Source organism: Bubalus kerabau, chromosome 5 (genome assembly GCF_029407905.1).
Source record: "Bubalus kerabau isolate K-KA32 ecotype Philippines breed swamp buffalo chromosome 5, PCC_UOA_SB_1v2, whole genome shotgun sequence".
Taxonomy (NCBI): Eukaryota; Metazoa; Chordata; class Mammalia; order Artiodactyla; family Bovidae; genus Bubalus; species Bubalus kerabau.
Genome location: NC_073628.1, coordinates 57724287 through 57796375, shown reverse-complemented (window position 1 = coordinate 57796375; position 72089 = coordinate 57724287). Strand labels below are relative to the sequence as shown.

General features: G+C 43.0%; 1 protein-coding gene across 2 annotated transcripts; it reads right to left on the bottom strand.

The window, feature by feature from the left end:
* Nucleotides 1–18166: 18166 nt before the first annotated feature.
* On the bottom strand, nucleotides 18167–44921 carry RHEX (regulator of hemoglobinization and erythroid cell expansion). Of its 2 annotated transcripts, none has more exons than XM_055583545.1 (7): nucleotides 44826–44921; nucleotides 42390–42480; nucleotides 23250–23443; nucleotides 22928–23028; nucleotides 21474–21617; nucleotides 20146–20210; nucleotides 18167–19683 (listed from the first exon to the last, which is right to left on the bottom strand). In XM_055583545.1, the coding sequence occupies exons 3-7, from the start codon at nucleotides 23258–23260 to the stop codon at nucleotides 19483–19485; spliced, it is 522 nt and encodes a 173-aa protein (XP_055439520.1). In that variant the 5' UTR covers nucleotides 23261–23443; nucleotides 42390–42480; nucleotides 44826–44921; the 3' UTR covers nucleotides 18167–19482. The 2 variants fall into 2 exon arrangements, with proteins under 2 accessions (XP_055439520.1, XP_055439521.1); XM_055583546.1 differs by having other exon boundaries at nucleotides 23320–23443.
* Nucleotides 44922–72089: the final 27168 nt, after the last annotated feature.

Below are 72089 nucleotides of genomic sequence, written 5' to 3'. Positions count from 1 at the left end.
CCCTTTTTTCTAAAGTGAGGTCAGAAACCATCTCTCTCTAGTTACTTTTTCTGATTAGGTCCACCTGATCTTGACATTCTTGCTGCTGCTGCTAAGTCGCTTCAGTTGTGTCCGAGTCTGTGCGACCCCATAGACAGCAGCCCACCAGGCTCCCCCGTCCCTGGGATTCTCCAGGCAAGAACACTGGAGTGGGTTGCCATTTCCTTCTCCAAGGCATGAAAGTGAAAAGTGAAAGTGAAGTCACTCAGTCGTGTCCGACTCTTGGCGACCCCATGGAAATTCTCCTTTCTCATGTGTTGTTGTATACATGTTCTTGCTGTCTCCACATGGAGGTCACGCACCACCTAACCGCACCTAGATGCGAAAGCCTTATTTTTACGTATGGTCCCCGCCTGCAGGGCCCCCTCCGGGAGAAAGCAGAAGGCGGGCACCTGTCCCTGGAGAAAGCAGAAGGCGGGCACCTGTCCCTGGAGAAAGCGGAAGGCGGGCACCTGTCCCGGGAGAAAGCGGAAGGCGGGCACCTGTCCCTGGAGAAAGCGGAAGGCGGGCACCTGTCCCTGGAGAAAGCGGAAGGCGGGCACCTGTCCCGGGAGAAAGCGGAAGGCGGGCACCTGTCCCTGGAGAAAGCGGAAGGCGGGCACCTGTCCCTGGAGAAAGCGGAAGGCGGGCACCTGTCCCGGGAGAAAGCGGAAGGTGGGCACCTGTCCCTGGAGAAAGCGGAAGGCGGGCACCTGTCCCTGGAGAAAGCGGAAGGCGGGCACCTGTCCCTGCCGCCACAGCAGTCGTCTCTCCGGGTGTGGAAAGTGTTCGCAGTATCTCTGCCCAGTCTCTCTTGGGTGTGCTAGAACCTATCTGAATCTCTCGAGCGTATCTTGAATTTTCTTTTTTCCATTTTAAAAGAGATCAATAAGAAGTAGAATTTTGCTTCTGGATGCAAAGATAGTGTCACTGTTGTTGGCTTTGGCGGTGTTTACTCTTCATTCTGTTTCTCTAATCAGTAGAAACTCTTTCTCCCCATTTAGAAAAGCTCAAACAAAATTGACAGACCTTTGGCCAGAGTTGTCAAGAAAAAAAGAGAGAAGGGCCAAATAAATAAAATCAGAGGTGAAAAAGAAGTTCTAAGCAACACCACAGAAATCTAAACAATCATAAGAGATTACTGTGAACTATACTATATGTTGATAAAATGGGCAACCTAGAAGAAATGCACAAATTCTAGAAATGTGCAATCTCCTGTGATTGAATCAGGAAAAACTAGAAACTATGATCAAACCAATTACCAATAATGAAATTGAATCAGTAATTTTAAAAACTTCCAACAAACAAAAGTCCAAGACCAGACAGCTTCACAGGTGAGTTTTTCCAAACATTTAAAGAAAAGTTAATGTTTATCCTTCTAAAATTATTTGCAAAGAAAGTAATGCCTCCAAACTCATTCTACAAGGCCAGCCTCACTCTGGTACCAAAACCAGAAAAAGATATCACAAAAAAAGAAATTACAGGCAAATATCACTGATGAACATAGATTAAAAAAATCCTCCATAAAATACTAGCGAAACATCTAACAATACATTCAAAGGATCATATAGCATGATCAAGTGAAATTTATTTCAGAGTTGCAAGGATTTTTCAATATCCAAAAATCAATCAATGTGATACACCACATTAATGAATTGAAGACTAAAAATCATGGGATCACCTCAATAGATGTAGAAAAGGCTTTTGAGAAAATTCAGTATACCTTTATAATAAAAACTTTCAACAAAGTGAATATAGAAGAAACATATTTCAACATAATAAAGATCATATATGACAAGCCCATAGCTAACATCATACGCAGTGGTGAAGAGCTAAAAGCATCTAAGAAAGTTCTACGATTTAAAAAAAAAAGACAAGGTTGATCACTCACCACTTTCAACCAACATTGTATTGCAAGTCCTAGCCATAGCAATTAGACAAGAAAAAGAAATGAGGAATCCAAATTAAAAAGGAATAAGTAAAATTGTCACTGTTTACAGATGACATAATACTATACACAGAAAATCTTAAAAATTCCCCCAATAAACTACAAGAGCTCATCAATGAATTTAGTAAAGTTGAAGGATGCAAAATTAGTATGCAGAAATTTGTTGCATTTCTATACAATAACAACAATCAGAAAGTAAAATTAAGAAAATTATGCCATTTACAGTTGTATCAAAAATAATAAAATATTTAGAAATAAACATAACTAAGAAAGTAAAAAGCTGTAATTGGAAAGCTGTAAGACACTAAGGAAAGAAATTGAAGATGACACAAACAGAAAAGTATGCTGTGCTCATTGATTAAACGAAATAATCTTGTTAAAATGACAATACAACCTACATACTCAATACCATCTCTATCAAAATATAAATGGCATTTTTCACAGAACTATAACAAATAATTCTAAAATTTCTGGAAACACAAAAGACCCCAAATAGCCAAAACAATCTTGAGAAAGAAGAAGAAAGCTGGACGTATCACCATCTCTGGTTTCAAACTATAATCCAAACCTACAGCTATCAAAACAGTGTGGTACTGGCACAAAAACAGACACGTAGATCAATGAAACAGAACAGAGAACCGGAAATGAATCCGCACTTATGTGGGCAATTAACCTACAACAAAGAAGGCAAAAATATAAAAGCGGGGAAGGACAGTCTCTCCAATAAATAGTGTTGGGAAAATTGGACAGCTACATGCACAAGAATCAAACTGGATGGCTTTCTCACACTATGCACAAAAGTAAATTCAAAGTGGATTAAAGACTTAAATGCAGAACCTGAAACCATAAAACTTTTAGGAAAAAACAGGCAGTACACACTATGGCATTGGTCTTAGTAACAGTGTTTTTTAAACACATCACTTCAAGCAAGGGAAACAAAAGCAAAAATAAACATATGAGACTACATACAACTAAAAGACTTTGTACCATAAAGGAAACTATTAACGAATAGTTTGAATTAACGAATAGAATGAAAAGACAATCTACTGAAAAGGAGAAGTTATTTTCAAATGATATATCCAGTAAGAGGTTTATACCCAAAACATACAAAGAACCCATACAACTCAACAAAAAATGATTGAAAATGGCAGAGGATATGAATAGACATTCTTCTAAAAGAGACATGCCAAAACATGAGCATATGAAAACATGCTCTACATCACTAATCTTCAAGGGAAATACAGATCAAAACCACAATGAGATGTCAACTTACATCTGTCAGAATGGTTGTTATCAAAAAGACAACAAATCCGTGTTGAGGAGCCCACGCATGTGCACTGTTGGTGGGAATATAAACTGGGACAGCTGCTATAGAAAACAGCACAGAGATTCCTCAAAAAATAAAAAGTAGAGATAACATGTGATCCAGCAATTCTACTCTTTAGTATTTATCCAAGAAAATGAAAACACTGAGAAAGATATATATACCCCTATGTTCATGGCAGCATTATTTGCAGTAGCCAAGATGTGGAAGAACATGAAAGCCCATCAGTAGATGAACAGATAAACAAGATATAAATATATATACGTGTGTGTGTGTGTGCTGTGTGTGTGAATATATATTCAGCCATAACAAGAATGAAATTTCGCCATTTGCAACAATACGAATGGACCTAGAAGGTATTAGGTTAAGTGAAATAAGTCAGACAAATACTGTATGATTTCACTTATACGTAGAATATAAAAAAACAAATGAACAAAAATAACAAAACATAAACAGAGTAATGGATACAGAGTACAAACATATGGTAGCCAGAGGGGGAAAGGTGAGGGGAGGGAGAAATACATGAGGAAGATTAAGAGGTACAGACTTCCTGTTGAAAAATAAATGAGTTGCAGATATGAAATACACAGTGTGGGGGATATGGTCAGTAATTATATAATATCCTTGTATGGTGACAGAGGGCGACTAGACTTATTGTGGTGATCATTTTGAAAGAATAGAAATATACCATTTCTCAAGGTGGCAGAGGAGTAAGGCTTGGAGATCACCTTCCCCCCTAGAAATACATCCAATTTATGTCTGCATGCATGGCCCAACTAAGCCCAGGTACCACAACTACTGAGCCAGCACTTCCACCAGCCACGACTACTGAGCCCACGTGTTGCAACTACTGAAGCCATGAGCCCATGCTCTGCAACAAGAGAAGCCAGCACAAAGAGAAGCTGCATACTACATGAAGAGTAGCCCCCTCTTGCCACAGCTAGAGAAAGCCCATGCACAGCAATGAAGACCCAGTGCAATAGATAAATTTATCTATTTATAAACAGATAAATCTTAAAAAAAAAAATACACCTGCATGTGGAACAACTTCCACAGAACACCTACTGAATGCTGGCAGAAGACTTCAGATTTCCAAGAAAGGCAAGCTAATCTCCATACAACCAGATTGGGAGAAAGAAGGAAAGAAAAAGAAAATAGAGAGACAAGGGAATCGGGATGGGACCTGTGCCTCTGGGAGGAAGCTATGAAGGAGGGAAAGTTTTCACACGCTCAGAAACCCCCTCACTAGTGGGGATGGGGGAAGCTTCAGAACCTCAGAAGAGAGCATGGCAGCAGGTGTACAGAGGGCAAAGTGGAGAGAATTTTGCATAGAGATCAGTGCCTACAGCATCCCCGCCCCCAGCCTGAGATGCTTGTCTACGTGCCCGCTGAGACGGGTGGGGGCTGGATGCTGAGACTCGGGTTCAGAGGCCAGACCCCAGGGAGAGGACTGCTCTGACGACAGTCTGAGGGCACAAATACAACACAGCTGCAGGAGTCCAGGGGAAAGCCTGGACTTGCCAGAGAGACGAGAGCACATTAGCGTGGGGTACACAAGCAGAAGGACAGGCCGGTCAGGGACGCTGTAATTCCGTGCACTCACAGAAGCTCCAGAGGAGGGGTGAGCTGCAGCTCTGACCCAGGAGGTGGACATGACAGCTGCCCCACTTCCACTAGGCTGAGAGTGGGCACAAGCCACTGTCCACTCCTTCCCGGGAGCCTGTGCCATCTGGCATCACCGAGGGATCTGTGCCCTGGGGTTGATTCCCCTGGAGAGTGCAGGCCCTGCCCCAGGCTGTAGCACCTTCTCCGCGGCCTCTTCCGATGAAGGCATTCCCTGCACATCCCCAACGTGTCTGCTGCGTATGTCCCTCTCCCCAGCCTGAGTGGGCAAGTGAGCCCTAACCAGCTGCCACCTTCCCCTCTCTTGTCTGGGTGGAAAACCAGATGCTGGAGGGCAGCATGCAAACAGAGGTGGGCCAGAACCAAAGCTGAGCACCAGCTGTGTGACCAAAGGAAAAGAATGCAGGAGCAGTGAGTGGAATCTCCACAACTGGTATGGGAAGCCCTGCATCCGGAATATCTGAATAAATAATGCATTCCCACATTTGAGGCTGTGGGTATTGGGGACAATTGGAGTAAGGCCAGACCAGAATCTGAACTGGCCCCCACAAGTGCCCACTGCACATTCAGAGAACTTTCTAAGGAGTAGAAGCGCAGTAGTTGTAGGTCTATTACTACTCTTTCTTTTTTGTTTTGTTCTATCGTTGTTCTTTTTTATTAGTCATTTAATTTTTATTTATTTTTATGCTTTTATTTTTAAGTATATTTATTTTATTTTTTTCCAATTTCCACAGTATGTTTTCATTATATTGCTTTTCCCCCTTGGTTTTGATCTTCTTTTTAACTATATTTTACCTTGATCTATCTTTACTTCTTTGATGTTTTGTATTTTTTTCCTTCTGTCTTCATCTTGCTTTGGTTTTTACTTTTTTTCTTTTGATTGTATGGATGTGGTTGTTTTATGTTTTCTTTGCTTTTATTTTAGTTTGTTTTCTGCATTTGATTTAATCTTGCTTTTGTGTTTTTGCTAGTTTAGTTTTTACTGTTGGTTTTCATTTATTGGTTTGATCACTTTCTTCTTTTTGTTTCTTCTCTTTCTCCTTTTTTTTTTTCCCCTCTTCTTTTCTTTTAGTTAGTGTGAGTGTGTGAATTTCTTTTTGTGTTTTTTTCTGTTTATCTTGTTTTATTTTGTCCCTTAATTGGGGACATAACTTTCTGCTTTTTCAAGCTGATTAATTTTCTGTAATGATGCTCTTCTTGCTTCTTCTGTCTGCCTTCAGATGGAGGAGGCTAATAAACTTGTGTAAGCTTGATGGGAGGGACTGGTGGTGGGAAAAACTGGGTCTTGCTCTGGTACATAAGGCCTTACTCAGTAAATCTTTAATCCAATTATCTGCTGATGTGTGGAGTTGACTTGGTGTTTTGTCTGTCTTTTCTTTGTTTGATTGATTCTTTCATCTTTTTCTTTCTCTTATGTCTGTGCAGCTTGTGGAGTCTTGGTGCTCCAGCCAGGGGTTGGGCCTGAACCTCCAAGATAGGTGATCCGAGCTCCGGATGTTGAACACCAAAGAACTCCTGACCCGATTGAATATTAGGCAGTGAGGATTCTCGTAAAGGCCTCCATTTCAACATTAGGTCCTGGATCAACCCAACGGCAGACAGGCTGCCTAAAGCCATAATAAGCTCACAAATACCCTAAAACACACCACTGGGCATGGCAATGCCCACCAGAGGAACAAGATCCAGCTCCACCCACCAGGACACAGGCTCCAGTCCCCTCACCAGGAAATCTTCACAAAGCACTAGTCCAACACCATCCACTGGGAACAGACTCTACAAGTAAGAGGACCTATGACCCTGCAGCCTGCAAAAAGGAGATCCCAAACACAGCCAGTTAAACAAAATGAGGAGACATGCAGCAGATGAAAGCAGCAAAGTGAAAACAGACAGGAACAATAAATGAAGAGGAATCGGTACTCTACCTAAAAAGGAATTCAGAGCAATGGTAGTAAAGATGATCCAAAATTTCAGAAATTGAATGGAAGCACAAATAAGCAGAATGGAGGCACAGACTGAGAAGATACAAGAAATGTTTAACAAGGACCTAGAAGAAATAAAGAACAGTCAGTGATGAGCAACACAATAACTGAGGAAAAAAAATACACGAGAGAACCAATAGCAGAATAACTGAGGCCGAAGAACAGATAAATGAACTGCAAGATAGAAAAGTGGAAATAACTGAAACAGAGTAGAGTAAAGAAAAAAGAATAAAAAGAAATGAGGATAGTAACAGAGAGTGCTGGGAAAACATTAGGCAGACCAACATGTGCATTATAATGGTCCCAGAAGAAGAGAAAAAGAAAGGGTATGAGAAAATATTTGAGGAGGTTATAGTTGAAAACTTTCCTAACATGGGAAAGGAAATTGCCAACCAAATCCAGGAAGCTCAGGGAGTCCCATACAGGATAAACTCGAAGAGAAACATGCCAAGACACATATTAATGAAATTAACAAAAATTAAACACAAAGAAAAAATATTAAAAGCAGAAAGGGAAAAGCAACAGATATCATGCAATGGCATCCCCATAAGGTTAACAGGTGGTCTTTCAGCAGAAACTCTGCAGGCCTGAAGGGAATGGCAAGATTTACTTAAAATGAAAGAAGGGAAAGAACCCACAACCAAGATTACTCTACCCAGCAAGAAGTTCATTCAGATTCACAGAAATAAAAGCTTTACAGGTAAGCAAAAGTTAAGAGAATTCAGTACCACCAAACCAGCTTCACAAAAAATGCTGAAGGAACTTCTTCAGATAGGAAATACACGATGAAGAAAGGCCTACAAAAACAAACTCAAAATAATAAAGTAAATGGCAATAGGATCAGACATATCAATAATTACCTTAAATATAAATGGATTAACTGCTCAAACCAAAAGACACAGACTGGCTAAATGAATACAAAAACAAGACCCATATATATGCTGTCTACAAGAGACCCACTTCAGATCTAGGGACACATACAGACCAGAAAGTGAGGGGCTAGAAAAAAATACTCCATGCAAATGGAAATAAAAATAAATCTGAAGAAGCAATACTTATATCAGATAAAATAAACTTTAAAATAAAGACTGTTACAAGAGACAAGGAAAGACAATACATAATGATCAAGGGATCAATCCAAGAAGAACGTATAATAATTATAAATATATATGCACCCAACATAGGAGCACCTCAATATATAAGGCAATGCTACTGCTGCTAAGTCTCTTCAGTCGTGTCCGACTCTGTGCGACCCCATAGATGGCAGCCCACTAGGCTCCCCCATCTCTGGGATTCTCCAGGCAAGAACACTGGAGTGGGTTGCCATTTCCTTCTCCAATGCATGAAAGTGAAAAGTGAAAGTGGAGTTGCTCAGTTGTGTCTGACTCTTCACGACCCCATGGACTGCAGCCTACCAGGCTCCTCCGTCCATGGGATTTTCCAGGCAAGAGTACTGGAGTGGGGTGCCATTGCCTTCTCATAAGGCAATGCTAACAGCTATAAAAGGGGAAATTGACAGTAACACAATAATAGTGGGGGGCTTTAACATCCACTTTATTTTGCCCATCTTTGCATGAAATGTTCCCTTGGTATCTCTAATATTCCTGAAGAGACCTCTAGTCTTTCCCATTCTGTTGTTTTCCTCTATTTCTTTGCATTGATCGCTGACAAAGACTTTCTTATCTCTTCTTGCTATTCTTTGGAACTCTGCATTCAGATGCTTATATCTTTCCTTTGCTCCTTTGCTTTTCACTTCTCTTCTTTTCACAGCTATTTGTAAGGCCTCCCCAGACAGCCATTTTGCTTTTTTGCATTTCTTTTCCATGGGGATGGTCTCGATCCCTGTCTCCTGTACAATGTCACGAACCTCATTCCATAGTTCATCAGGCACTCTATCTATCAGATCTAGGCCCTTAAATCTATTTCTCACTTCCACTGTATAATCATAAGGGATTTGATTTAGGTCATACCTGAATGGTCTAATGGTTTTCCCTACTTTCTTCAATCTCAGTCTGAATTTGGTAATAAGGAGTTCATGATCTAAGCCACAGTCAGCTCCTGATCTTGTTTTTGTTGACGGTATAGAGCTTCTCCATCTTTGGCTGCAGAGAATATAAGCAATCTGATTTCGGTGTTGATCATCTGGTGATGTCCATGTGTAGAGTCTTCTCTTGTGTTGTTGGAAGAGGGTGTTTGCTATGACCAGTGCATTTTCTTGGCAAAACTCTATTAGTCTTTACCCTGCTTCATTCCATATTCCAAGGCCAAATTTGCCTGTTACTCCAGGTGTTTTCATGCAAAGATGGGCACAATAAAGGATAGAAATGGTATGGACCTAACAGAAGCAGAAGATATTTAGAAGAGGTGGGAAGAATACACAGAAGAACTATACAAAAAAGATCTTCACAACCCAGATAATCATGATGGTGTGATCACTGACCTAGAGCCAGACATCCTGGAATGTGAAGTCAAGTGGGCCTTGGAAAGCATCACTATGAACAAAGCTAGTGGAGGTGATGGAATTCCAGTTGAGCTATTTCAAATCCTGAAAGATGATGCTGTGAAAGTGCTGCATTCAATATGCCAGCAAATTTGGAAAACTCAGCAGTGGCCACAGGACTGGAAAAGGTCAGTTTGCATTCCAATCCCAAAGAAAGGCAATGCCAAAAAATGCTCAAACTACCGCACAATTGCACTCATCTCACACGCTAATAAAGTAATGCTCAAAATTCTCCAAGCCAGGCTTCAGCAATATGTGAACCGTGAACTTCCTGATGTTCAAGCTGGTTTTAGAAAAGGCAAAGGAACCAGAGACCAAATTGCCAACATCCGCTGGATCATGGAAAAAGCAAGAGAGTTCCAGAAAAACATCTATTTCTGCCTTATGGACTATGCCAAAGCCTTTGACTGTGTGGATCACAATAAGCTGTGGAAAATTCTGAAAGAGATGGGAATACCAGACCACCTGATCTGCCTCTTCAGAAATTTGTATGCAGGTGAAGAAGCAACAGTTAGAACTTGACATGGAACAACAGACTGGCTCCAAATAGGAAAAGGAGTACGTCAAGGCTGTATATTGCCACCCTGCTTATTTAAGTTATATGCAGAGTACATCATGAGAATCGCTGGGCTGGAAGAAACACAAGCGGGAATCAAGATTGCTGGGAGAAATATCAATAACCTCAGATATGCAGATGACACCACCCTTATGGCAGAAAGTGAAGAGGAACTAAAAAGCCTCTTGATGAAAGTGAAAGTGGAGAGTGAAAAAGTTGGCTTAAAGCTCAACATTCAGAAAACGAAGATCATGACATCTGGTCCCATCACTTCATGGGAAATGGATGGGAAAACAGTGGAAACAGTATCAGACTTTATTTTTTTGGGCCCCAAAATCACTGCAGATGGTGACTGCAGCCATGAAATTAAAAGACGCTTAGTCCTTGGAAGGAAAGTTATGACCAACTTAGATAGCATGTTGAAATGCAGAGACATTACTTTGCCAACAAAGGTCCATCTAGTCAAGGCTATGGTTTTTCCTGTGGTCATGTATGGATGTGAGAGTTGGACTGTGAAGAAGACTGAGCACCAAAGAATTGATGCTTTTGAACTGTGGTGTTGGAGAAGACTCTTGAGAGTCCCTTGGACTGCAAGGAGATCCAACCAGTCCATTCTGAAGGAGATCAGCCCTGGGATATTTTTGGAAGGAATGATGCTGAAGCTGAAACTCCAGTACTTTGGCCACCTCATGTGAAGAGTTGACTCATTGGAAAAGACTCTGATGCTGGGAGGAGTTGGGCGCAGGAGGAGAAGGGGACGACAGAGGATGAGATGGCTGGATGGCATCACTGACTTGATGGACATGAGTCTGGGTGAACTCTGGGTGTTGATGATGGACAGGGAGGCCTGGCGTGCTGCGATTCATGGGGTTGCAAAGAGTCGGACACTACTGAGCGACTGAACTGAACTGAACTTAACATCCCACTCACACCGACAGTTCATCCAGACAGAAAATAAGAAAACACAAACCTTAAATACATTAGTTCCCTAATTGATATCTATAGGACATTCCATACAAATGCAGCAGAGTACACTTTTTTCTCAAGTACACATAGAATGCTCTCCAGGATAGATCCTAACTTGGGTCACAAATCAAGCCTTGGTAAATTGAAAAAAAAGAAAATTAAAATTATATCAAGCAGTTTTTTTCTGACTAGAATATTTTGAGATTAGATATTAATTACAGGAAAAAAATGTAAAAAAAGACAAATACATGGAGGTTAAACAATATGCTCCCAAATAACCAAGAGGTCACTGAGGAAGTCAAAGAGGAAATTTAAAAAATACCTAGAAACAAATGACAATGAAAACATGACAACCCAAAAGCTCTGGGGACCCTAAAAGCAGGGCTGAGAAAGGATTTTATAGCAGTACAAGCCAATGTCAAGAAATGAGAAAAACATCAAATAAACAGCCTAAACTTACATCTAGAGCAACTAGAAAATAGACCAACAACAAATAAATCCAAAAGTTAGTAGAAGGAAAGAAATTATAAAGATCAGAGCAGAAACTAAATGAAAAGGAAATGAAGAAAGCAAAAAGACCAGTAAAACTACAAGCTGTTTCTTTGAAAAGATATATATAATTTACAAATCCTTGGCCAGACTCATCAGTAAAAAAGGGAGAATACTCAAATCAGTAAAATTAGAAATGAGAAAGAAGTTGCAACAGATAATGCAGAAATATGAAGGGTCATAAGAGACTACCATGAGCAACTGTATGCCAATAAAATGGACAACCCAGAAGAAATGGACAAATTCTTAGAGAAGTACCATCTTCCAAGACTGAATCATGAAGAATTAGAAAATAAGAACAGACCAATCACAAGAACTGAAATTGAAACTATGATGTAAAATCTTCCAACAAACAAGAATCCAGTGCCAGATGGCTTCACTGGTGAATTCTATCAAACATTTAGAGAAGAGTTAACACCTATCCTGCTCAAACTCTTTCAAAGAAATTGCAGAGGAAGAAATGCTCCCAAATTTATTCTATGAGACCACCATCACCCTGATACTCAAACTAGACAAAGATATTACAAGAAAATAAAATTGTAGGCCAAATCACTAATGGACTTGACTCAAAAATCCTCAACAAAATTCTAGCAAAGAGAATTCAACAACACATTAAAAATATCATACACTATGATTTAGTAGGGTTTATCCCAGGGATTCATAGATTTTTCAATATAAGCAAATCAATAAATTTGATACACCATATTAACAAATTGAAAGAAAAAAACATATGATAATCTCAATATATGCAGAGAAAGCATCCAACAAAATCCAACACCCGTCTATGATAAAAACTCTCCAGAAAATGGGCAGAGAAGAAATTTCAGTTCAGTTCAGTTCAATCGCTCAGTTGTGTACAACTCTTTGCGACCCCATGAACTGAAGCACGCCAGGCCTACCTGTCCATCACCAACACCCGGAGTTCACTCAGACTCACATCCATCGAGTCAGTGATACCATCCAACCATCTCATCCTCTGTTGTCCCCTTCTCCTCCCACCTCCAATCCCTCCCAGCATCAGAGTCTTTTCCAATGAGTCAACTCTTCGCATTAGGTGGCCAAAGTACTGGAGTTTCAGCAGCATTCCTTCCAAAGAAATCCCAGGGCTGATCTCCTTCAGGATGGACTGGCTGGATCTCCTTGCAGTCCAAGGGACTCTCAAGAGTCTTCTCCAACACCACAGTTCTAAAGCATCAATTCTTTGGTGCTCAGCTTTCTTTATAGTCCATCTCTCACATCCATACATGACCACAGGAAAAACCATAGCCTTGACTAGACGGACCTTTGTTGACAAAGTAATGTCTCTGCTTTTCAATATGCTATCTAGGTTGGTCCCTCAACATAATAAAGACAATATATGACAAACTCAAAGCATACATTATTCTCAATGGTGAAAAACTGAAAACATTTTCCCTAAGATCAGGAACAAGACAGGGGTGCCCATTCCCACAACTATTATGATATAGTTTTGGAAGTCAGAGAAGAAAAAGAAATAAAAGGAATCCAGATTAGAAAAGAAAATGTAAAACTCTTACTGTATGCAAAAAAAACATGATACTATGCATAAAATCCTTAAGATGCCACCAGAAAATTACTAGCCCTAATGGGTGAATTTAGTGAAGTCGCAGGACACAAAATTAATACACAGAAATCACTTATATTCCTATACACTAACAATGAAAGATCAAAAGAGAAATTAAGGAAACAATCACATTCACCATTGCAAAAAAAGAGAAAAAAATTACCTAGGAAGAAACCTGCCTAAAAAGACAAAAGACCTGTGTACAGAACACTGAGACACTGACCAAAGAAATCAAAGATGACACAAACAGATGGAGAGATACACCCTGTTCTTGGGTTGGAAGAATCAATAATGTGAAAAAGACTATACTACCAAAGCAATCTACAGATTCAATGCAACCCTTATCAAATTACCAAAGGCATTTTCACAGAACCAGAAAAAAAATTCTACAATTTGTATGGAAAACAAAAGACTAGCCAAAGTAATCTTGAGATAGAAAAATGGAGCTGGAGGAATTAACCTTCCTGACTTTGGACGAAACTGGAAAGCTATAGTCATCAAGACAGTATGGTACTGGCACAAAAACAGAAATATAGATCAATGGAACAATATAGAAAGCCTGGAGACAAATCCATGCACCAATGGGCATCTTATCTTTTGACAAAGGAATCAAAAATATACGATGGAGAAAAAACAGCCTCTTCCCAATAAGTGGTGCTGGGAAAACTGGACAACTGCATGCAAAAGAATGAATTTAGAATAATTCCCTACACCATTCACAAAAATAAACTCAAAATGGATTAAAGACTTAAATGTAAGGCCAGAAACTATACAACTCTTAAAGGAAAACATAGGCAGAACACTCAACATAAATTGTAGCAGATCCTCTTTGACCCACCTGCTATAGTAATGGAAATAGAAACAAAAAATAAATCAATGGGACCTAGTTAAACTTAAAAGCTTTGCATAGCAAAGGAAACTATAAACAAGATGACAGACAACTCTGAAATTGGGAGAAAATAATTGCAAATGAAACAACTGGCAAAGCATTAATCTCCAAAATATTTAACCAGTTTATGTAGCTCAGTATCAGAAAAACAAACAACCCCTCAAAAAATGAGCAGAAGACCTAAACAGATTATTTCTTCAAGGAAGACACACAGATGGCCAATAAACACATGAAAAGGTGCTCAATATCACTCATTGTAAGAGAAATGCAAATCAAAACTACAGTGCGGTATCTTCTCATACTGGTCAGAATGGCTATCATCAAAAAATCTACAAACAGTAAATGCTGGAGAGGACGTGGAGAAAAGTGAACCCTCTTGCACTGTTGGCGGGAATGTAGACTGATACAGACACTATGGAGAACAGTATGGAGATTCTTTAAAATACTAGGAATAAAACCACCATATGAAGCATAATTCAGAAGACACATATACCCCAATGTTCATTGCAGCACTATTTACAAGAGCAAGAACATGGAAGCAACCTAGATATCCAACAACAGATGAATGGATGAAGCTGTGGTACGTACACACAATGGGATATTGCTAGGACATAGAAAAGAGCAAATGTGAATCAACTGAACTGAGGTAGATGAACCTAGAGCCTATTATACAGAGTGAAGTAAGTCAGAAAGAGAAAGACAAATATTGTATATTAACGCATATATACAGAATCTAGAAAAATGATACTGATGAACCTATTTGCAGGGCAGGAATAGAGACACAGACATAGAGAATGGACTCATAGACACAGCAGGGAAAGGAGAGGGTGGGATGAATTGAGAAAGTAGCATGGATATATATACACTACCATGTGTGAAACAGAGAGCTAGTGGGAAGCTGTTATATAAAACAGGGTTACCAGCCTGGTGCTCTGTGATGACTTAGAGAGGTGGATGGTATGGGTAGGAGAGAGGCTGAAGAGGGAGGGGATAGATATAGATATAGATATAGATATATAGCTATGACTATATATCTATATATATAGATAGTATATATATATATATATGAGTGCTCTCAATATAGATATATAGTCATAGCTATATATCTATATCTATATCTATAGCTATGACTATATATCTATATTGAGAGCACTCATATATACCAGCAAATTTGGAAAACTCAGCAGCGGCCACAGGACTGGAAAAAGTCAGCTTTCATTCCAATCACAAAGAAAGGCAATGCCAAAGAATGGTCAAACTACCACACAATTGCACTCATCTCACACACTAGTAAAGTAATGCTTAACATTCTCCAAGCCAGGCTTCAACAATACACAAATGGTGAAATTTCAGATGTTCAAGCTGGATTTAGAAAAGCCAGAGGAACCAGAGATCAAATTGCCAACATCCACTGGATCACTGAAAAAGCAAGAGAGTTCCAGAAAAACATCTACTTCTGCTTTATTGACTACACCAAAGCCTTTGACTGTGTGGATCACAACAAACTGTGGAAAATTCTTCAAGAGATGGAAATACCAGATGACCTGACCTGCCTCCTGAGAAATCTGTATGCAGGTCAAGAAGCAACAGTTACAACTGGACATGGAACAATGGACTAGTTCCAAATCAGGAAAGGATTACATCAAGGCTGTATATTGTCACCCTGCTTATTTAACTTATATGCAGAATCAGTCAGTCAGTCAGTCAGTCAGTTCAGTCGCTCAGTCGTGTCCGACTCTTTGTGACCCCATGAATCGCAGCACGCCAGGCCTCCCTGTCCCTCACCAACTCCCAGAGTTCACTCAGACTCACGTCCATCAAGTCAGTGATGCCATCCAGCCATCTCATCCTGTCATCCCCTTTTCCTCCTGTCCCCAATCCCTCCCAGCATCAGAGTCTTTTTCCAATGAGTCAACTCTTCGCATCAGGTGGCCAAAGTACTGGAGTTTCAGCTTTAGCATCATTCCTTCCAAAGAAATCCCAGGGCTGATCTCCTTCAGAATGGACTGGTTGGATCTCCTTGCAGTCCAAGGGACTCTCAAGCGTCTTCTCCAACACCACAGTTCAAAAGCATCAATGAATAGATCATATGAAATGCTGCCCTGGAAGAAGCACAAGCTGGAATCAAGATTGCTGGGAGAAATATCAATAACCTCAGATATATAGATGACACCACCCTTATGGCAGAAAGTGAAGAAGAACTAAAAAGCCTCTTGATGAAAATAAAAGAGGAGAGTGAAAAGGCTGGCTTAGAACTCAACATTCAGAAAGCTAAATCATGGCATCCGGTCCCATCACTTCATGGCAAATAGATGGGGAAACAATGGAAACAGTGACAGACTTTATTTTCTTGGCTCCAAAATCACTGCAGATGGTGATTGCAGCCATGAAATTAAAAAATGCTTGCTCCTGGGGAGAAAAGCTATGACCAAACTAGACAGCATATTAAAAAGCAGAGACATTACTTTGCCAGCAAAGGTCTGTCTAGTCAAGGCTATGGTTTTTCCAGTGGTCATGTATGGATGTGAGAGTTGGACTATAAAGAAAGTTGAGCTCCGAAAAATTGATGCTTTTGAATTGTGGTGTTGGAAAAGACTCTTGAGAGTCCCTTGGACAGCAAGAAGATCCGACCAGTCCATCCTAAAGGAAATCATTCTTGAATATTCATTGGAAGGACTGATGCTGAAGCTGAAACTCCAATACTTTGGCCACCTGATGTGAAGAACTGATTCATTGGAAAAGACCCTGATGCTAGGAAAGATTGAAGGCGGGAGGAGAAGCGGATGACAGAGGATGAGATGGTTGAATGGTATCACTGACTGAATGGACATGAGTTTGAGTAAGCTCTAGGAGTTGGTTATGGACAAGGAGGCCTGGTGTGCTGCAGTCCATGGGATTGCAAAGATCTGGACACGACTGAGCGACTGAACTGAACTGATGACTGATTCACATTGTTGTAGGGCAGAAAGCAATACGACATTGTAAAGCAATTATCCTCCAATCAGAAAAAAATAAATTTTTTAAAAGATGAGGGAAAAATGAGAAAAAAAAGAAATATCAAATCACTATATTGTGTGACAGGAACTAGCATAGTGCTGTAGGTCAGTTATACTTCAGAAACAAATTCATAGGAAAATAGAGATCAAATTTTTGGTTATCAAAGGCAGAGGGTTATGGAAGGGGAATTGGTTAAAAGCAGTCAAAAGGTACATACTTTCAGTTATAAAGTAATAAGTATTAAGGGTGTAATGACAATATGATAAATGTGATTAACATTGATGAATGTTCTATGTGAAAGCTGTTGATAGTAAATTCTAAGAGTTCTCATCACAAGGAAAAAAATTTTCTATTTCTTTAATTTTGTATCTATACAAGATAATGGATGCTCACTAAACCTACTGTGATAATCATTTCATGATGTATGTAAATCAAATCATTGTGCTGTACACCTTAAACTTACACAGTGCTGTATGTCAATTATATCTCAATAAAACTGGGGAAAAAAGAAAGGAAAGCCTTCTAAGGAGATGTGATAGTCCCTCTAGGCTGCCATCAAAAAATATCATACAGTGGTTGCTTATAAACAGCAGATATTTATTATTCATAGTTTTGAAAAGTGTCAGAATAGTTGGTGAGTGTCTTTTTCTGGGTTGCAGGCTTCTCATTGTATCCTCATATGATGGAAGGCACTAGGGAGCTCTGGATTTCTAAGAGAACTAATCTCATTCAATGGAGAAGGCAATGGCACCCCACTCCAGTACTCTTGCCTGGAAAATCCCATGGACGGAGGAGCCTGGTAGGCTGCAGTCCATGGGGTCGCAAAGAGTCGGACACGACTGAGCAACTTCTCTTTCCCTAATCTCATTCAGGAGGGTGCCTTCCTTGTGATCTAATAACCTCCCAAAGGCTCCATCTCCCAGTACCATTATCTTGGGTTAGGATTTCAGCATATGAATTTAAGGGGAACACAAACCTTCAAGCTGTAGTGGGAGAGGAACAACAATGATAGTTAAATGTATCGGGACATGTAGACGGGCAAAAATTTCCAAAACTCAAACAGGAACAATGTCTTCAGATCATCCTGGGCAAGAGGAACCTGGAAAGATGAAAGCTGCCCCCACCCTCACAACACCCTACCCCCTTTCTCAGTACCGGGGCTAGAAAGGTCGTTTAGAGTCAGCAGATTTCGGAACACAGTTGATGAATAGTTTCTATGGTGTTTGAATTTAGCCAGGAGTATTTCTAAAGTTTCCATGTTTTGAGATGTTTGCTTAGCTATTGTGAGCATTTTTTTTTCATTTTGTGTCTTAATTAGCTGTTGGGAAAAGTAAGTTGTATATTTATCTAGTCACTGCTTACAGCATGTTATTAATTTAAAAACACTTAATTTTTTTGAGGTTTTCTAGGACGAGCATATTGCAAACAATGACAAACGTATCCTCCTCTCCCATAGGTACAGCCCTCGTTTGTGTTAACTGTCTGACTGCACTGATTAGAGATTCTAGAGCTATGTTGGAGAGTAAAGGAAATGGTAGGCTTTGGGACATTCCCACTTTGTTTATGATTTAGTGAAACTGAGTCTAAGGCCTTACAGTTAAACATCATGTCATCAGCTGGTTTCAGATAAGCTATACTTAATTAGGTTAAGAAAGTGTTCTTTTGCTACCAAAATTGGTAGTAAAAGTAAAAACAACAGCAACCACAAACCAAGAATAGGTATTAAATTTTATTGGATTGAATTTGGAAAGTTTTTTTTTTTTTAATAACATTAAGATGGCTCTGTCATCTTTAATTCCTAGGAACTAGCAGATTCAGTGGAGAAGGCGATGGCACCCCACACCAGTACTCTTGCCTGGAAAATCCCCATGGATTGGGGAGCCTGGTCGGCTGCAGTCCATGGGGTCGCAAAGAGTCGGACACGACTGAGCGACTTCACTTTCACTTTTCACTTTCATGCATTGGAGAAGGAAATGGCAACCCACTCCAGTGTTCCTGCCTTGAGAATCCCAGGGACGGGGGAGCCTGGTGGGCAGTCGTCTATGGGGTCGCACAGAGTCGGACACGACTGAAGCGACTTAGCAACAGCAGCAGATTCCAGGGTGAAATGGTGAGCTTTTCAAGTGCACTATTTAAAGTTCTGAGGGCAGAGCAGGCTTACTCAGCAAAACCCAACACTCAAAAAGGAACGGCATGCAAGGTTAGGCCAGAGGAAAAGAGGAACTGGTGGTTGCTATTTATTTAAAATTTTTAAGGAAGTTGTTTATTCCCAATAATTGAAGAGATCAGAGAGGCATTTAATCATTAGACTGTCAAACAGAACTCTACTACAGCTGATTAAAATCTTTTAAAAAATTTTTATGGAGAAAGACTTCATTACTTTCTCTATTGATATACTCCAATGTGTTCATGCTTAACCTGGAATTTCTTCCTGATCTGAATGTTTCTTTCTCCTATGACTCATCTTAAAACAAAAACAAAAACAGTAATTTTGCTATAAAATAAGTGCAAGAATTCATAAGGAACTGCACCCCATTAAAAAGCCCAGGATTCACATGACCACTTGAGTGTATTCCACTGGCTCAGAGACAGCAGGGTTCACAAAAGTCCAGAAATCGGGCTTGTGGCTCTTTGGGTTGACATTGACATAATCTGTGGCTTCTTTTATGTTCTCATAGTCCAGGACAGAGTCATTTCTTCGATCTCCAGGGGCTGCAAAGACTACTTGTGTGTAGTTGACATCCTTGGTGACCTTGGGGGGAAAAGCAAAGAAATTTGGGTCAAAATTCCTACCACGTTTGGAGAAAGTATTCAACTCAAAGAGGCCCGCCCTGGGCCAGATGGGAAAGAACCTGGGTCCCAGGTAGCCGGGTCTGAGAGCAGAGCCAAGGCAATGAGAGAGATTGCTCCTTGTGCCTGCGGCAACGAATGGCTTAAGGAAGAAAAATGTGGAGACTCTCCAAGTGAGGTCGGGACTCAGGGTGGACTTTGGCCAGTAACTGGGTCATGGGGAGAAGGGGATTTCCTGTGAGCACCTTCACTGTTAGAGCCCACTCAGACCCACCTTGTGTGGATGCTCTGTGTTGTTGGTACAAGCCTGTGAGTGAAAACCCGACCACCCTCACCAAAGGCTGCTATAATGACTCCGTGGCCCTCCTTCCTTGCTCCCGCCTCTGTAGCCCAGGTGACCCCAGACTGCTGGAGTGTCCCTTACCTGGGAGGTGGTGGGAGGTGAGCTGTTTGAGCTGTCAGAGCTATCTGAGGACGTGTCACTGTCATCTAGGGAAAAAGAGAAATTGTTCTTCTAAAGGAAGCCAGAAGGTGTTTAGAGAGTATAGAGGCGATGGAAGGAAGCGTGAGACAAAGACAGAGGCAGAGCCAGCAACTCACAGTGGGGTGGGGAAGAGGGATCAGTGTCCCCCAGAGAGAACAGAGGAATGAAGCAGAGAAAGTGGAAACCTCTGGAAACAGCCAGGAACAGATCCAAGAGTCCAGGCCCTGCTGTATTTCCAGCTCCATCTAAAAGTAAATACCAAGCCCGCAAGGCTGCCCTGTGCTTGACAAAGACTGTCTGCTGGAAGTGGAGTAGGCCGGATGTGCTGAGCCGCTATGGCCCAAGGCAAACAGATCTGGCCCCAGAAATCACAGGCACGCTTCTAATCTAAGCCTGTCACTAACTCCAGGCAGATTACATTCCTCTTTGTGCCCTGGTCTTGTCCCCAGTGACAGAGAGGGTTGGACAAGGATCTCTGAAGTCCCTGCCAACCACCGCGTCTCTGACTGCAGCCAGGCTTCAGGGAAGCTTTGGAATCAAGGGTCATGGTGAGGCCAGTGCCTCTCTGCTTCCCCTGAAACCCTGAGTTCATGCAAGTGGCATCTTCTGCGTCCCTCATGCATTGAGGCCTTATCTTGGTGCTGAGGAAGCCTGACAACCAGATTTCTCTAACGGAAAAGATAAAATTTAGAAGGATGGAGCAAACTTAAATCAACCAAAAGATAAAGCAGTGGAAAGGGTAGTCTCTGGTGAGTGAATGTCTTGCTGTGGAAGCGGCAGTTTCCACTGTGTGAAGAGAGTGGCCTGGCGGGTCTCTCAAGTGGGGAGAGAGGGAAAACAGCAAGAGTGTAGTGTTCCTGTTGGTCCCCTTGCCTGAGGCAGATATAGATGTGAACCGTCACCAAGACTCAGGTTTATTAAAATGCCCAGATCCCATGGCTGGGAGCAGACAGAGGTGGTTGAAATCTGGGCTCTAACTAATGGCGGGCAGAAGATAAGACACCACAGTGTCACAAAGACAAGAGCAGAGACAGCCCCCAGGCCTGAACTAAGACCTACACAAAGCCCACTGCCCTCTGCCACACCGCACAGGATGGGTGGCCTTCTGAAAGCAGGGGCCTGGCTTGGCCTGCACTGGGGAGGGTGTGAGGAATCCTCCGGCTCCTGGTTTGGGCAGGAAGACTGGGGCTGCTGCGAGGAGGCTCCCTGGGTAGTCCAGACAGAACAGAAGCAGCGTTATAACACGTTCTCCTCGCAGCTGTACTCACGCCGGTAGCGGGGCTCAGGCACCAGGACGTTCCTTTCTGCCCGAGTCTCCTTCCTCTCCTTGGCAGCAGGTGGGCAGCAGTGAGTTGGACTAAAGCTGGGGGCCTGGGACCTGGCCCCTTTCAGTATGCGCTCGATTTCCTTGGCTACCGGGGACAGGGCAAGAGTCAAAAGTGAATGTTCTCCTGGTCGTGCACATCCTGTATCTGTGAGCACAGCTCTCCTGAGAGAACACTAGTCCGACAGATCTCTTCAAACCTCAGCCCTCCTCTGCTCAGAACCCTGCAGTGCCCCTCGCCTCACTTGGAGTAAAAGCTACAGTCCAAGCTGAAGGCCTCACGCCCCTTCCCCTTCCTGCCGCACCGCAGCTCCATCCAGCCGGGGCCTCTCTGCTTCCGCCATGATGAGCAAATCTCCCAGCCTATCAACCTTGTAGGCGTGGCTCACTTCCTCGCTTCCCTCAGGTTTAGACTCAAACGTCAGCATCTCAGGGATGCTGGCTCCCATCCAGTTCATATCTCCCTGCCTTGCTTCATCATTTTCTCTATACTTACCGTGCCCTGACACACATTTTACTTGTTTGTTTGTTGTATTACCCACGGAATGCAAGGTCCATAGCTGCACGAATTTTTATTTTGTTTCCTCTTGCACTGGATAAATGAATGAATGACGAGAGAAGCTTAGACTTACATCATCCTGCTCAATCCCTTGTCTTAGCACAGCCCAAGCAGTGTTATTTTATTTCCCCTAATTATAATGTCTTCCTCAGACAGAGCGTCCTGCTTTTCACTGCGAATCAGCTCAGAAATTTAAGCTCATATCTTAGTCTAACCATACTCCTTTCTTTTGTAATTCAAGGCCATTTCTACAGGTCCCTTGACGGTGATGAAGGAAATTTACTATGCTCAGGTTAAGTGGGGAGAAGGCAATGGCATCCCACTCCAGTACTGTTGCCCAGAAAATCCCATGGATGGAGGAGCCTGGTAGGCTGCAGTCCATGGGGTCGCTAAGAGTTAGACACGACTAAGTGACTTCACTTTCACTTTCCACTTTCATGCATTGGAGAAGGAAATGGCAACCCACTCCAGTGTTCTTGCCTGGAGAACCCCATGGACGGAGAAGCCTAGTAGGCTGTAGTCCATGGGGTCGCACAGAGTCGGACACAACTGAAGCGACTTGGCAGCAGGTTAAGTGAGCCCAACCTCAAGAGCATCACAGAAGTTTGTCTCTAGGCAGGAGGTCTGGGTAGCAAAAGGACTCTCAGCCATCATTCCCAAGCACAGATGGGCTGGGTCAGAGTGCAGATTACCCACTTAGAGGTTGGTGGAGTGAGGGGTCACCTGGTTAGTGATTCCTCAAGTAGGATTTCAAGTGATATTTGGGGGCTCATCTTGCTGTGGGCTTGGGAATGGTCCCTGAGGGGGACCAGGAGGGAAGAGAACGCTGAGCCAGTTACCCATGTGCCTGCTGAGCAGGTAATTGATGACTGCGAGGAGACAGGCCTGCAGGATCAGCGACACTACCGCGATCACTACTCCATGCCAGACCTCCATGACCCTGTTGGGAAACAAGGAAATCAGGGGAGAGGTTCTGGAGGTGCTGAGACGGCTGCAAACCCATCCCTGCCCCAAGCCAGGGGCAGCCTGCAGGTACTGCTGTTGTGGCTTGAGTCCCTTTCCTCTTGAAAGGGAAGGCTTCAGGGCCCGGGGAGGGTGATGTGCACGGGAAGTGATGTTACTGACTCGGGAACCCGAGCTGGCTCTCCCCAGACCACTCACTGAGCCAGCATGACAAGCTCCTGGCAGGGCCGCTGCGGGTCGCGAGTGGGGCACGGGCTCTCTCCGGTACCTCGTCTCCACGCAGCACCCCCGGTAGGATGGCCCTGGAGACCTGCAGTGGGTCAGAACTCTTGGGCAGTCTCTGCTGCTGGGCAGTCCTTTCCTTTCCTCTCCCCAGATTCCAGTTTTTGAATCTACAAAACAGGCAGTAACAGTATTAGTGTCTGCCAGCCGGTAGGCACTGGCTTGCTGCCAGCCCCAGGGCTGAGCACCCCGCAGCCCAGCCTTCCAAACTGATCCACACAATCCTAGGACCTAGATGTCACTACTCTCCTCTTATAAGGAGCCACGTGAGGCCCAGAGGGCTGAGGGACATGTCTGAGGCCCTACAGTCAAGCCTGGTTTGAGCTCTACATTCAAGCCTACACCCCCAACATTCTGTCTCTTCTCCAGAGCCTTGCCTGCTGCTGGAAGCACAGAGGAATCCCATAGGAGCGAATACACTGGGAGAGATTCTGTGAAGCATACCAATGTCTCACACACACACACACACACGCACCCACACTGCTGAAAGGAAATAAATTAGGAGTTTGGGATTAGCAGATACAAACTACTATATATAAAACAGATTAAAAAAAAAAAAAAACAAGGTCCTACTGAATAGTACAGGGAATTATATTTAATAACCTGTAATAAACCATGATGAAAAAGAATATATATATGTATATATATTCTGAATCATTTTGCCGTACTCCAGAAACTAACACGATTTTGTAAATCAACTATACTTCAATTAAAAAAATTTTTTTTTAGTGTCAAAAATAAAGACCACAGCACTGAATATGGAGTGTATTATAAAACAAAGCCAAGATGGTTTCAAAGCTTTTGAAATGATCTTTACTTAGCACAAGATGGGCCACACGATGGCCCATTGTCCTGCTGCAGACGATAAATGTTGAAAAGCCTTTTATTGCCAATAAAGCTTATTTTCTCAATCAGGGTTTCCGAGTGTTAGGAGTAGTGTGGAAAGTCCTGACTTTTTTACTTCTATCTGTAGTTCTGCACTGGGTGGGCCTATCCAACATCCGACTTGGACTAAGTTTGGAGAGAGAGGAGGCAGTAGCTGAGGAGGGAGCCTGCAAGGTTTGCCTCCACCGCCTCGCCAGGGCTGGGTGTTGGCCAGCTGGAAGCTGCCAGAGAGAAAAAACTACCTTCTCCCCTACATCCTTTACCAACCAACAAGCCACTATTTGGGAACAACCTTTCTTGTGTGAGGTCGAAAGTTGGGAGCAGACTTCCCTGGTGGTCAGGTGGTTAAAGAAGTCGCCTGCCAGTGCAGGAGACACAGAAGAGCCCACGTGTCACAGGGCGACTGAGCCCGTGGGCCTCAGCTCCCGAGCCCCAGAGCCCAGGGCCTGCGTGTCGCCGCTGAGCCCGCACACTGCAACCAGAGAGGTCGGCGCACCGAGCCCTGCTCCCGCAAGAGGAGCCACCACGGTGAGAAGCCCACACACATAACCAGAGAGGAGCCCCTGCTCGCTGCAGCCAGAGAAAGCCTACATGCCGCAGCGAAGACCCAGAGCCGCCAAAAGCAAAGCAAGGAGAAAAATGCGAGCAACACGTGCCCAATTTAGTCATCATACTTAGCTTAGTCCCCTCTTTCTGACATAATAAGTTCTGATGTAATAAATTCTAGACACTTCCTCCAAAGGAATCTAACTCTATCCACTCTTTACTTTTCGAGTTAAATGAGCAAAGTATACCTAACATCATCACTCTTAAAGAATGCTATTTAGTTTGATTTATTAAGATGGATTCAGCATCCAGACATGAGTTCTTCATTACATATAGATTCGGCATGTGAGATGGGTCAGGAAGATGGAAAGTGGGAACGTTCTAAGTGGGGGAGTTCCCCTCACCCCACTTCATCCTAGCACCCACCACCCTGGTGCTGAGGAGCACCAGAAGGTCATCTCTGGAGAAGGAGTCTCCTGTGGTTCCTTCTGCAGGAGTGTTGCATTAACTCACTTTCGTCATGGCATGAGGGGGTCACTGGGAGCAGGAGGTGGAAACTGATCCAGATGGCAAGCCAAGCGAGAGGGGACCCCAGGAAACTACCTACCTCCCCCCTTTACACATGGCCATCACCAGACAGTTAGTATCAAAATCATATTGATTATGTTTTTTGCAGCCGAAGATGGAAAAGCTTTATACACTCAGCAAAAACAAGATCAGGAGCTGACTGTGGTTCAGATCATCAGCTCCTTATTGTAAAATTCAGGCTCAAACTGAATAAAGTGGGGAAAACCACTAGGCTATTTGCGGATAACCTTAAATCAAACCCCTTATGATTATATAGTGGAGATGATGGATAGATTCAAGGGATTCGATCTGGTAGACAGAGTGCCTGAAGAACTGTGGGCAGAGGTTCATAACATTGTACAGGAGGTGGTGACCAAAATCATCCCGAAGAAAAAGAAATGCAAGAAAGCAAAGTGATTGTCCAAGGAGGCCTTACAAGTAGCTGAGAAAAGAAGAGAGGTGAAAGGCAAAGGAGAAAGGGAAAGATACATCCAACTGAATGCAGATTTCCAGAGCATAGCAAGGAGACATAAGAAAGCCTTCTTAAGTGAACAATGTAAAGAAATAAATAAAAACAATAGAATGGATAAGACTAGAGATCTCTTCAAGAAAATTAGAGATACCAAGGGACCATTTCATGCAAAGATAAATAAAGGACAAAAATGGCAAGGACCTAACAGAAGCAAAAGAAATTAAGAAAAGGTGGCAAGAATACACAGAACTGTACAAAAAATCTCTTCAGTTCATTTCAGTCACTCAGTTGTGTCTGATTCTTTGTGATCCCATGGACTACAGCACACCAGGCCTCCCTGTCCATCACCAACTCCTGGAGTTTACTCAAACTCATGTCCTTTAGGTCAGTAATGCCATCCAACCATCTCATTCTCTGTCGTCCCCTTCTCCTCCCACCTTCAAATTTTCCCAGTATCAGGGTCTTTTCCAATGAGTCAGTTCTTTGCATCAGGTGGCCAAAGTATTGGAGTTTCAGCTTCAGCATCAGTCCTTCCAAAGAATAGTCAGGACTGATTTCCTTTAGGATGGACTGGTTGGATCTCCTTGCAGTCCAAGGGATTCAATAGTCTTCCCCAACACCACAGTTAAAAAGCATCAATTCTTCAGCACTCAACTTTCTTTATAGTCCATCTCTCACATCCATACATAGCTACTGGGAAAACCATAGCTTTGACTAGATGGACCTTTGTTGACAAAGTAATGTCTCTGCTTTTAATGTGCTATCTAGGTTGGCCAAAGGTTTTCTTTCAAGGAGCAAGCGTCTTTTAATTTCACGGCTGCAGTCACCATCTGCAGTGATTTTGGAGCCCCCCAAAATAAAGTCTGACACTGTTTCCACTGTTTCCCCATCTCTTTTTCATGAAGTGATGGGACCAGATGCCATGATCTTAGTTTTCTGAATGTTGAACTTTAAGCCAACTTTTTCACTCTCCTCTTTCCCTTTCATCAAAAGGCTCTTCAGTTCTTCACTTTCTGCCATAAGGGTGGTGTCATCTGCATATCTGAGGTTATTGATATTTCTCCTGGTAATCTGGATTCCAGCCTGTGCTTCATCCAGTCCAACATTTCTCATAATGTACTCTGCATATAAGTTAAATAAGCAGGGTGACAATATACAGCCTTGATGTAATCCTTTCCCAATTTGGAACCAGTCTGTTGTTCCATGTCCAGTTCTGACTGTTGCTTCTTGACCTGCATACAGATTTCTCAGAAGGCAGGTCAGGTGATCCGGTATTCCCATCTCTTGAAGAATTTTCCACAGTTTAATGACCCAGATAACCGGGATGGTATTGTCACTTACCTAGAACCAGACATCCTGGTGTGTGAAGTCAAGTGGGCCTTAGGAAGCATTGCTACAAACAAAAATAGTGGAGATGATGGAATTCCAAGTGAGAAATAGATTTAAGGGACTAGATCTGAATGACAGAGTGCCCGATGAACTATGGACCAAGGTTTGTGACATTGTACAGGAGACAGGGATCAAGACCATCCCCAAGAAAAAGAAATGCAGGAAAGCAAAATGGCTGTCTGAGGAGGCCTTACAAATAGCTGTGAAAAGAAGAGAAGCAAAAAGCAAAGGAGAAAAGGAAATATATACCTATTTGAATGCAGAGTTCCAAAGAATAGCAAGAAGAGATAAGAAAGCCTTCTTCAGCAATCAATGCAAAGAAAGAGAGGAAAACAACAGAATGGGAAAGACTAGAGATCTCTTCAAGAAAATTAGAGATACCAAGGGAACATTTCATGCAAAGATGGGCTCAGTAAAGGACAAAAATGGTATGGACCTAACAGAAGCAGAAGATATTAAGAAGACGTGGCAAGAATACACAGAAGAACTGTACAAAAAAGATCTTCACGACCCAGATAATCACGATGGTGTGATCAATCACCTAGAGCCAGACATCCTGGAATGTGAAGTCAAGTGGGCCTTAGAAAGCATCACTAAGAACAAAGCTAGTGGAGGTGATGGAATTCCGATTGAACTATTTCAAGTCATAAAAGATGATGCTGTGAAAGTGCTGGACTCAATATGTCAGCAAATTTGGAAAACTCAGCAGTGGCCACAGGACTGGAAAAGGTCAGTTTTCATCCCAATCCCAAAGAAAGGCAATGCCAAAGAATGCTCAAACTACCGCACAATTGCTCTCATCTCACATGCAAGTAAAGTAGTGCTCAAAATTCTCCAAGCCAGGCTTCAGCAATATGTGATCTGTGAACTTCCTGATGTTCAAGCTGGTTTTAGAAAAGGCAGAGGAACCAGAGATCAAATTGCCAACATATGCTGAATCATAGAAAAAGCAAGGGAATTCCAAAAAAATCATCGACTTCTGATTCATTGGCTATTCTAAAGCCTTTGACTGTGTGGATTGCAATAAACTATGGAATATTCTTAATGAGATGGGAATACCAGACTGCATTACCTGCCTCCTGAGAAACCTAAGGACAAGAAGCAACAGGTAGAACTAGGCATGGATTAATAGACTAGTTCAAAATTGGGAAAGGAGGACAAGGCAGTATATTGTCACCCTGCTTATTTAACTTATATGCAGAATACATCATGTGAAATGCTGGGCTGGATGAATCACAAGCTGGAATAAAGATTGCTGGGGAAAATATCAACAACCTCAGATATGCAGATAACGGCAGAAAGTGAAGAGGAACTAAAGAGCCTCTTGATAAAGGTGAAAGAGGAGAATGAAAAAGCTGGCTTAAAACTCAACATTCAAAAAATAAAGACCATGACATCAGTCCTATCACTTCATGGCAAATAGATGGGGAAAATATGGAAACAGTGTCAGATTTCAATTTTCTTGAGCTCCAAAATCAATGCAGATGGTGACTGCAACCACAAAGTTAAAAGACACTTGCTCCTTGTAAGAATAGCTATAACAAACCTAGACAGTGTATTAAAAGGCAGAGACATCACTTAGCTGACAAAGGTATGTACAGTCAAAGCTACAATTTTTCCAGTAGTCATGTATGAATGTGAGAGTTGGACCATAAAGAAACCTGAGTGCCAAAATATTGATGTTTTTGAACTGTGGTGCTGGAGAAGACTCTTGAGTCCCTTGGCCTGCAAGGAGATCAAACCAGTCCATCCTAAAGGAAATCAGTCCTGAATATTCATTGGAAGGACTGATGCTGAAGCTCAGTCTCCAATACTTTGGCCACCTGATGTGAAGAACTGACTCACTGGAAAAGACGCTGATTCTGGGAAAGATTGAGGGCAGGAAGATAAGGGGGTGACAGAGGATGAAATGGTTGGATGACATCACTGACTTAATGGATATGAATCTGAGCAAACTCTGGGAGATAGTGATGGACAGGGAAGCCTGGTGTTCATGGGGTCGCAAACTGTTGGACATGACTTAGCAACTGAAGAACAACAAAACACAAACCCCTCCCCTAAGTCCCAGGACGGATTGATAGACAATCCGATACTCCCCAGTGATCAGCTAACTCTAGAAAGAAAGTTCAGTCCAAAGTTACATGCACAGGTTAAAATTTGCAGAGCCAGGAGGCTGGAAATAAAACACCAGAGTGATGAAGTGAGTAGGCGATTATTCATGAAAAACAATGATATTGAAAAATTAGTTGACTGGATTGAAGAAAGGGCATCAATATATTTTAAATACCTGATCTAGTCTTATTTTGGATAAGCCCTACTTAAATTTCTACAGATACCGATTTTTCAAGCAAATTTCTCAAGGAAGTATGTTAGTCACTCAGTTGTGTCTGACTCTTTGTGACCCCATGGACTGTAGCCCACCAGGCTCTTCTGTCCATGGAATTCTCCTGGAAAGAATACTGGAGTGGGTTGCCATTTCCTTCTCCTTCTCAGGGAAGTTTTGGTACTAATCCTGATTTCTGGGGCAGACGTAAAAAAAACCATTTGATGTTACCAGGAGAGCTTTATTGAATCAAAAAAAAGCATGAAAGTCACGGAAAAGGGCTGGAAGCAAAGCCAGTGTGCCAGGAAATCAACAGTTTCTTTTTAAAAGGCACTCTTATGCTTTAGGAATGCTGACTTCATATTAAATGCCTCATTTGTCCTTAATCGCAGAAGTTATTCCGCTTCTTCCACTGAAGGGGGTGGTAGGGATACCACTAGGGCTGTATTCTGAAACCATGCTCTAAGTTTTCATTTTTTTAAGGCTCTTCTCTATTTATTAAAAATCAAACAACTAAGAAGCATTTGTAATTAAAAAAATTAGAAGTGCAAATAAGCAAAGCATTTCATAAAATGAACCCAAATTTCATTCCATAAAATTATCTTTGTATTTTCATAAATATATGCACTTTGTATGTGTATGGAAATATTTGTATACACAATCTTTTTGAAACAAGGCACCATACTGAGTAGTTACTTTTCTGCTTTGCTTAATAGATCATAAACTTGTTTCCAGATCAGAAAAACCTCCGTTAAAAAACCCCAGTCTGGGTGCTCACCGGCCAAATTTGACACCTAGATGATTTTATTTGATAATGTACTTTAAAGATTTGTACGTGGATGCCCTGAGGAAAGTCATGTACTTTTCAGTCCCTGACTGATCCCTGAAGGCATTGGAGTTTGCCTTCAGTTTTATGGCATCACTGAAAATGATTAGTATTCTACTTTACCAGTATTTCTTACTACTCTGGACATTCAGAGGCACACAGCTCCTTGTCTAAAACTGCTTGTGCACTGCCTGGAGACCACTGATAACAGATGTAACAGGCCAAAATGACCCCTCACATTTCCAAATGTCTCCCTGAGGCAGTCACGTTTGCCCCCAGTTGAGAATCACTGCATTAGATAAATGTTACATTATGTTAAAAACATTATCTTATTTGGTCTTTTTATTCAAAACAGAATTGCCTATACTTCCTCCTTTCATTTTAATATATTATGAGCATCTTACTCGCTAAATGACACACTGTACCTGTGTCTTCAATATATATGATAAAAGGCAACACGGATCCAAGTTCTGTTCCCTTCTAGGTGTGAATTATTGAACTTCTCAGTGTCTTAGTTTCTGTACCTGTTAAATGGGGTTAAGGATAGTATATACCTCACAGAGTTCTTGTGAGGGCTTGGGGAGTTATGTTTATAGAGACCTAAATACAGTGGCAGGCATGTGGAAAGCTCTCAATAGTTACCAGGTATTATTCAACCCTAAAACACTGCACCAAGATGGTGACTAGAGTGGAGCTATAAAAATTCGGTCTGGGTATTTTTGGAAACTTAGACATTCGGTTTTGAGTACAGTTTGAAGATAAAATCTTGGCAGGATGAGGTTTGAAAATGATGACAGATGCCATTATTTAAGTGGCTAATGGCCCCTAACCACAATGAGCAGGTTGTTCCTTGGGGGCTAATTGCAGATTGCTGATCAGACAGTCTGCAGAAACATCTGCTCGTTTGTGTACACACCCCAAACAACCGGGAAATGAGCAATTTAAAGTAATTAAGTTGTGAAAAAAATGCCCGGACCATGTGAGAGTTTGGTATGCCTCGTTCCATCATCAAGATGTGACAGTCCTGCCCTCTTTCAGGTTTGGCTACCCAGCCCCACGTCAATGCAGTGTCCTGCCAACTGCCTGCAAACCACAGGTCAGCAGAGGGCTGAGAGCATTTCTTCTGTTTTCTTCGAACCTGGTGGAAACCCTGAGGCTGGATTCCATTTTCTTATTTCCCCCCTCCTGCTAAAGGAGCTCTCTCATGGCCTTTCTAAAAGGTACAGCGTAACAAAAGAGGTAAAATAATAAAAACGCACCTTTTCCTGTCTGATGCCATGCTTTCTTTGGATAGATATATTCAGAAAGAACACAGCAGACGATGATTTATGTAAACATTATGTGAATTAAAGTAATCATAATCAATATTGCTATGCAGACTTGATCAATCTTTTAAAATTAAGTAGCTTTTATGTTTAAAATGGATAAGCAATAAGGACCTCAGTTCAGTTCAGTTCAGTTCAGTCACTCAGTCGTGTCTGACTCTTTGCAACCCCATGAACTGCAGCACGCCAGGCCTCCCTGTCCATCACCAACTCCCGGAGTTCACTCAGACTCACGTCCATCAAGTTGGTGATGCCATCCAGCCATCTCATCCTCTGTCGTCCCCTTCTTCTCCTGCCCCCAATCCCTCCCAGCATCAGAGTCTTTTCCAATGAGTCAGCTTTTCGCATGAGGTGGCCAAAGTACTGGAGTTTCAGCTTTAGCATCATTCCTTCCAAAGAACACCCAGGGCTGATCTCCTTTAGAATGGACTGGTTGGATCTCCTTGCAGTCCAAGGGACTCTCAAGAGTCTTCTCCAACACCACAGTTCAAAGCATCAATTCTTCGGCAAAAAAATAAGTAGCTTTAAAGATTTTTTTTATAAAGTGTTTATAAAAAGATTTTTTGGAAATTTTCATTAATTTATTGCCTTTAAAATGAAGAATTTGAGCTCTAAGATAACAAGACAGGGAGATAAGAGCCAGGCTCCTCCTCCTGGCTCAGTCACTTGCTACCTGTGTGACCTGGGACAGGTAGAAATCCTTTCTAGGCCCAGCACTTGTAGTACTCCTAAGGCTCTTTCTAGCCCTTAACATTCTGTTCTTTAAAGATGGAATTACAGTAGGGGAAAGGAAAGTGTAGTTGGATGGAAATGGAATATTTTGAAAGAAAAAATATATATTTCTATTTTATATCATTCAGTCTCCTTCACTCTACTAGACTTTTGTCCTCTAATTGAATGTGCAGTTCCGAATATCAAGAAAAGGATGAAACATAAATAAACCAAACTAATAATAGCTATAATAACCACATAAACAGAGGAAGCCCAAAATTGTGAAATTCCTGAAAAAAAAATTTTGTGTGTGTGTGAAATATCAATAAAATTATCAATTTCCTAGAAAAATATAGATTAGTGAAATGGACTCCATAAGGCACAGAAAACTTAAACAGACTAAAAGCAAAGCAAAATAACAAGAAAGAAGCTTGGGATCCGAGTTTGGTACCTCTTGAGCAGCTAAAGGCAGAGAACTTGGAGTCAGACAGTCTGGCTTTACGTCCCAGCTCATCCTCTGCATGAGTTGGGTCTAATTATTTAACCTCTCAAAGTCTCTGCTTTCTTACTTGTAAGATAAAATCAATAACCACTAATTCTCAGGGTTTGATTAGATGAACATAAATGATACCCACTTCTGCAGATGAAGTAAGATGAGGTATGTAAGTTATTCTAGCTTTTATCACATAGTAATAAGCAACCAATAAATGACAGCTATTACTATTTGAAATTAAAAGCAGTATAAAAACTATCTACTCAAAATCTGCATCCAGATAGTGTTACAAATGAATTTTTGAAATTTTAAGGAACATAGGGCACAGAAAAAAATGGAAAGCTCTCCAGGATCATCTCATTTATGAATACAGAGGTAAATGCATGATTATATCAAAAGTTACTCCACCTTGCTTATAGTTTCCTTCGTTGTGCAAAAGCTTTTTAGATTAATTAGGTCCCATTTGTTTATTTTTGCTTTTATTTCCATTACTCTGGGAGGTGGGTCATAGAGGATCCTGCTGTGATTTATGTCAGAGAGTGCTTTGCATATGTTTTCCTCTAGGAGTTTTATAGTTTCTGGTCTTACATTTAAATCTTTAATCAATTTTGAGTTTATTTTTGTGTATGGTGTTAGAAAGTGTTCCAGTTTCATTCTTTTACAAGTGGTGGACCAGTTGTCCCAGCATCCTTGTTAAAAAGATTGTCTTCTCTCCTTTGTATATTTATTCTTGCCTCCTTTGTCAAAGATAAACTGTCCATAGGTGTGTGGATTTATCTCTGGGCTTTCTATTTTGTTCCACTGATCTATGTTTCTGTCTTTGTGCCAGTACCATATTGTATGATGACTGTGGCTTTGTAGTGGAGCCTGAAGTCAGGCAGCTTGTTTCCTCCAGTTCCATTCTTCTTTCTCAAGATTGCTTTGACTATTCAGGGTTTTTGTATTTCCATACAAATTTTTAAATTATTTGTTCTAGTTCTGTGAAAAATACCATTGGTAGATTGAATCTATAGATTGCTTTGGGTAGTATACTCATTTTCACTACGTTGATTCTTTCAATCCATGAACATGATATATTTCTCCATCTATTTGTGTTCTCTTTGATTTCTTTCATTAGTGTTTTATAGTTTTATATAAAAAATCTTTTCAGTGTCCTATAATTTATAGGTCTTTTCTTTCTTTAGTTATAGTTTATAGTCAAGGCTATGGTTTTTCCTGTGGTCATGTATGGATGTGAGAGTTGGACTGTGAAGAAGGCTGAGCACCAAGGAATTGATGTTTTTGAACTGTGGTGTTGGAGAAGACTCTTGAGAGTCCCTTGACTGCAAGGAGATCCAACCAGTCCATTCTGAAGGAGATCAGCCCTGGGATTTCTTTGGAAGGAATGATGCTAAAGCTGAAACTCCAGTACTTTGGCCACCTCATGCGAAGAGTTGACTCATTGGAAAAGACTCTGATGCTGGGAGGGATTGGGGGCAGGAGGAGAAGGTGATGACAGAGGATGAGATGGCTGGATGGCATCACTGACTTGATGGACGTGAGTCTGAGTGAACTCCGGGAGTTGGTGATGGACAGGGAGGCCTGGCGTGCTGCAATTCATGGGGTCGCAAAGAGTCAGACACGACTGAGCGACTGAACTGAACTGAACTATGGTTTATAGTTTATAGTTTCTTTAAGTATAGTTTATAGGTTTTTTTGTTTCTTTAGGTCAATTTATTCCTAAGTATTTTATTCTTTTCATTGCAATGGTGAATGGAATTGATTCCTTAATTTTTCTTTCTGTTTTCTCATTGTTAGTGTATAGGAATGCAAGGGATTTCTGTGCATTATTAATTTTAAATCCTGTTACTTTATTCATTGATTAGCTCTGATAATTTTCTGGTGGTGTCTTTAAGGTTTTCTATGTAGAGGATCATGTTATCTGCAAACAGTGAGAGTTTTACTTCTTCTTTTTCAACCTGGATTCCTTTTATTTCTTTTTCTTCTCTGATTGCTGTGACTAAAACTTCCAAAACTATGTTGAATAGTCGTGGTGAGAGTGGGCACCCTTGTCTCGTTCCTGACTTTAGGGGAAATACTTTCCATTTTTCACCATTGGAGATGATGTTTGCTGTGGGTTTGTCATATATGGCTTTTATTATGTTGAGGTATGTTCCTTCTATGCCTGCTTTTGAACAACAAAGGAAACTATAAGCAAGGTGTAAAGACAGCCTTCAGAATGGGAGAAAATAATAGCAAACAAAGTGACTGACAAAGAATTAATCTCAAAAATATACAAGCAGCTCATACAGCTCAATTCCAGAAAAATAAATGACCCAGTAAAAAAAATGGGCCAAAGAACTAAACAGACGTTTCTCCAAAGAAGACATACAGATGGCTAACAAACACATGAAAAGATGCTCAATATCACTCATTATCAGAGAAATGCAAATTAAAACCACAATGAGGTACCATCTCATGCAGGTCAGACTTGCTGCTATCAAAAAGTCTACAAACAATAAATGCAGAGAGAGTGTGGAGAAAAGGGAACCCTCTTACACTGTTGGTGGGAATGCAAACTAGTACAGCCACTGTAGAGAACAGTGTGGAGATTCATTAAAAAACTGGAAATAGAACTGCCATATGACCCAGCAATCCCACTGCTGGGTATACACACTGAGGAAACCAGAAGGGAAAGAGACACGTGTACCCCAATGTTCATTGCAGCACTGTTTACAATAGCCAGGACATGGAAACAACCTAGATGTCCATCAGCAGATGAATGGATAAGAAAGCTGTGGTACACATACAATGGAATATTACTCAGTGATCAAAAAGAATGCATTTGAATCAGTTCTAATGAGGTGGATGAAAGTGGAGCCTATTATACAGAGTGAAGTAAGCCAGAAATAAAAACACCAATACAGTACATATGGAATTTAGAAAGATGGTAAAGATGACCCTATATGCGAGACAGCAAAAGAGACACAGATATAAAGAACAGACTTTAGGACTCTGTGGGAGAAGGCAAGGGTGGGATGATTTGAGAGAAAAGCATTGAAACATGTATATTACCATATGTGAAATATATCACCAGTCCAAGTTTGATGCATGAAACAGGGCACTCAAAACCAATGCACTGGGAGAACCCTGAGGGATGGGATGGGGAGGGAAGTGAGAGGGGAGTTCAGGATGGGGGACACGTGTTCACCCATGGCTGAGTCATGTCAATGTATGGCAAAAAACACTACAATATTGTAAAGTAGTTAGCCTCCAATCAAAATAAATTAATTAAATTATTTTTAAAAATGTTACTACAGGGAAATCAGGCTCCCTAACTTCAGATTCTACTACAAATCTACAGTAATCAGGGGGCTTCTCTGATAGTTCAGTTGGTAAACAATCTGCCTGCCATGCAGGAGACCCCAGTTTGATTCCTGGTTCGGGAAGATCTGCTGGAGAAGGGATAGGCTACCCACTTCAGTATTCTTAGGCTTCCCTGGTGGCTCAGCTGGTAAAGAATCTGCATGCAATGCAGGAGACCTGGGTTTGATCCCTAGGTTGGGAAGATCCCCTAGAGAAGAGAAAGGCTACCCATTCCAATATTCTAGCCTAGAGAATTCCATGGGCTGTATAGTCCGTGGGGTCGCAAAGAGTCGGACAGGACTGAGCGACTTTCACAGTAATCAGGACAGTATGGTACTGTCACAAAAACAGACATAAAGATCAATGGAACAGGATAGGAAATGCAGAGATAAACCCACACACATATGGTCAACTAATCTATGATGGAGGAGATAAGAGTATATGATGAAAAAAGACAGTCTCTTCAATAAGCGGTGCTGGGAAAACTGGACAGCTACATGTAAAAGAATGAAATTAGAACACTTCCTAACAACATACCCAAAAATAAACTCAAAATGAATTAAAAACCTAATTGTAAGTTCTGATACTATAAAACTTTTAGAGAAAAACACAGGCATATGAAAATAAAAACAAAAATAAACAAGTGGGACCTAGTCAAACTTAGCTTTTGCACAGCAAAGGAAATCATAAAATGAGAAACCAACCCTCAGAATGGGAGAAAATGTTTGCAAATGAAGTGACCCACAACAGATATATCTCCAAAAATACACAAACAACTCATGCAACTCAATACCAAAAAAACAACCTCAATATAAAAAGTGAGCACAAGTTCTAAATAGACATTTCTCCAGAGAAGGCATCCAGATGGCCAACTGCTGCTGCTAAGTCGCTTCAGTCGTATCCGACTGTGCGACCCCATAGATGGCAGCCCACCAGGCTCCTTGTCCCTGGGATTCTCCTGGCAAGAACACTGGAGTGGGTTGCCTTTTCCTTCTCCAATGCATGAAAGTGAAAAGTGAAAATGGCCAAAGAGCTCATGAAAAGATGCTCAACATCTCTAAGAGAAATGCAGATCAAAACTATAATGAGCTGTCACCTCACACAAGTCAGAATGGCCATCATCAAAAAAATCTGCAAACAATACATGGTGGGAAAGTGTGGAGAAAAGGAAACCCTCCTACACTGTTAGTGGGAATGTAAATTGGTACAACCACTATGGAGAACAGTGTACAAGTTTCTTAAAACACTAAAAATAGAGCTACCACGTGATCCAGCATTCCCACTCCTGGGCATACATCCAGACAGGAGCATAATTTGAAAAGATACATACCCCCTAATGCTCACTGAAGCACTATTTACAATCGCCAAGCATGGAAGCAACCTAAGTGTCCGCAGATAGTCCACAGAGGAACACATAAAGAAAACGTGGTGCACGTATACAATGGAATATTGAAGTCACTCAGTCGTGTCCGACTCTCTGTGACCCCATGGACTATATATATAGCCCACCAGGCTCCTCCGTCCATGGGATTCCCCAGGCAGGAATACTGGAGTGGGGTTGCCATGTCCTTCTCCAGGGGATCTTCCCCACCCAGGGATTGAACACGGTCTCCTGCATTGCGGGCAGATGCTTTATCCTTTGAGCCACCAGGGAAGCCCTCGGCCATAAAAGAGAAGGAAACAATGCCATTTGCAGCAACATGGATGGACCTACAAATTATCATACTACAAAATATCATACAAAGTAAGTCAGACAGAGATATTGCTTATATGTGGAATCTAAAAAAAAATGGTACAAATGAACTTATTTACAAAACAGAAACAGTCACAGATATAGAAAACAACTTATGGTTATGAGAGGGAGCGGAGGGAGAGATAAACTGAGAGATTGGGATAGACATATGCCGCTTTGTGGTGTGTGCTCAGTCACCCAGTCATGTCCAACTCTTTGTGACCCTGTGGACTGTAACCCACCAGGTTCCTCCATCCATGGGATTCTCCAGGCAAGAATACTGGAGTGGGTTGCCCTCCTCCAGGGGATCTTCCTGACCCAGGGATTAAACCCACATCTCCTGCAGTTCCTGCATTGCAGGCAGTTTCTCTAACACTGAGCCACTGGGGAAGCCCCACACATATACACATATACACTCTTTTTTGTTTTCTTTTCCTATATAAGTCATTACAGTGTATTGAGAAGTGTTCCCTGTGCTATACAGTAGGTTCTTACTAGTTATCTCTTTTATATATAGTAGTGTGTGTAGCGAGAAGGCAATGGCACCCCACTCCAGCACTCTTGCCTGGAAAATCCCATGGACGGAGGAGCCTGGAAGGCTGCAGTCCATGGGGTCGGTAGGAGTCGGACACGACAGAGCGACTTCACTTTCACTTTTCACTCTCATGCATTGGAGAAGGAAATGGCAACCCACTCCAGTGTTCTTGCCTGGAGAACCCCAGGGACAAGGAGCCTGGTGGGCTGCCATCTATGGGGTCGCACAAAGTCGGACACAACTGAAACGACTCAGCAGCAGCAGCAGCAGTGTGTGTATGGGGCACCGTGGTAAAGAAACCATCTGCCAGTGCAGAAGCTGCAGGAGATGTGGGTTTGATCTCTGGGTCAGGACGATTCCTTAGAGAAGGGCATGGAAACCCACTCCAGTGTTCTTGCCTGGAGATTCCCACGGACAGAGGAGCCTGGTGGGAAACAGTCTATAGGGTCACAAAGAGTCGGACGGGACTGAAGCGACTTAGCATGCACACATGTGAATATGTGTGACTGATTCTCTTTGCTGTACACCTGAAACTAACACAACATTGTAAACAAACTATACTCCAATAAAAATTTTAAAAAAATTTTAAGTTACTCCAGGGATATCCAGGAGATTAATTATTACAATAATGAAAACTAAGGTTGAGTGTTTTCCATGTGGCTTTTATCTCCTTGCTCTACAAGAACAGACATCATCACCATTTCCTAGATGAGGACACTGAGGTTGTCCAAGAAGTGAACAATTTGCCTTGTGCCCCCACTGGAAGAGTCTTTTTAATTCAAGCTCATCTGACTCAAAAGTCTAAGCCTCGATCATTTAAGGAACTGCCATTTATATACTATAAGTACATGGATAAATCAAAAAATTTAAACTATGATCGCAGTAAAATGCCAAAAAACATTTGATAAAGTTGAATACTCATTCATTATTACTATTTTTTAATTAAATGTTTTAAATTGTATTGGAGTATAGCCAATTAACAATATTATGATAGTTTCAGGTGGCCAGCAAAGGTACTCAGTCATACATATACATGTATCTATTGTCTCTCAAACTCCTTTCCATTCAGGCTGCCACATAACGCTAAGCAAAGTTCTCTGTGCTACACAGTAGGTCCTGTTTTTCATCCATTTAAAATATAGCACTGTGTACTTGCTCATCCCAAACTCCCTAACTATCCCTCATTTCTTTATTAAAGTTCAAATGTGAGGATTGCTTCTTACTCTAATAAAGAATATCCCTTCTATACCAGCAATCAACATCTTACCAAATGGTAAAATATTTTAGCCGTTATTTGAGAACAAAGATGTCTGCTGTAACCATTTTTAAAAATTAATCCTAGAAATTCTAATTCCTGGAAGTTCCTCCAATCTATAAAAATAATATTGAATATTTATTGAGCAGGCTGTCTGTGGCTGACATTTTTACATATGTTTACTCATCTGATTCTCACAACTACCTAGGAGGTAGGTATTATTATTATTACTTCCATTTTACAGAGGACAGAACTCAGACACAGAGAAGTTAAATAAGTTGGCCAAGATAATGAGAAGAGTTAATGAGGCTTTGTGCCCAGACAGGCTGGTGCTGGAGGCTCAGCTAATAACTTATGCACAAAAGAAATGGAGCAAGGAAAAGTCAAGTTTATCCTTATTTGCAAAAGATGTGATTTTATACCTAAGAATCCCAAAAGAATCAATTGAAAAACTAGTGAAATTAATGAGACTGCTCAGGAAAGTCCTAAGGGCATGACAAATATTCTAAAATTACCAGCCATTCTTTCTATTTTTCTATAATAGAAATAGAAGTGGGGGCAGGGGGAATGAGGAGCCTTATCAACCATCACAACAGATAGAGCTAAGAATAATTTTAATTATAAGAAAGTTATTTTATAGAAAATTCTAGAAATTTATTGAGAAACCTAAAAGACTTAAACTAATTGAAAGACATCTGATGTTTCAGATTGGGAAGTTGGAAGACTAAAAAAATTGCTTTGAAATTGATTTATTGGTCCAATATAATTCCAATAAAAATTAGAGAATTTTTTAAACCTCAAAACTATTCAAAAAATTATTAGGAAAAAATAATAACAATCTAGCAAGGTTGGAACATAATTTGAAAAGGAATTGTAATAAGGTGGGTTCAAGACAAACCATTTTTAAAAAGTAGTGTAGACTTGCAAAATTATGTTTAGAAAAAATTAATCTAGGGAAAGAGTCTTCAGTGAAAAATTACAAGACATTATATTTAGCTTGTACTTTATTGTATATATGTAGTATACAATATAGAATATGATCACAATTCTGTAAAAAAGTGAATATAAAAGAATAAATATTTTTAAAGAAAGAAAACTCTAGATCATTAAAAAAAAAAACTATATCTTTTAGTTTAGCAATAACCTCTACCCCTCAATTCACATGATTCTGTTTATCAAATCCAGAAAATTCATTGACAATAATTTTGCATATTAAATATAAATTTTCTCATGAACATATATTTATGGAAATTAAATTGGGGAGTCTGTTTAAATGTACTTTCTTCAAAATGGGGAAATGGAAGAAAAGATACCTAAATATTAAAAGTTAGGTACTGAAATGTTATTATGGATGATTTTTTCCAATCAGGAAAAAAAAGGTTAAAAATTTTAAGAGTAGAAAAACAAGTCCAGAAATTCTGAGTAGCTTAAATTAGCATGAAACCAAATTTCTCTACATAAATGTCTTATTTACATCTAAATTCTATCTCACCATGTTAATAGAACAGTAAGATAAATGTCTGAATTTCAATGAATCAAATATTTATTGAGTGGTCCGTGTGTGGTCCTGGATGAAATACCCTTGGCCATGAAAAGGGAGAATGCTATCTGAACTTCCAAGAGCTCATGTTGTACTTGGAAAATCAAGACATTAAGGTGTAAAAAAAAAATCAAAAAGCACAAGAAATGCCGTGATGAAGCATGATGAATTGTCAGAAGACGTGCATAAAGTGTAATGTTTTAGAAGAAAAAGAGATGCCCATGCAATAGAATCTTCGTAGAAGAGCCACTGAGATGGATGGATGGGTGGAGAATGGAGAGCACAGCCCTCCAGCTAAAGCTATCTGCCAGCTCTGGCTGTAGAGGACAGCTTTAATGGAATTGTTTGTCTGCAACAAAGTTCACTGTGTATTGGCCACATGGGAATAAGAGGATATGGGGGAAAGCTGGGTATGCTGCCCAGCAACCTCACAAGCAAGGGCAGGGAAATGGTCAGAAACAGGGACTCAGTGGTCAGGTGAACTGGGCTGGGGATCCTGGCTCTGGCCTTCCTAGCTATGACTTGCTTTCTGTCTTCTGGTCCCGGAATTTTATGGGGATAATGAGGATGTCATTTGTTTCATTTTAACTCAAGTTGTGTGCTTCCTATATGCCAGCATCATTCAAAACGTTTTGAATAAATTATCTTGTTTAACCCTCAAAATAAGAACGTTATGAAGTAGACACTATGGCCGCCCCCCTTTTGCATAGGAGAGAACCAGGCTTTAATTGCCTGTGGAGGGGAAAGAATTCAAACCCAGGCTGTTTGAGGCCAGAGCCTTCACCACACTACACACAGTATTTAAGACACTTAAGTGCTTGGCATATAGAGGTACACACCAGGGGGTGATCCTTAGACCAGAAAGAGGGTTCAATCCCTATAAGTTGTCTTACCTATATAAATGCACCCATTTCCACAGGGCCCTCACTCATGATTTTCAGGTGGGAGGTATAAGCAATCCAATTAACAAAGCTATATGGTCCTGGGAGATCCTTGGTCCTACGAATGTCCCTATGTCCAGGCACCAGGGAACAGAGGTCAAAGCACTGTGAAAGGGAGGAAACAGGACCTGACAAACCCCACGGAGAAGACGACAACAGTTAGGGTGTTACCTCTGTCCTGCGTATCAGAGGAATCGTCCCTAGATTTGCTTCAGCTCTGGTCACCATGGTAGGGACCCCGCCCTAGGCAGCTGGGACACATCTGGAATATGAAATGAAAAACCAGGTCAACATTGTAGCTCAACTTTCTAGACTCAGCTACCTTGGACACCTTGCTTCCTCTCTCTGAGCCTCGGTTTCCCTGTCTAGAAACTAAAGGGGATGAGTTAAACAGATTTAGTTCTGACATTTCATTGTTTTAGAAGTCCCTTAAAGTGACATAGATGATAAGACTCAAATTCACAAGACATAGCAACTATGAGTCTCAATCAGCTAAGCCACATCTCCAGTCACGTGGCTTTATAGGTGCAGGCACTTCCAATTTTTAGGAAGAAAACAAATCATCCTAAATTTCTGATTAATAATTTGATGGAAAGCCTTTTTACAAACAATTACTTGAGATGATGGACAGGGAGGCCTGGAGTGCTGCGATTCATGGGGTCGCAAAGAGTCAGACATGACTGAAGAGGCGACTGAACTGAACTGAACTGACTGACTTGAGATGATTGCAACTTAGAGCCAAGACTAATTTAGCAAGACAATTGCAAGTAACTTAAGCAGTATTCAGAAGTCATTTTGTTAGTTCTGCAAAGCTCCAGGTAAATTGGAGGGGCCAGCCAACAAAATTTTATAGAATGGACCAACTAGATTTTAAAGAAACTGAACACCTTCTACAGGGTATGCTCAGTTTGTGAGCGCTTTAGTGGCTGGAACCAGGTCTAGTCCATACTTAGCTCCAAGATTTCTGGCACAATATTTAGACTCTAAATTTTAGATGCGATGTATGGGGAAAAGCACTTTGTATTAATAACATTCTGTACACATTGCAATTCAATCTGTTTCCATTAATAAATACTGTTTAAGCTTGGTGGGGAGTGGGGCACTTAATGTCCCTGAGCCTAATTGCCCTCCTCCATTAATCAGAAAGCCAAAGGCCTCTCTCACAGGATTTGTCAAGAGGGATAAGTGAGACCATGGAAGCTTCCAGCCCTGTTCCTGCCTCACTGCTGGGTCTCAGGGCCACGGGCTTACCTCCTATTCGGTTCAGTAGGACCTCATGCTCAGAAGGGCCCCATGATGGGCCTAGAGCTCTGCTGTTGCCATCTTTAAATTCTTAATAATTTTTAAAAAAGGGACCCCAGATGTTTATTTGCACTGGGCTCTGCCGATCATGCAGCTGACCCTACTCAAGGCGTCGTACTGGGTACGGTTGTCGAAGCCCACACAACAAGGCCCATACAAGGAACAAGAGCAGGATCCCAATTACCACATCTTCCTTGAGTGCCTAGTCTACGCTCCTGAGCTCCCCGGGCTGCAGAGACGATGGCGAGAGGCCTGCTCTAAAAACACTCTTCTGTGCTGAAGTTCTCCAGAAGAGCTTTCTGTCACCAACTTCAGTCAAATCACTCAACACCTTTGTGCCTCAGTTTTCTCAACCGTAAAGAGAAACTATGAATAGCACCTGTATTTTCAGAGCTGTTGTGAAGATTGAATGAATTAATCTACATGATGCTCTTAAAGCAGTTCCTAGGACATAGGAAGCTCTATGTAAGGGTCAACTATTGTATTTTGCTGTCATTGTTGCTGGCTTTTCCTTGCCTGGATGTTTGCATGGCTTTTCCTGGTCTGGATGTTTGCATGGCTTTTTTCTTTGACAGCATACATTTTCTCATTCTCATTCATTACATTTTTAAACTGCCAGACTGGTTTGTTTCCCACAAAACCTCCCTGTTCTTTGTAGCTCAGAATGAGTCTTAAGGGAAAAACTCAGTAGCGGGGTATTCTCTGTGATCTGGTTCACAGATGACTTGAAAAGAGTCATTAATTTATAGCTACTATTGCTGGAGCACCGGACTGGGCGCTAAATGTCCATTGTGTGTGATCCTCATAGCAATACTGTACCATGGCTGGTTTTATACCCATTTTGTAGATGAGGAAATTGAGGCTTATAAACATTCTGCAAAGTTCTTTGGATCTGGTTCTGTCTGCCTCCACAGTCACCTTCCAGCTGGAGCCCTGAAGGCTGATGCTGCTATTGCCAACAGCTCTCAGGTCTCAGGAGCAAGAGGCTAAGTAACGTCCAGGGACTTCCCGGGCGATCCAGCGGTGAAGACTCCACGCTCCCAATGCACAGGTTCAATCCCTGCTTGGGGAACTAAGATCCCACACGCCTCTAGGTGCAGTCAAAAAGAGAGAGACACTGAGGTCTGTGAAGTGCACAGTGCCAAATCTTAAGCTCACTCCAAGAGGATGGCAACTGAATTCCACACCCTGGCATCCTAGCACGTAAACAAAGAATCCGCTCTGAAATTTGAGTACATTTATATTCACAAACAGACACACACCCCTTAAACTAATTTTAAATCCTACTGCCCAGATAATACTTACCCCCAGGACCATGAGAAAGGTCTGGGCCCAGCCTGTGTTTCAGCGGTGTCCTGATGGAAACATCTCCCTCACCACCCCCCAGCCCCACCCGGAAGCTTATCAGCCACTGGAGGTCAGTCACCAATGTTTCATCATTTCCAACGGGGCGGGGGCATGCTACTCAAAGATAATGATCTAGCTCGGTTGAGAAAAGCGGGGTGAAGCAACAGATAACACCTCCTATCTCTCTTGGCAGGGCTCTGCCCTTCTGCTCCGTGCAGTTTATGTCTGTGGAGAGTAGTAGTCTCTTTCCCTCCGTGTGAACACAAATTTAAATACCACGAGTACACGCGTAGCCTGGTGGAGTGGAAAGGGCACTGCGGGAGGAGGCAGGAGGCCTGGGTTCAAGGCCCAGCTCTGGCACTCATTTGCTTGCATGAACTCGGACGAATCACTTTCCCACCAGCAAGCTCATGTTCTTCCTTTATGAAATGAAGAAGTGGGTCTCTACAAATCGGCAAAGGTCCCTTCCCGCTTGCTTCACCTCCGAAACTGTGTATGCCGTGGCCATAGCTTATTTAAGAGTGTGTGTATGGGATGTAGGCAACTGATAAGGATGATTTTAAGTGCTTTGCCGTTAAACGCTGAACGGGGCCAACCTGAGACGGCTGGGGCAGTTTGCAAGACAGACAGTGCCAGCAAGGGAAGGAAGGTTGACAGCAGGCTTTGGGTGTGGGGTCTCAGGCTAACCCTCTGAGACTAAACTGAGGACTGGAGAACAGGAGGAGGATAAAATGACCCTGATGTAAAACAAAGAAAGCAGAACTTTGCAGGCCTCTGTGATGTCGCCTCCCTGCTCTGGACAAGATAACCAGTGTGGAATAAGAGCTCCTGAATCAGATATATTCAGATTTGAAAACTGGCTCAGTTACCCGATAGCTGAGTGACTTGGGAAAAGTAACCTAACCTCTCTCAGTTTTTTCACAGGTTAATAATAAATGTTTAATTTTTTAAATTTCATAAGGTTTTTTAAAGTTAATACAAATACGTAGGCAAAGTATTTAACAGATGCTCTTTTCTCCGGTAAACAGCTCATCAGGCTCAGTTGTATCCGATTCTTTGTGACCCCAGGGACTGTAGCCTACCAGGCTCCTCTGTCCAGGGGATTCTCCAGGCAAGAACACTAGAGTGGGCTGCCGTTTCCTCCTCCAGAGGCTCTTCCCAACCCAGGGATCAACCCCACACCTCCTGTGTGTCCTGCATTGCAGGAGGATTCTTTACCTACTGAGCAATTGGGTAAGCCCCCTGGTAAACAGCATATAGCAGCTATTAATATTTACATTTTTATTCTTTAAAGTTAAAAGTCCACCTCTCGGGCTGAGCCCTGCTCCGTGTTTCCGCATCTGCAATGTGTTATCAGTTCACTGTGGAAATATATCTGTAGCTAGTTTTCTTTTCTCTCATAGCTATGTTAAGAATTATTTTTGTTTAATCACTAAGTTGTATCTGATTCTTTTGTGACTCCATGGACTGTAGCCACCAGGCTCCTCTGTCCATGAGATTTCTCAAGCAAGAACACTGGAGCGGGTTACCATTTCCTTCTCTAGGGGATCTTCCCAACCCAGGCACCCAGCCACTGGGGAAGCAATAGGAAGCAACCTTCTTACTCAAAGTTTAGGAATGCATGGGCATGCTGGAAGCTTTACAGAATAACTTCCTAACTGGCTTTTCCACACCCTTCAGGTTCATCCTTACACTGTCAACAAACAGCTCTCTGCTCCTGAGTGTCAGGGTCTTCTGCTACTTAACTCTAGCTACAGTTAACCTACGGGAATCAAGCTAAGATTTTTGACTCACTACGTTGTTTTCTCTTTTATCTGAACCCAGGATAGATATGTGAGCATCCAGGGCTGTGCAGGATTCACTCTGCTCTGCTCTTCTGTGTGGACCATTCTTGGACCAGAACCTTCCATGATGCCACTCAAAGGCTCACAGTTCCATGTAGCTGGGCATCCCTGGATGTGAATCCACCTGCCAGTGCAGGGGACGTGGCTTCCATCCTTGGTCCAGGAAGATGCCACGTGCTGTGCAGTAGCTAAGCCCATGTGTCACAACTACTGGGCCCGCGTGCAGCAGCTACAGAAGCCCACGCAGCTGGGGCCTGTGCTCCAGAGGAAGAGAGGCCACCACGACGAGAAGCATACCCCACTCGCCAGGGCTAGAGAAAGCCCGTGAGCAGCAATGAAGATCCAGCACAACCATAAGTACATAAATAAAAGGTAGTTTTAAAAATGTAGTTGTTAAGGGTCTTTGCTGTTGCCGCTGCTGCTGCTAAGTCACTTCAGTCGTGTCCGACTCTGTGCAACCCCATAGACGGCAGCCCACCAGGCTCCCCATCCCTGGGATTCTCCAGGCAAGAACATTGAAGTGGGTTGTCATTTCCTTCTCCAATGCATGAAAATGAAAAGTGAAAGTGAAGTCACTCAGTCGTGTCTGACTCCTATCAACCTCATGGACTGCAGCCTGCAAGGCTCCTCTATCCATAGGATTTTCCACGCAAGAATACTGGAGTGGAGTGCCATTGCCTTCTCCTAAGGGTCTTTGAACACGACATATTGTGATCTTTTGTGTGTGTGCTTTCACTGGGATAGTCTTGTAACACTAGAAGGTCTACTTGATTTGGACATCAGTGACTTGGAGATCAGAGGCCTTTGCCCTCTCTGGACTACATTTTCTTCATATACATTTGCAGGGAGTTTTGATTAGATCATCCATGACTCTGCTCTAAATCCAGGGTCTATGTATGACTCAGAGGCAGGAGATAGATGGGCCCCAGGCTGAACAGTTTCTCCCCTGTGGACAGAAATTCCATAAGGGCAGAAACTCCATAAAAGCAGGATGATGAAGGAGGCTGGACCCTGCCTAGATAAGAGACACAGATCACGTATTACTCATTCTCGAAGTTAAAAAGAACTCCCTGACTACACATGCACAGAAAGACTACTTGGAGGTCAAAAAGGGAGGGAGCGTCACCTCATAGTAAGTGATGTTGTAAGTGATGTCAGGCCTCTTTGCTAGAATCCATCTTGGCTATGAGATGTGTGTGCACGCATGGGAGGACCTTGAGATAAACCAAATATGGACTCAGAATCAGCAAAGCAAGATGATTGGTTAAAAGAAACCCAGAAGAAATGTCCCCTGAACGTGATCCAATTGCCAAGATGGTGCGACTCTCCCTCTGAGCCCGCTCTTGAGTCTATCCACATGTACTATACCATTGTTTCTTCAAATAAACAATTTATTTGTTTCACTACTTGCTGTCTCTACATGGAAATTCGTTTCTACACAGCTGATGGGCCAGGGCCTTGCCTCTGGCCTCTGACTCTGGTGGACTAGTGGCTGAGATTCAGCACTCTCCCTGCTGTTGCCCGGCCTCAATCTCCGGCCAGAAATTGAAGCCATGCTTCAAGCAGGGGCCTCAGCTGCAGGCCGAGGCCACCCAGGATCAACTCTACCGTGTCCCCAGTCACCAGAACTCTGCTTGCTTCTAGGAGGTAGTCAAGCAGTGTTTGTGGCATATGTAAGTGAGTGAATGCATTTAAGCATTCTGTTCCTTATACATACCTAGAGTTTGCCCACACCTCACTGCCTAACTACATGCAAACACTTGCTGAAGATGAAATAATTTTCTCACAAAAGCCCTTAGCCTGTTCCTTCCCAGAGGTCATGGTCAGTGGATTTCTGCTGGAGCTCCTTGGGAGGTCCATACCCAAGCCCCTATCTGCTGAGCTCCAAGTGATATGGTCCTCCCCACTTTGCTTTGAGCTGACATCTTTTTTTTTTTTTTAATTTTATTTTATTTTTAAACTTTACATAATTGTATTAGTTTTGCCAAATATCAAAATGAGCTGACATCTTTAAAGGCAGGACTCAAGAGGAGATCAGACAGTGATAAATGAAGCTATAACATCTGTAACATCAACAGGAAGCTATTTCTGATAGCTTATCACCTGGTGGAGAAGGAGCGGCTGATGGAGGTCGATAACTCACTTTCACCTCCCACCCCTTATACATTTTGTAAGACCACATCCCTCCCAGGCCTTGCACGCCCTTGCACGATGCCTCCAATATTCGTGGGCCACAGCGTCTCACAGAACATAGCTACTTTCTGCAGGAAAGTCAATGATCTCTCCCCATTTTTAAGGGAGAAAAAGTGATGGGTCAAGATTAAGGAATTTTTCTAAAATCTTTTTTTATTCTCATTTTATTTTTTGATTAAGGAGTTTTTTTAAAGAGGAAAAATGTTTGTTTCAATCATCCTCATACCATTTTGCAGGATGCTTTTCCGGCATACTTGTGGGTTTTTTGAAACAGTTTCCCAAATTGTTTTCCACATTATGACAAATGAGCTTTTAAAATCCGCAATTCCGGTTATGCCCCTCTCTGCTAACAACTCCTCAGTGGCTTCCCACTGAACTTAGACCCTGAACAAGATCCACCCTCTTAGCTGCACCTCGGGTATTTGTCTTTGTTTCTTCACACTCTTCCAGGCTCCCTCCCACCTCGGGGTGTCTGACCATGTGGATTCTTCTGTGCCCAAAAGGTTTTCATGGCCTTTTTAACGGTTGCCTAATACCCAGCCCTGCTGTGTGGGTGCATGCCAAGTCGCTTCAGTCGTGTCCGACTCGTTGCAGCCCTGTGGACTGTAGCCCTCCAGACTCCTCTGTCCATGGGATTCTCCAGGCAAGAATACTGGAAAGGTTGCCATGCCCTCCTCCAAGAGGTCTTCCTGACCCAGAGATTGAACCCACTTCTCTTATGTCTCCCACATTGGCAGGTGGGTTCTTTACCACTAGTACCAACTGGGAAGCCCCCCTGCCTGCTCACCCCCACTCCCCTCCCAACCCCCTGCCTTGCTTATATATCCCTAAATTCCAAAGCATCCTTTGGACGATCAATCAGTTGTTTCCAGTGTTTTTACTACTGAAGCAACACAGTGATGGGTAACTTTGTACATAGTGATTTTGCTGCTATTGTTGGTAATTTTAGATTACTTCTTTTGAATAAAGCTGCAGAAGTAGATGTCCAAGTCAAAGGAAAGTGACTTTCTGGCCTTTGTGTCACAGAGACCTTTGGCTTTCAGCATGTGTGTTCCTTTAGCTGTGCTTGAGTGTGTCTATTCCACTACAACCTGGATAGCAATTATATAGTGTTACTTCCATGCATGCTTTAGTTTATTTTTAAAAAATCTGTTCATCAAAAAACACTGGAAACAACTGATTGATTGTTCTACTATTCACTGAGCACCAATATATGAAGTTGCTTCACATACACTAGCTCCTTTAATCCTCACAACAACCATACAAGGAAGATACTATGGATACTGTTTTAAAGTAAAGAAGCTGAATATTGGGAAGGCTGGCTGCTGTTCAGTCACTAAGTCGTGTCCAACTCTTTGTGACCTCATGGACTGCAGCATGCCAGACTTTCCTATCCTTCACTGCTCAAACTCATGTCCATTGAGTCAGTGATGCTATCCAACCGTCTCATCCTCTGTCATCCCCTTCTCCTCCTGCCCTCAATCTTTCCCAGCATCAGAGTCCTTTTCAATGAGTCGGCTCTTCTCATTAGGTGACTAAAGTATTATAAATGGGAAGGTTAACTTTCCCAAAGTCAGAGAGTTTGTAATAAGTAGAAGAATAAGTAATAAGTAGCAGAATCAGGATTCAGATTCAGATCTTGTAATATTATCTCAAAATCTATTTGCTTTGTGTATTCTTTCTCTACCATCTTCATCTTCCAACTACTAAACGTCCTCAACAGTGAGCTTTGCAGACCCTGAACCCCCCAGAGCGTCAGATGCAGTGCAGCACCCCAAGTTCACGTGACAGCACGTGTGGGCTCCCAAGTCCAGTCGCTCAGTTCCGACTCTTTGTGACCCCACGGACTGCAGCACGCCAGGCTGCCCTGTCCAACACCAACTCCCGGGGCTTGCTCAAGCTCATGTCCATTGAGTCAGTGATCCCGGCCAGTACCTATCCAGAATGAACAGTCTGCAAGCAGAAGACTCCAGCCTCCTGGGCACCTCCACCTCCACCACTTCTCCCCTTCCTTTTAGATAAAAATTTTTATTGATTAAAAGTCTTCCTCCATAAACTGAAGTTAAAACTCATTGACAGATGCCGTCCAATGCCCACCTCACAGAATTGTTCAAGATTCAATGAACCCACATGGGCTCTGTTTACCCATATGAAACACTCTGCAAATACCAGGCTTTATTATCTTTTTAAAATAACATAGGAAGAAGTGAAGAGTGACTGATAACGAGAAAAGGTTTCTTCTGGGGTGATGAAAATGCTCTAAAATTGTGGTGATGATTGCATACTTCTGTAGAATCATGAATTGTGTGGCATGTGAACTCTATCTCGATAAAGCTGATATTTTATCAAATAGCAAGGGCTTTGCTATTGTGGTCGGTGTGTTATTCGCTCTGAACAGTCCTGCCACTCATTCATGCTACAGATATTTGTTGGTAGTTGAAGATGCACCTGGCTCTACATTTAGGACCCAGAGAGAAAGAAGACAGACACGATCCCTACCCTCAAGCAGTTGGGATCATAGACTTCAGATGAGAAATTACACTCAGATGTGGTGAATGCTATCTCCTGGAAAGTGAAAGGGAGCTGGGGAACAGCAGAAGGGCTTATCACAGTCTTCAGTCAGAGAAGGTCTCACTATGACCTAGGGAGTAGGGGAAGGGTTACAGGCAGAAGGAAGAGCGTGAGTAAAGTCTCAGTGGGGAGAGAGAGAACCAGAGCATCTGGAAAACTCAGAGCCAGCCGAAATGAAGCAGGGGGGGGGGTTGGGGGGGGCAGCAATGAGGAGCGATGGGGCCAAGGTGGTGGGTACGGGTGGGGTCACAGAGGGCCTTGTAGACTTGGCTAAGGAGTTAGGATTTATCCAACGGGCAACTGGAAACCACTGAAGGGAAGCTGATTAGCTGAAGAAAGGTGAACTGATAAATGCCCCTGGCAGTTTGTTTTTGAAGAACCCCTGGTTGCAAAGTTAGACTAGAGAGAGAGAGAGAGAGAGGCAATTAAACAGATTTTTTAAACATGCAGGATGTAGAAGTGATAGGATTTGGTGGTTGAATTACTTGGAATGGAGGTGGGAGAAAGACAATTGCAAGGTGACTCGGATTTTTCCCTTCAGGCCGTGGGGGACTGGCGGGGAGGGAGAGAGCGGCGGGGGAGCGGCAGGCTCCTTTCCGCTGGTCGTGGCGAGGGTGCACACACAGGGGCCGGGACACACGGTGCATGAGCACCGGGCCCCGAAGCGAGGCCGACTCCGCCTGCTTAGCGTCGCTACGCAGCTTCTCTGTGACCCATTTCTTGAAGATAGGAATAATAGTAGCTTTCTCAAGTGCTGCTGTGAACCTTATATGAGTTATTATATGTGAGGTACTTCAAATGTCTCTGTTAAGCCCGCATTAGTGTTTACACACAGCGAAGACTACGAAGCGAAGACTACGAAAGTATTTTTCATTTTTATTGCTGTCATTCTTCCAAGAGGTGAAGTCCAGTAAGCAGGTAGATGAGTGTCTACCGATGTCTACAGCTGGAGATGTAGATTTCAGGGGCATTGGCAAGCTGATGGCATTAACACCTTTGGGAGCAGAGATGTCTCCTGGCAAAGGGTCAGGAGAGGTCCCCGAGATGTTCTATCAGGGACAGGTGGAGCTTGCTAAGGACACTCCGAAGGCCTGGCAAAGACACAAGAGGAAAGGGGTGGGAGTGCCTAATGCCAAGCCTCAAGAACATCCTTCTAACTCTGTGGGGCCTCTGACTGTCCCCCCCACTTTCCGTACACAGTCAAGATGGCTCCAGCTAGGTATTTCCAGGGAATATTGGTGAATTCAGTAAATCTAGTTTTTAACATCTATGCCTAGAAACAGTAGCTTCCCTGATGGCTCAGTGGGTAAAGAATCCTGCAAAATAGGAGACATGGGTTTGATCCCTGAGTCGGGAAGATGCCTTGGAGGAGGAAATGGCAACCCACTCCAGTATTCTTGCCTGGAGAATCCCATGGACAGAGGAGCCTGGAGGGCTACCGTCCAAAGGGTTACAAAGGGTCCAACATGGCTGTGCACGAGCATGAGCTTGACTCCTCTTAGATCACTGGCTCTTAAGGAAGTGAAAAATTAGGGACGACGTGATTTATTTATTTGTTGAGTTCCCGTTTATGAGGAGATGTTGCTGAGTAGTACTTGAGGTGGGTTCTCGAAAACAAAAATGTGTAAATGCATAGTGGCCATGCTCTTTTAATGATGATAAAATTGTCCTGTTGATCTAGTCCATTGAACAGATCCATGAGAAATAACTCCTTGTAACATAATCAATTGTCATATAATCAGTGGAGAATCATCCTTTACCTTTTCTACAGCATCTTACAATTTACAGAACCTTTTCATAAGCACCATCAGATGATACCTATCTTCAAAGGAGTCACAGATTATTTCCATAATCTGTGAAATTATTTTCACCATCTAACAGATGAAAAAAATCAAGGCTTAAAGAAATTAGTTAACTTGTCAAATGTTGTACAAGCTAAGTGAAGGATCGAGACTGATAGCTACCAAGAGAGTGGTGAACGTAGTGGGTAGGGGCAGGTGGCACTCAGAGCTGTCCATCCTGGAAGCAGGCACTAAAAGGGTGCCTTGTCTGCAGAGGATTTAGAAGATAATAAAACCGACTAAAGGCAGTCTGCTTTTGTTATCACTATGCACCACTAATTTCAAATACTGTCAGTAATAAAATATTCCTCTCTGCTGGGCACTGAGAAGCTGGTCTTTTCTATCCTCTGATGGAAACGTTAACAGAGCAAGTGAACCACATTTCCAGTCACAGAAAGAGATTTTTCTCAGTACTTTGCTAAGTGTTTCATACTGCAAATCCCTGTCCATGTTAAAGCAAACACATTTTCTTGGAGCGTGTTCAGAGTCTTGCAGAACTGTACTTCCCCAAGACAAAGATCAACCACCACATGACCAAACGTCTAGAAAGAAGTGTCTCAACCTACTTTACAGAATTTCTGAAGAATCTTCTAAAAGAGCAGCACCCATTCGCTGTCTCAGCAAAACGCACTGAGCAACTCCTCTGAGAGTGATGCAAGGCAGGAGCTGTGGGTGTGAGTGGGTTCGTCCACCAGGCCAAAGGGCTGTGGACAACTTGCTTTGCAGGTGAGCTGGAGGGACTCGTCTCAGTGCCCACGCCCTGGGCCTCCTTGGAGTGTGCATCTCACTTGCACTCTGGGCTTCAGCTGTAACTGTCCAGAATTCTCCTATCCTAACTGAGAAATGCAGCTGTTTGCTTATCATATGTGAAACAGATCGCCAGTCCAGGTTCGATGCATAAGGCAGGGTGCTCAGGGCTGGTGCCCTGGGATGACCCTGGAGGATGGGATGGGGAGGGAGGTGGGAGGGGGGTTCAGGATGGGGGACACATCTACACCCATGGCTGATTCATGTTGATGTTTGGCAAAACCCACTACAATATTGTAATTAGCCTCCAATTAAAATAAATAAATTTAAAAAATAAAATAAGATCACAAAGGCTAATTCAGCAGTAGAGAGTTCTAGTTGCTAGCAGGCCAGACTTGAGGGGTTCCCCAAACTCTTCGATGCTAAAACTCAATGCTCTCAGTGCTAAAGCAGAAACAATCCAAGGCAAATCAAGATGGTTGCTCAGTTATCCTTCTAGTTGCTGAGACTTTTAAATCATTTGGGGTGGGGGGGCTTGTTTTAATTTGTTGGAATCATCATGGGTCCCAAGGCTGGGACATGGAGAGGCTGGTCAGCATCTTCATCTTAGCTATGTATTGGAACCACACAACAGGCTCCAGAAAAACCTAGAGCAGGGTTTTTCAACAGCAGCGTGACTAACGTTTTAGGCAGGACAATTCTGTTTTGTAGGGGGCTTTCCAGAGCATTTTGACAACATCCCTAGCCTCTATATATGCCAGTAGAACACACACACACACACACACACACCACTCCTCTGTGACAATAGAAAGTGTCTCCAGATATTTTCAGATGTCTGGGAGGGGGAGCAAAATTGTCCCAGCTGAGAGCTACTGCTCAGAGAGATGTCTCTGGCTGCCTCACTAAATATGGGGCTCAGTCCCCTCAGTCATGTCCAGCTCTTTGTGACCTCACGGCCTGCAGTTCCCCCAAGGCTCTTCAGTCCATGAGCTTCTCCAGGCAAGAATACTGGAGTGGATTGCCATTCCCTTGTCCAGGGGATCTTCCCGACCCAGGGGTGGAACCCGCGTCTCTTATGTCTCCTGCATTGGCAGGCAGGTTTTTTACCACTAGAACCACCTGGGAAGCTAAAAATGGGAACTGTTGGGTACAAATCAAGGCTGGAAAAGGGAAGTGTCCTGGCTTCACAGCCATTCTATTTGCCACATAGAAGACTAATAATGACCACTGTTCACTCTTGGGTAGAATCAGAAGCAGAGTTAGGCTGAGATCCCCCTTTTGAGGCAGGAGGTAGGTGCCCCCTCCCCCAGGGTAAAGCAATTGGAGATTCATCCCCTGCAAGCTGAAACTCCAAAATATCAATAGCAGGACAATTGAGAGAGGAAGCTGGGCCCTGCCCAGATAGAAGAGACCATGTGTTTCTCATTCTCGAAGTCAGGACAACTCCCCGACTACACACGCGCAGAAAGGCTCCCTGGAGGTCAAAAGGAGAGTGATCCTAAGTGAAGCTCCACCCATAGGCTCTTTGGGGGAATCCATCTCTGTTAAGAGATGCATGTGCACACACAGGAGGACACTGAGATATACCAAATACGGACTCTGAACCAGGCAAATCAGAATGACTGGCCAAAGGAAACCCAGAAGAAATGTCCCATACAAATGATTTAAACCACCACGACAGTGTGACTCTCTCTTTCGTGTGTCTATCCATAAGCACTGTACTTTTTCTTCCTAATAAATACTTTGTAACATTACTTTCCATCTTTGTGGAAATTCTGCCTCAAAGCTGAAGGGGCAGGGCCTTGTCACTGACCACTGGTCTAGTGGCCAGAATTTGGTGCTCTCACCGCCATGACCTGACCCCTACCTCTGGCTGGAAACGGAGGCTTCACTGCAAGCCGTTCCAGGCCCACACCACCCGAGATCCCTGTGATAGGGCCTCCTGGGCAGGTGGCCCCTTAAAGAAGCCTTCCCACAGGATGTTACGAGGATTACTTCCTGTCCTATGGGATGCTCCCTAGGAAAACAAAAGAGAGCTTTATTCATGAAGGACTTTATTCATGAAGTAGATTACATATTGAAGCCTCTGAGAAGTCTCACCATAAAGGAAGCTGTTTAAATTTTACAACCCAGATTCATGCTGAGGTCAAACTACCCATTAAATACCGTTGTTAACCTCCCAACTGTAGGTTCTTCCGAAACTCTGGTGCCCTCCCTGAGATTTCTGAGAATTTTCAGAGGGTTTGCGTTCTCGTGTTCTCTTCCGGCTCTGAGCCAGCCTTCCTCTGAACGGTCCAGCCCATTCATATTGCACCTCTTACCACTTCCCTTTATTTCTGCTCTATGCTGACCTAGATGTAGACTTTGGTTCCCTTTCCATGATGCCCCCTTCCCCTAAATACCCACACTAGGAATTGTTGTGTTCAGTGGGCTTTACCATGGTTTATGGTGGTGGAAATCTTTATGTGATTTTAGCTCCCTTTGGCCTCCAGACTGCCGTCTCACCTCCCCAAGGCACCGTACGTGCAGCCTCCTCCACTCCCACCCCGATTCCGTTCCCACTTTATTGTACAAAACAACTTTGCTTTCCCTTCCTTATTGGTCTTGGAATTGCTTTTGCACTTTCAAAATCTTGTGAACAGGTGACCACATAATCTATCATCCAAACCATGACAATTTAGAGAATGAAAGGGGACCTAATAATAATTTTGCTGACCACAGTTGTACACCAGGAAAATCCCCAGCAAATCAGGGTTCCTGGTCATCATACAGCTGTGCTAAAGACAAAGCGCTGCCTGCTCTTGAACTTTCCATTATCAATAGAAAAGAAGGCAGAGGCTTGGAAATCTTTGTGTTTCCTTCCTACTTTCATCTCCCCTCTCCACTCCCTATAGATGGAATGGATCCGTAGAATAGGTGTTTTCTTAACGATGTGAACCACGTCATCCTCAAAGATGAAAGTGGCTTCCATAAGCTTTGTTTTTAAATGAAATTTTCTTTTCTCCATTGCATTTGTGTGCTAAGTTGCTTCAGTCGTGTCCAACCCTTTGAGACCCCATGGACTGTAGCCCACCAGGCTCCTCAGTCCATGGGATTTTCCAGGCAAGAATATTGGAGTGGGTTGCCATTCCCTTCTCCAGGGGATCAACCTGACCCAGGGATCAAACCCACATCTCTTGTCTCCTGCATTGACAGGCAGGTTCTTTACCACTAATGGATTTTTAACTTATTCATCAGTCCCAAACTTATTTGTTCATAGACCTCATCTACTCTCTTCATGTCAACACCCTTTAAAACCTCCCATAACTGAAAGAACGCACTTTGGGAAACTTTCAACTCAGCGGTAGTGCAGACCACCCACAAAATAGCCTTGGAGGATGACAGGATTAGGGTGGGGTAGAGACCAGGAGTACTCTGTGAATGAAGGGACTATCTGGAGATTAACAGATGTGAGCAACAGGAGTGTAGAGAGTGGTATAGCCAGAGGCATGCTCGCCAAAGGACCATTGTCTCTATGCTTACACTGCATGGAGCATGCTGTGGGAAACACTGCCTTGGAACACTGATTCCCAAACTCAGGTGCTGATTCGTTGCACAAGCCTCAGGCCCCCAAACTGCCCCTCCTCACTCCAGACACACTAACATCCTTGCTATTCTTGGACCATGTAAAGTACGCTTCCACCTCAGGGCCTTCGCATTTGCTGTTCCTTCTCCCTAACGTGCTTTTCTCCATTTATCCTCAGGTCTCACTTTCTCACTTCCTTCAGGTCAAATGTCAGCAAGGTTGCACCTGACCCTCTAACACAAAACAGCCACCCACTCCCACCTGGTGTTCCCGACCCCCCAAGACTTGCTTTATTTTGGTCCACAGCACATGCTACCATGTGGCAGTCTGTATACTTGTTTGTTTATCTGTTCATTGCCTGGCCTCCCTCTTAGAAGGTAAGTGCCATGAGAATAAGGTTTTGTCTGTTGTATTGTTGAATACTGCTGTGTTCCCAGGGACTAGAACATGGTGGTGTTTAATGCATGTTTTTCAATGGAGGAAAGAAAGAGTGAATGGGTTGCAAAGTTTCAGACATCTTCCAAAACCTCAGGAGCAGACCCTGGTCAGCAGTAACATGTACCCACTTCCACTGACTGCTTCTTACCCAGCTCCGATCCCAAGTGGCACTGCATTCTCTGTGGAAGCTTGGCAAGTCTCACTCCTCTAGGAAGAAGCACTTCACACGGACCTGCAGCTCCCCAACGCCGCCTCCCTCCACACTTGCTGCATGGCCCTGGAAAACTGCTGTGAAGATGTGCATGGTGATCAGCCACAGACCTGAGTGTAACGCATGTGTTAACCTCTACAGGGTGTCAGTTCCTTACAGGGCAGGACAGCAGAGACAAAATCCGGGATCAGGTCCCTGAGCGGGGTGAGCCCTGCTCCTCAGCCCTGGCCTTATGAGGGGCAGGGGAGAGAGACAGCTCTTCTCTCGGCCAGTTTCTCTCAGGAACCTGCCTCTGGCTCAGAGTGGCTGAAATGACTATGTCCCTTGTCACTCAGATGTCACCCCTTTCCATTAGAACTGCACCTTGCTTCCAATAAATTAGAAGAAATACCAAGTCATTTACCTCCATCAGAATACATATTATGGTTTTTAAGCATGGGCATGCATGAACACACACACGCACGTGCAAAGACACACACACACACACATGCGCACATATACACACATATCTAGAGCAAAAGCCGCATCAGGATACAGATAGGCACAGGTCTGACTCTCCACTCTGAAGCATCTCACGAGCTTCTCATCAGTGAAATACAATGGAGGCATATTCCACGTGGTCTGGTGATGTCCTCCTGGGGTGGTTGAAAGGGGGCACGTTGGCATAGACAGCGAAGTCATCCTCTTTCCTGGGGGCCAGGTTGATCACGTTGGAATATATGGCATCGGCATGGCAGGAATGCTCCTTAGAGACAGGATGCAGGTTAGAGACACCAGTGATCCCAAAGACAAAACAGGCTACCGGGGTCCCTACAGGACAGCAAGTGGAACCTCGGGTTCTTGCTGAGCAAGCTCTGATCTTCAAAAACATTTCTTTTAGGGCTGTTCTCTGCCTCATCACCACTATGCCTGTGTGGTGTCTGCCTAGGAACAGCATGAAATCCTAGCAGAGATAACCAGGAGACCCTCTAGGTATGACTCAGCCATTTCCTTACCAAGGATTTGTGGAGAAAGTTGGTCTGATGCCTCTGTTGTTTCTTAAATAGTCCTAGAAAAATTAATAAATTCAGAGTCAGTCTAAGTTGGGGTGGTAGCCATCTTTCTTTGATTGCTGGACTTAGGGTTGAACTTCAGAATGCAAAGCCACCACATTCAACCCATTGGCCCCCTGAGACTGGGCTAAGTGCCCAGGAAGAGACAGGGAGAGTGAGCACTGTTTTACCCTTTATGATTTTGGTTATTATTTAGATATTACTTGGTATCAAAATTTATTTTAGTTGATGCATTTGAACCATGTCTGTTCAGATTGCTCATGTGTGACTTTTAGCATAAAGAGTTTGTACCATAAACAAATCTTGTTGCTCTGTGCTGAGTCCCTGGCAACTCCAAAGAATAGAACTACAGCCTCCCCCTTCTCTCCTCCACCAAGGCTGCCCCAGAGGAAAGACACCCCGTTCCTGCCCTCAGTTTCCCCCCTGTCCTCATACTCAGCTCCAGGGCCAGCTGGTCAACTCACTCTCATGCCTCCATTTTTTCAGAGTCACGGAAAAGAGTCCCACCAGGAGCAAGATGAGGGCCACGACACCAATGGAGCCAGAAACAGCTGTGGCTGCCGTGTCTAGGCTGAGGGAAGTGAACGAGAGAACGAGGACACTTCAGTGCCCTGGCCGGCTGTGGGGACCATCCACAAGGTGGCCCTGGGGCCTCCCCGCTGCTGGGCTTCCACCTCCCCAACAGCCAACCATCTCCTGCCTCCATGTCGACCCTCTTCCCTCTGCCCCGATCTCCATGCCAAGGTCCCACCCACACCAGTTCCCACACAGGGCCAAGCAGACCCCCTTCCAAGATCCCCGATACTCATCCAGGGACCAGCCCTTCTTTCACCCACCTGCTGGGTACTGTGGGGCCTGACGTTGAGGTGGTGATGTTCTCTGCAGAAAGGGAAAGGAAATTTGAGAGTAATTCTTTAACACATGCTATAGACTGAATCGGAGAAGGTGATGGCACCCCACTCCAGTACTCTTGCCTGGAGAATCCCATGGATGGAGGAGCCTGGTGGGCTGCAGTCCATGGGGTCACAAAGAGTCGGACACAACTGAGCGACTTCACTTTCACTTTTCACTTTCATGCATTGGAGAAGGAAATGGCAACCCACTCCAGTGTTTTTGCCTGGAGAATCCCAGGGACGGGGGAGCCTGGTGGGCTGGCATCTATGGGGTCACACAGAGTCGGACATGACTGAAGCGACTTAGCAGCAGCAGCAGCAGAGACTGAATGCTTGTGTCCTGCCAGACTCATGTGTTAAAATCCTAACCCCCAAGGTGATGGTGTTTGAAGGTAGGGTCTTTGGGAGGTGAGTAGGTCAAGAGGGTGGAGCCCTCATGAATGGGATTAGTTCTTCTATAAAAGAGACTCCAGAGGGTCTCCTTGCCCCCTTCCAACCTGTGAGGACACCGCAAGAAGACAACCATCTAAGAACCAGAAGCGGGCTCTCACCAGACATTGAATGTGCCAGGGCCTTACCTTAGACCTTCTGGCCCCCAGAACTATGAGAAATGTCTTTTGTTTATAAACCACCCAAACAGTAATTTGTTATAGCAGCTGGAAATGACCAAGACAACACATACCCAAATGAACTCTATGGGACCCTAAACAGTAATATTAGCTACCTTACACTGGGGACTGGATATATACCCGGCACATTCATTATCTTATTCACTCTTCATAGACAGATAAGAAGCTGGAAGCAATCATTATACCCACCTCACAGTAAGGAAACCAGCCCGCAGAGATCAGACTTGCTCAAGGTCATAGAGCTAGACAGTGGCAGAGATCAGACTTGAACCCATATCTCTCTGACCTGAGGTACACTGCAGCTTGCTATCAGGCTATTGTTGTACTCCTGAGTTCTGCCATTCTTACAAAGGGTCAACAGCCATGGCAGGATGTCCAGAAAAAAGACAATCAGGAGGATGCAGGCGAGCATCCCCAGGGAGGCACACATGTGAGGGATGGGGAATGGTCAGGACACCGGGCAGTTGGAATGGAACCAGGCAGAGGTCCAGCTGTTACTGCCTGCCCATGTTTGGTGAGGAGGTGATGGTGTTATCATCCACACTTCAAAAATGTCTCCTGCATCAAGGGATGGAGACACTAAACTTATCCCCTCTCCATTCAGTCTGACCCTGGATTCTCAGAGTTAGAGGGAATCTTAAAACACATGTAACCCAACCTCCTACTGTATAGATCCTCAGGGTCAGTTACTTGCTGCTACTAAGTGCTGGAGTCCATGTTTTCAATTCTAAACTCAAAGCTTTCTTGCCTGTACTTAGGCCTCTTCCTGTTCCTTCCCCCTTAAAGCAGAGCTGCATGGTTCAGCGCAGCTCTCAAGACATATCTTGGGAGCTGGATACTTGGATACCCAAATGCAGAGACTGCTGCTGGAGTGGGGAAGAGGGAACCTACTGGATCACTAGGGCAAGCTAATACCCACTGACAATACATAATATCTGAAGGCAGAAGTACTGCACCAAGAATTACAGCTCCTGGAGCACGGAGGCTGGGTGGATTTGGGTCAGGCACCTCCATGTTTCACTTCCTCTTGGCCTTCTTTCCTGTCCCCCTTCTAAGTATGACAGCTGGCTCACCAAGTTTCTCTTTAACAGACCCTGCCCACTGTCTGGGCAAAGGGTAGGGAGGGGACTTGGAAACCAGATCTTTCAGTGCCCACAGCGCCAGCAGGGAATTACTCAAGATGAGATACCGAGACACAGGACTTGAGTGTGTAGGCGGTGGTGAATGTCGTACAAAAGCCCAGAGTGATAAGACAGTAGCCTGGGGTACCAGCTGGAGGGTGCTGGCCAGGCAGGGCACATCTGTTCTCAGCAAGGAAGACAGACAACATGAGAGGGTCTATTTAGGGCCAGAAAAGGGCAAAGGCCTGTCCTGGGAAGGCCGAGGAAGGTCGGTGGGCATAACAGCATGAAGGATGACATCGTGAAGGAATCTGAGCTTGAGGGTCCCGTGGCCTGGTCTCAGGTACTGCTAACTGTGTGATCCTAGGACAGTCATGTCACCTCTCTGAGTCTCATTTTCCTCATCTGTGAGATGGTCATAGTGTTGTTCAAGAACTAAATGGTCAGACTATTATTTAATAGAAGCCAGTAGCCACTTTCCCAGAGCTGGCATTTTGCTCATCTTACCCAAGCTAAGCAACTGAGTGGTGGTGTCTAGGACTTACCGCTGGAGTCCTGGAACATATGGTTGGTCAAATTCATCTTGCCCAGGGGTCCACCCAGAGGTTTTTGTTCCATATACTGATCTTCCCAGAACAGGGGGTTCCTTTTAGCTCAAAGCAGAGTTTCTCAGAGGTACTTAGCAGCCACTGGCAGACACAGGCCCCTGGAAATCAACAATTCTCTTCTCCTCCCTGTGTTTCATTCTTCCACAGGAACCTGTCTGATGCAGAGAACGTTAGACTCTCACCTCTGGAAAGGAGGGCCTTAGGGCCCTGAGATAATTTCTCTCTCTTGAAGAGGCCATCTTCAGACAGGCCTTCCCCAAGTACACGGTCCAAAGTCAGCATCCCAGCCTCTCTGCCCCATCGCCCTCTGATCTCTTAACTAGAATGTGAATTTACCACAACCACTGATTAGTTTGCTTGCTTACTGTCAGTCTCTTATCACAAGAACATAAGCTCCACAGGAACAGAAAGCTTCCCTTTTGTGGTCATCGCCATATACCCAGAGCCTAGAACAGTGCCTCTCCAAGTAATAGGTTCAACATACATTCATTGAGTGAATGAATGAATAAATGCCCAAGATTCTTCCGAGGAATGCAACCAGGGTCACTCAGCCTCTATCAGAACCTTGGCAAGTCTCCACCACAGACTTTCAATCCCTTCATTGATGGTAAATCTTTATCCTTTGAAGGAGAAGTTGATTTAAGACAGCCCAAAGACATCTGGGCTTCCCTTGTAGCTCAGTTGGCAAAGAATCTGCCTGCAGTGCAGGAAACCTGGGTTTGATCCCTGGGTTGGAAAGATCCCCTGGAGAAGGAAATGGCAACCCACTCCAGTATCCTTGCCTGGGAAATCTTATGGACAGAGGAGCCTGGTGGGCTGCAGTCCATGGGGTCGCAAAGAGTCAGGCACGACTGAATGACTAACACTCGTTTACTTACTTAAAGTCATCTGAACCAACCAAACTGGATGATAAAGTAAGTGATGATTGATCTGGGAAGTGCCGATTGTGGAAGTTGAGGCACTTTGTCTGCAGAACCAAGAGCAGTGTCCCAGCAGAGCCTGGAGGAGGCGGCCCCGCCTGGGTGCATGGAGAGCCGAAGGGGCCGGGGTGCAGAGGACACTGCCCAGGAGGTGCCATCACGACCCCTGCTGCGGGTGGGAAGTGGGGAGAGATGGTGTTTAGCACCAAATGAAAGAGGATCTGTCCCCCTCCACCCCCCACCCACGGCCACACCCCCACAAAGAGACCTGCGGGAGCCGTCAGGAAATCCCCTAACAAGGCAGGAGTCGGAGCCCAGAGCGCAAATGACATAGATGAGTCACTAAGCCCATCTGGACTCAGTTTCCCCCTTTGGGGAATGGGGCGAGGGTGAAAAGAATAAGGTAGGACTACAAAATGCATCACCGGCTCAGTGGACATGAGTTCGAGTAGACTCTGGGAGGTGGCGATGGACGGGGAGGCCTGGCGTGCTGCGGTCCATGGGGTCGCAAAGAGGTGGACACGACTGAGCGACTGAACTGGACTGAACAGAATGACTAGTTCCTCCCCTTCTAGTGTCTTCTTTGGATGTGCCTCCCGTGTACATTGTATTGTTTTTCTAATAATCATCCTAATTGCTCAAGTAATACTAAGAACTCCTCTGTGGCGAATAGCCTTTCTAAGTGTTAAGAATTGTTTTTATTTTTAATTTTGAAAGAAGGAGGGAACATCATAATTTTTTTAGTTTGGGGCTTCTGAAAGTTTTTATTTTATTAGGAACATTCATATGACTATAAACTTAAAAGGAACAGAAAGATAGTCCTTGAAAAGATGCTTTTCTACTCTTCACCCCAGGCAGCTAGTTCCTCTCTCTGGAGGTAACCAGCGTACATAAGGTGTTCATGTTTGCTCATGAACACCTTATGTATATGAGCAAACACACACACACACGACGTATAGATGCATACAAGCAATACAGTTTTTTTCCTGTGGATGATAGCATACTATATATATTAATCTGCCTCTTGCCTTTTCATGTGATACATTTTGGAGTTAATTCGTTATCAATATGTAAAGCGCTTTCTCATTCTTTTTTTCATCTGCCAAGTGTTCTAGTCCATGGATGTCCATGGTTTATTTAACTGGTCTCCTTGTGGACATTAAGGCTTTGTTTCCAATTTTTACTCTTCAAAGGATGGCGCAATTATTAAACATATTCAAACATCATCTGCACAGGTATGAATATATATGTAACATTAGCTTGTTAAGGCAGCTTTGAAATCCAAATATTAAGAAGTCAGTGTTACTTTTTAAAATCCAAAAATGTAATGTTACCCAACTGACTACCCAAGTAATTTGCCAGATTTCAGTTCATGTCGCCTTTGGCTATTTCCCGAAATCAAAATGCTTCTCAAAGAACAAAGATCTGGAAGCACTAAGGATATTCAACAGAGCTGCCTCATCTCAGGAGGCTGTCCTCTATAAGAACCCAAATGCCATCAGCAGAACAAGTGGGGTGTTTCCCCGGGTGACTATGAGGGTAGAATAACTCTCAATGGCACAGGTATTTCCAAATGCTTCAAACAAGAATTACTGAGACCCAATCCATACTCTAGAGTGCTGCAGTCCATGGGGTCCCAAAGAGGCGGACATGGCTCAGCGACTGAACAACCACAATCCATAGTCTGCTTAACATAAGGAGACCAATGGTCTAACGCAGCAGGCAGTTCCCAAAGTGTGGTCTGGGAATATCCTAGGGGTTATCCTGGGGGTTCCAGAGAGCCCTTCAGAGGTTTGGGAGCATAAAAACTCTGTCATCATAGTGCTAAGAGGTTAGTTGCTATTTTCACTCTCTGTGTTTCTCAAGGTCCAGTGGAGTTTTCCAAAGGCTACGTGACATGTGATATGGCAACAGACTGACTGCAGAAGCAGATCTGAGAATCTAGTTCTCTTTTACCAAGCTAGATATTAATCATGAGATTGGCAAAAATGTCAAGCAACACTTTTGTTCTCACTAAATTTTTCATGATTTTGAAAATATGGTTAATTTTTCATAGAAGTGTGTTAACTGTATTAATATGTAATGGTTATAGTACTTCTTTAAAAATTAGTTAAAACTTATTTTTAAATTGTCAGTTTTAATTCCTAATGTGGTAAATGCAGATAGATACAGCCTGCTGCTGCTGCTGCTAAGTCGCTTCAGTCGCGTCCGATTCTGTGTGACCCCATAGACGGCACCCTACCAGGCTCCGCCGTCCCTGGGATTCTCCAGGCAAGAACACTGGAGTGGGTTGCCATTTCCTTCTCCAAGACCAGCTGTTCTCAGATTTTTTGGTCTCAGTGCCCCTTTATACTCTTAAAAATTTGCTTATGTAGGCTGTAAAGCAAATTTTTAAGAGTATAAAGGGGCACTGAGACCAAAAAATCTGAGAACAGCTGGTCTGAGCTTCTTCACCATAGGGTGGTGTGGGCACTTTACCAAGGGTGTGATCAAGGAGCACAAACCAAAAGATGCAGGAGAAACAGAAACGGGCTTCTTCAAAGAGCCATATGTGTCAAGGAGAATAGATAATCTCTTGGAAAAGAGAACTCTCTGCGGCCTCCTGGCTGGCACTATGGCAGCTGTGTAGACAGGCTCTGCCAGAGAGGACAGAGCCCTGGTGTGGGGGACAGGCTCTGAGGTGGGGTGACCGGAGAGAGGAAGCAGAGCTTTTGTGCCAGACTAAGCTGCTGACTGTGTACCCCTTGGATTCCGGGGGTCACCTGTCCTGCCCCAGACAAATTCACACTGCTGGCTAGGGCCTGAAATTCTAACGAAGTGTTTCATTCTCTTGGCCAAAAGCAAATTCAATCCCAAACAACGTCAAGTGTTCAAGCTTACGCACTTGAACACTTAGGTGTTATTTAGATGCATTAGAAGGTTGCATTTTATTAAAACAAAAATGTGTATCCATGCCTGGGTTAAGGTAGTTGAGTGAGGGATGGGGGAGGGGAGCGCAGGACAGAGGATAGGGAATAAGTCTGGAGACCAAAAGTTATTAAATAAATGGACCATAAGAGCTATGCCTGGACCCATGATGGCAGAGCACCACTAACAGAAGAGTTTGATCAAGCTATTTCTGGGAAACTAAAATCAAAGAAAAGAGTCCAATCCAGCCAAAATTTTAAAAAATTTTATGGTATGTACCCAGCAGAACAACGCAGGCTACAGGGGTAGAGAGGAATTAGACATGGGCCCTGGGCTCAGAGAGTGGTATCCCCTGTCCTCCCAGCCCAATCTGCCAGGAAAGGTCTCCACTGACCACCCACCCCAACAGCTGTAAGAAAAAGCAGGTGTGTGGTCAGTGCTCAAGTGATCTACCAACAAAGGGCTATTGGATCAGAGAGGAAGGACAAACCATTCCAAACTTGGGCAATGAGGGAAGGCTGCATGGAGGAGGTGCCATTTGTGCCGATTCTGAACAATAGGAAGGCTTTCTATAGGCAGTGCTGAGGCTCTGGACGTACCATGGTGCCAGGAGCAAAGGAGTATGCAGTCATTTCTCCCTTGGTGAATATCTGAAATTATTCATAAGAGGAGGAATCCTGGACACCTGAGGCTGAAGGCAAGCGATCACCTAGGCTGCTGGAAGGAAAGAGGGCCAGAATCTGGGGAAACACGGTGTGGGAAAGACAGTCCACAGAGGAGAACTCAAGAGCCCTGTGTGGACCAAGATCAGGTCTGATGCCACTCAACCAGCCCATGGCCAGCGCCTGCAACATAGCAGGCCCACAGTAAATGCCTGCTGTGTGAGGGGAAAGATGGGACACACTCCTTTTCTCCAGTCTGGCCAGGCATACTGCTGTAATCAACGGGGGTCATCAGGAAAAGAGCGGGAGGATGTTCAACCAAACTTCCCCCTGGCTTCCTCTGATGTCACTATTCTCACCATTTCTGGGACTTTAACCGCTCTTCTGGTTGTTTTTGCAAATTTTCATTTCTCAAAATAGAAACCCTGTGTCCTCTTGAGGTTTATTATAGAGCCATTTATTGGACGGGGGTTGCTGTAAAGATCATCTTTAGGTGTTCAGTTTGCACAGTGGCTTATTTGCAAGCTGCAAACAGTTACCTTAACATTTGGCTTCCTAAGAAAATGAGAATGTTAACCCCTTAGGCTCCTACAGAAGTTCAGCACTGGACCTGTAAAATCAGCAACTGTCCACAGGTGACTTAACAGGAAATGATTTCAAATTCATTGGAATTACTGGCTTTTACTGGCTCTGCACATGTACTTCATTTGATTTTAAAACAATACAATTTTTAAGGAAAGCATATTTTATCAAGTAGAAAATGGAAACACATCTCTCATACACATCTCATGATTTCATTTACTATTCAGAACTGGGAACATCTCCCTGGCCTCCACGTAGCAGTTTGAAGGATTAGGCATACCACTTATCCCCATTTGTAGATGAATTGACGAGGATTCCCAGGGAATGAGGAGTGAATTGCCCAATGTCTCTGCGAACCTCAGGAGGAGCATCCAAACACATGTCTCAGGATCACTTAGCCTTTCCTTCATTTCCTACACAGGTTGTTTCTCTGTATATGGGAGTGCTTTATTAGCTGTATTGGCCATAAAAATGTTTAGAGTAGCCAAGAATGGTTGCTCAGGTTGTTTATTGCTCAAGGTCATGACATCTACGGAGACTACTCCCATCATAGATATCTTTGACTACTGATTCCAAAGGTAGGTGATTTATATCCTTACTACAATAATTTTCTGAAAAATAACTATAAATTATCTAACAAAAATCCATTTATTATGATAATTTTCTGACAGATGGAAATAAAAAGACTCTTGCTTCGTAAGTAAAGCAGAAAGAGGTTGATGAAGACCTCGTTAACTGAAAACATCTACAATGACTAGTGCTTCCAAACAAGGAGCTGCTTTTCCAACTGCTGTTTTGATTTTTATCTAAAAAATTTTTAATCCTATATAAGTATTTGTGTATTGGCTAAATTTAAAATTTTGCCTTATAATTCAAATTGTCCACCTGAACAGCAATTCAGAGTTGCTAATTTTAATCTACCAGATTTTAAATATGATATAACTCACTTTTGTAATAATGAATGTTCATTTCCATTACATATATACAAAATAATTGTGCTAGTGCTCAGTCATTCAGTCATATCTGATTCTTCAAGACCCCATGGACTAGAGCCTGTCAGGCTCCTCTGTCCACAGGATTTTCAAGTAAGAATACTGGAGTGGGTTACCATTTCCTCCTCCAGAAGATCTTCCCAATCCAGAGATCAAACCCTTGACTCTTGCTTGGGCAGGCAGATTCTTTACCACTGAGCTACCTGGGGAGTCCTACAAAGTAATTATGTATATTCATAAATTAGAGATTGCTGTATAATAATTACCCTGAAATGGTTACCACAGTAAATTTAGTGAACATCTATATCTCATACAGATACAAAATTAAAGAAATATAAAAGAAATTTTCCCTGTGAAAATATCCTAAGTAAATCTTAGGATTTACTTACTCTCTTAACAACTTTCATATGTAACATACAGCAGTGTTAATTATATTTATCATGTTGTAGTATTATTTTATAACTGGACGTTTGTGCCTTTTGACTGCCTGCATCCAATTCCCCCTCCTCCACCTCCCATCTCTGGTTACTATAAATCTGATCTCTTTTTCTATGTTTGTTTCTGAAGTATAATTGATCTATATAGCATTATGTTAGTTCCTGTTACACGGCATAGTGATTTGATATTTCTATACATTTCAAAATGATCACAATAAGTCCAGTCATCCTCTGTCACCATACAAAGATACTACATAATTGTTGACTATATTCTTTATACCATGCATTTCATACCCATGACTCATTTACTTTGCAAAGTCAAGGTACTTTGTACCTCTTAATCTCTCTCACCTATTTTTCTCCTCTCCTCTCCCTCTCCCCTCTGACAGCCTCTTTGTGTTTGTCCTCTATATCTATGACTCTATTTCTGTTTTGTTATCTTTGTTAATTTGTCTTGTTGTTTAGGTTCCATATGTAAGTGAAACCATACAGTATTTGTCTTTCTCTGTCTTACGTATCTTGCTTGGCATCATACCCTCTAGGTCCATTCATGTTGCTGCAAATGGCAGGAGTTCATTCTTTTTACAGCTGAGATAATAGAATAATAATATTCTATTACTTTCCTTCTGCCCTATATAGAAGACATTTCTTTAGGACAAAAATTAACTGCAGTTACATTTCATAGCTTGCTACATAATACTTTTTAAAGTTACACATTCTAAAATAAGAGACTAAGCTCATATATTATTTTCCCCATGATATTGGAAAGAAAAAAGATATCAAAAACAGAAATTGAAAACCTGCCTACAGAAGGAAAGAAATAAAATGGTTTGTGGACTTCCCTGGTGGCACAGTGGATGGGAATCTGCCTGACAACGTAGGGGACACACGTTCAATCGCTGGTCAGGGAAGATGCTGCATGCCACGGAGCAACTAAGCCCATGCACCATTGAGCCCACGAGCTGCAACTGCCAAGCTTACACGCTGCGACTACTGAAGCCCTCGCGCCTACTGCTCTGCAACAAGATAAGCCACCACACCTGGAGTCCCCTCCGTGCTGCAGCTAGAGAAAGCCCATGCAAAGCAACAAAGACTCAATGCAGCCAAAAAAAGGAGAAAATGGTATGCATTGTTGAAAAAAATTAGGGAGAGAAAAGGTAAAATAACAAAAGGATACAGACAAGAGTTCAGAGTCATAGATTTCAGGGAATGTGTCACAGAAACGTGAGCAGGATCTGGATTTACATTTTCATTCCATTGTCAACCACAACTGATAGATTTCAAGGAAAACTAGAAAAAAAAATGCAAAGAACCCAAATAAATAGCCTTGTAGTTTGAATGTGAAACAAAGGCTCACTCTTGTTGAAAACTATCCATCTCGGGTAGGAAATGTTTACTTTACATAAGATGATGCAGATTGGAAGGTTAGGGAAATATAATGGACAAAAATTCTTCTAAATGGTGACGAAAAAATACACTAGATTCTGTTTGCATACGTGTGTGCTCAGTCGCTTCAGACCTTTTGTGACCTCATGGACTGTAGACCTCTATTCATGGAATTTTTCAGCAAGAATACTGGAGTAGATTGCCATTTCCTTCTCCAGGGGATCATCTCAAAACCCAGGTTTCCTGCATCCTTCTGCATTGGCAGGCGGGTTCTTTGTCATTGCACCACGTGGGAAACCCAGATTCTGGTTACTTTATTATATTTCAAAGGAGTTTGCATTTTGCCAACACTTTGAGAATGAAATAAATCAACTGGAAAATAAGAAAGAGCACAAAGATTGAGAGCATTTACCACTATTTTTTGTGTGTGAAGAATCTGAAATGAACATTAATAGTAGTATTGTATATTCAAATTTCAAATCTGATTGGAAAAAATATGTAATTATTAATGCTGGAAAACAGATTCTGTATGATAAAGAAAATATTGGCATTCTCTTGTTGAACACATAATAAACACAATTATGTCTTTAGCAAGACATTAGCATTCAGAGGATCACCCAAGAAAATATATGAGTGTTCAAATGAGATTCTTCATTTACAGAAATCATAAAAGAATAATAATAGCAATAGAGCAGAACATTTATCCAGGATACAAACACCAAATAGCATACACACTGTTTAGTGAATGAAAAAACAAAAGTCAAATAATTAAAAAATAGGAGATTTGTTGACCAAAAGAGTTTTGAATTCTTAAGAAATGTTAACAATGAATAATTCTTAACAAATGAATATTGTTAAGAAATGCCTCCTGTGAAAACCATATGCAGGTCAAGAAGCAACAGTTAGAACAGGACATGGAACAACAGACTGGTTCAAAAATTGGAAAAGAGTACATCAGTACATCAAGGTTGTATATTGTCACCCTGCTTATTTAACTTATATGCAGAGTACATCATGCAAAATGCTGGGCTAGATGAAGCATAAGCTGGAATCAAGATTGCTGGGAGAAATATCAACAACCTCACATACGTAGATGATACCACCTTGATGGCAGAAAGTGAAGAGGAACTAAAGAGCCTCTTGATGAAGGCGAAAGAGAAGAGTGAAAAAGCTGGCTTACAACCCAACATTCAAAAAACTAAGATCATGGCATCCAGTCCTATCAGTTCAGTTCAGTCACTCAGTTGTGTCTGACTCTTTGAGACCCCATGAATCGCAGCACGCCAGGCCTCCCTGTCCATCACCAACTCCCAGAGTTCACCCAAACTCACGTCCATCGAGTCGGTGATGCCATCCAGCCATCTCATCCTCTGTCGTCCCCTTCTCCTCCTGCCCCCAATCCCTCCCAGCATCAGAGTGTTTTCCAATGAGTCAACTCTTTGCATGAGGTGGCCGAAGTAGTGGAGTTTCAGCTTTAGCATCAGTCCTTCCAAAGAACACCCAGGACTGATCTCCTTTAAGATGGACTGGTTGGACCTCCTTGCAGTCCAAGGGACTCTCAAGAGTCTTCTCCAACACCAGTCCTATCACTTCATGGCAAATAGATGGGGAAATGCAGCAGTG

Coding starts and splice junctions, on each gene's coding strand:
- RHEX (XM_055583545.1), bottom strand. Junction 21,618..22,927: donor CCTGCTCAGCAGGCACATGG/GTAACTGGCTCA, acceptor TGTCCCCGGTAG/CCAAGGAAATCGAGCGCATA. Junction 20,211..21,473: donor GCCTGAGCCCCGCTACCGGC/GTGAGTACAGCT, acceptor CTTTTTCCCTAG/ATGACAGTGACACGTCCTCA.